The sequence below is a fragment of the Zingiber officinale genome, unplaced genomic scaffold, assembly GCF_018446385.1.
Source record: "Zingiber officinale cultivar Zhangliang unplaced genomic scaffold, Zo_v1.1 ctg54, whole genome shotgun sequence".
NCBI lineage: Eukaryota > Viridiplantae > Streptophyta > Magnoliopsida > Zingiberales > Zingiberaceae > Zingiber > Zingiber officinale.
Genome location: NW_024589953.1, coordinates 1 through 70,216, shown reverse-complemented (window position 1 = coordinate 70,216; position 70,216 = coordinate 1). Strand labels below are relative to the sequence as shown.

Sequence of the window (70,216 nt, the reverse complement as noted above, 5' to 3'; positions counted from 1 at the left end):
AGAGTCATCCAAGGCCAATAAGAAGGAATATGCTAGGGTAGCATATTATTATAGCAAGGATGAGGTGTCCAAGATTAAGGACAAGAAGAAATTAACCAAGGACAAGGTGTCCAAGGTTAAGAAGGTGAGTTTTGTAGGTCAAGTATCACCCGAGGTGCACCGAAGTGGCTTAGCCATAGTGGATGAGTCACCAAGGGAGGTGACTAAGGTTAAGATTCCTAAGGTTAGGAAGAGCCTTTGGGACCCATGGTAGATGGGTTATCAAATGTGCCAAATGGTTAGGAGACGAACTTAAGTCTCTAACATAGTGGGTTGGCACAATTGAGTTGAGTTTCATGCATAGAAATATGAAATGGGTTCATATTGCATGAAAATTAGTTTTTTATGTATAGATGCCATATAAACTAATGCTAGTGATGCATTATGGTTTAGTATGGGCAGATACATCAAGAGGAAGCCAAAACTAGGACTTTAGGTCAAGGTTTAATTGAACCATTTAGCTAGTTTTGAATTTTGTGTCAATCTTGGGATCTGTGATAGATATATTTTTATATATATTTTTCCCAAGTAGATATTGATATAATAGACCTCTCCACAAAATTTGGGGATTTTTGGAGGTCTGTGGAATTTCTGGCGCATTTCTGAAGTTGCCCAGAAAAGGCTGATTTTTTCATGAATAGTGTACCAGTCGACTGGTACAGTTACCAGTCGACTGGTAACACTGTTCACGAGCACAGAATGTCTCTGTAAGCTCGTTTTCATGGGGGCAGTCGACTGGTACTTCTTGCAGTCGACTGATATGGTCTAAAATTGTTTTTCAGCACTAGAAAATGACTAAAAGAGAGGTGGACATGTATGTAATCTTATGGGGGATTAATACATGATATTTATGGTCATTAGAGGTCAAAGAGTCTAATAATTGGGATATTATTGGAGCTCTTTTTGATGTATGGCAAAGGGGGAGAAGTTTAGGTTTAAGTGGGAAACTTACATACCTTTGCAAGAAATCCTAGCTCAAGGGGGAGCTTAGGTGAAAGGGGAGCGATTGCTCATTTATTAGCAAAAGGGGAGAAGTTTACCTTTGCAAGAAATCCTAACTCAAGGGGGAGCTTAGGTGAAGGGGGAGCCTAGGATTAGGTTCCATGATTTATGCATGTGTAGATTGCATGTTTATTTGCATTATTATTGATATATTGTTTCCTAGCTCAAGGGGGAGCTTAGGTGAAGGGGGAGCCTAGGATTAGGTTCCATGATTTATGCATGTGTAGATTGCATGTTTATTTGCATTATTATTGATATATTGTTTCCCTAACTTAAACGGTTTGCCAAACATCAAAAAGGGGGAGATTGTTGGAGCAATCTAGTGACCCTAGGTTTTGATGTTTGGGCAAAGGTTTAAGTTAGGTTTATTGTTGTATTTGATATGCATTGTGAGTGTGCAGGATACAGGTACAACAAGGAAGTCCAAGTGTGATCTTGGCAAAGGAGGAAAGTCCAAGGATGAGTCTTGGCGGTGTAAGTCCAAGCATGTAGTCTTGGCAACGTAAGTCCAAGTGTAGCTTGGCAATGGATGAAGTCTCGGAGGCGCGACCTCTTGGCAAAGGAAGACCCGACAACAATGACAAGGCCGATGGAAGCTCCAGAAGGCAAGACGTGAAGGATGGGGAGGCATCCGAGGGACGCAAGGCTGATGGAGGAGGCTAGAAGGCTAGGTCTAGGTTGGTCGGGCAGGGACGAGTGCTGAGAGATTGTACTCGGAGTAAAATATAAGAATTAGGGTTTACTGTAGCAGTACTGTAGCGCTACTGTAGCAGTCGACTGCATGTTTTAGCAGTCGACTGGTGCAGTCGACTAGTAGTGTGGAATCGAGTCGTTGGGATGTAACGGTCGAATTTCCATAGAGGGCAGTTGACTGCATGTTTTAGCAGTCGACTGGTAGGCGGGGTTTTCAACCCGCGGGCTATAAAACCAAAGCTTGGGAGCTTGGTTTGAGTTGACGAAATTAGACTTGGTTAAGGTCTAATTAGTAGTCTACAAGTGCTCAAGAGTTTTCCTTGTGTCCAAGAGGTCTTGGTGAGTTTGTGGTGAGGTTTCTCCACCCACAAGGAGTTTGAGCTAGCCGGAGGTCTTCCGGGGAGTAATCCACCGACGGATAGGGATCGTCCACCTTACGGACACGCCGTGGAGTAGGAGCTTTATCTCCGAACCACGTAAATGATCGTGTAGCTTGGTTTGCATTCTTTCTTGTCTTATATTTTGTTTAGCTTGTTTATTTTTGTATTATTCCGCTGCGCAAGCTAACAACGTAGGAAGCGAACGATTTGGGTGAGCCGCTATTCACCCCCCTCTAGCGGACGTCAAGGTCCCAACAGTATGGACCCCGATGTTTTGTTCACTACATCAGTCGGCTACTCACAACACCCACGACTGTCGGAGCCTCCCCCCCAATCGCTCATCCCGCGCTGAGGAGTTACCGCCGCCGATCGCCTTCACCAGACCGGCAACATCGACAACGGAGCCCCGTTTAAAGGATAGAAAGGAGATCCCCCGAGCGGCAGCATCGTCAGCAGCCCGGGGCTCACCATCGGGCATCACACGAATGACCTCGACCTTCCGCTCGGGAGGAGGAAAATAGGGGCAACGCATCTGGGGGAGAGATCAACATCATCGCAGGAGGCCCGACCGGCGGAGATTCTAATAGAGCCAGAAAGGCACACGCAAGGCAGTTGAGGATCCACGCGGTCGGCTGCATCCAGGAGAGGGCGAGCGGACCCGAGATCAGCTTCAGGCCCAGGGACCTCGAGGGAGTCGAAGTCCCACACGATGACGCCCTGATCATTCGAGCGGTAATAGCCAACTATACTATTCATCGCATTTTCATTGACACAGGCAGCTCGGTCAACATAATATTCAAAAAAGCCTTCGACCAACTGCAAATCGACCGAACTGAACTACTGCCAATGATGACCGCCCTCAACGGGTTCACGGGGAACGAACTCTTGCCAGTCGGCTAAGTCCGGCTGGCTATATCGTTGGGAGAAGAGCCGCTCAGAAGGACGAGGGCCACAAGCTTCATTGTGGTTAATGCTCCTTCGGCGTACAACGTTATCTTGGGACGACCGGCTCTCAACGAGTTCCGAGCGGTCGTCTCTACCTTCTGCCAAAAGATCAAGTTCTCGGTGGAAGATCAAGTAGGGGAGGTGCGGGGAGACCAACTGGCAGCTCGAAGATGCTATGTGGAGATGATCCGAGCCGAAGTCAAGTCCGCTCGGAAAATGCCGTGAGTCAAGACTTGATCGATGAAGAGCAAGCCAAAGCGTCCGTCCAGCTTATGGCGATCGGGGACGTAGGCAAGCTGGAGGTTCCCTGGGCAGGACCCTCGAAAGTCGTCAAGAAGCTCCGATCGGGAGCCTACTACTTGGAGAATGAGGAGGGACGGCAGCTGGATAGGCCATGGAGTGCAAACCACCTCCAGCCCTATCGGGTCGGATGAAAGGTGCGCCTATGTAATGTATTTCATGAATATCCCGTTCGGATGTATCCTTTGGCTACAGGAATGTAAGTTATAAAAACAAAAGCAAAGGCATGAGCATTGTGCGCCATCGGATAGTTGTACAAAAGTATGGTGAAGACCCCGTGTCGTTCGACCGGGCGTATATTATTCGAGCCAAATGCTCGAAGGTGAAGACCCCGTGCCGTTCGGCCGGGAGTATATTATCCGAGCCAAATGCTCGATAGCGAAGACCCCGTGTCGTTCGGCCGGGAGTATATTATCCGAGCCATATGCTCGATGGCGAACACCCCGTGCCGTTCGGCCGGAATTATATTATCCGAGTCATATGCTCGACGGCAAAGACCCCGTGCCGTTCGGCCGGGAGTATATTATCCGAGCCATATGCTCGATGGCGAAGGCCCCGTGCCGTTCGGCCGGGAGTATATTATCCGAGCCATAGGCTCGATGGCGAAGACCCCGTGCTGTTCTGCCGGACGTATATTATCCGAGCTACAAGCTTATTATTGAAGACCGTCGAGCGGCGACGTTAAACTCTAGAGTCGGACCGACGACTATAAACCCCCCATGCTTGAAGACCGTCGAGCAGCGATGTTAAATCTTAGAGTCGAACCGGCGACTATAAACCCCCCGGCTTGAAGACGGTCGAGCTCCGACGTTAAACCCTGGAGTCGGACCGGCGACTATAAATCCCCCGGCTTGAAGACCGTCGAGCAGCGACGTTAAATCTTAGAGTCGATCCGGGGACTATAAACCCTCCGGCCGAAAGACCGTCGAGCAGCGACGTTAAATCTTAGAGTCGAACCGACGACTATAAATCCACCGGCTTGAAGACCGTCGAGCTCCGACGTTAAACCCTAGAGTCAGACCAGCGGCTATAAACCCCCCAGCTTGAAGACCGTCGAGCAGCAACGTTAAATCTTAGAGTCGAACCGACGACTATAAATCCCCCACCTTGAAAACCGTCGCTGCTCGTTAAATCTTAGAGTCGAACCGACGACTATAAATCCCTCACCTTGAAAATCGTCGAGCAGCGACGTTAAATCTTAGAGTCGAACCGACGACTATAAACCCCCCGGCTTGAAGACCGTCGAGCTCCGACGTTAAACCCTAGAGTCGGACCGGCGACTATAAACCCCCCGGCTTGAAGATCGTCGAGCAGCGACGTTAAATCTTAGAGTCGATCCGGCGACTATAAACCCTCCGGCCGGAAGACCGTCGAGCGGCGACGTTAAACTCTAGAGTCGGACCGGCGACTATAAACCCCCCGTCTTGAAAACCGTTGAGCAGCGACGTTAAATCTTAGAGTCGAACCGGCGACTATAAACCCCCCGGCTTGAAGACCGTCGAGCTCCGACGTTAAACCCTAGAGTCGGACCGGTGACTATAAACCCCCCGATTTGAAGACCGTCGAGCAGCGACATTAATTCTTAGAGTCGATCCCGCGACTATAAACACTCCGGTCGAAAGATCGTCTAGCAGCGACGTTAAATCTTAGAGTCGAACCGGCGACTATAAACCCCTCGGCTTAAAGACCGTCGAGCTCCGACGTTAAATCTTAGAGTCGAACCGGCGACTATAAACCCCCCGGCTTGAAGACCGTCAAGCTCCGACGTTAAACCCTAGAGTCGGACCGGCGACTATAAACCCCCCCGGCTTGAAGACCGTCGAGCAGCGACGTTAAATCTTAGAGTCGATCCTGCGACTATAAACCCTCCGGCCGGTCGAGCGGCGACGTTAAACTCTAAAGTCGAACCGGCGATTATAAACCCCCCGGCTTGAATACCGTCGAGCGGCGACGTTAAACTCTAGAGTCGGACCGGCGACTATAAACCCCCCGGCTTGAAGACCGTCGAGCGGCGACGTTAAACTCTAGAGTCGGACTGGCGACAATAAACCCCCCAGATGAGGCAGCGTCGCATCGAAGCACTTCATCGAGACATTAGCAAAGAATTTATGAAAAAGGGAGAGTCATTTGACCGATCGACGCGGTAAAGGAAAACGCTAGGCGAAATGCTCATAAAAATTCCTAATGGAAAGTCGTCTGACCGATCGGCGCAGTAAAGGGAAACACTAAGCGAAGAGCTTATAGAAATCCCTAGTGGAAGGTTGTCTGACCGATCGACGCATAAATAAAAACACCTCAACTACAAATAGAAAGCCTCTGCGGAAAAAAGGTCTAGAGACCGGTCGACATAGTCAAAAGGAACACTCGAAAGTAAAGGCTAACGCAACAAGAGTGGACATTCATTTAAAATTAGCATTTGAAGGTTACAGACGCCACATGAAAATTAAAGACTTGCCAATCGGAAGCTTTCCTGAAAATACTTCACTCAAGGAAGTCAAAGATATGTTTTGGGATGGTAGAAAGAAGCGCCGCGTGCTTCGTCGCAGGGATGACCACGGACTCGGGAAGCTGACCCTTGGTCTTCAGATAATCTGTCGTGGCTGTGATGGCCAACTCGAAGGCGATGACCAGGCGGTCACAGACCTTCTCTACAAACCCCGCCGAGCGGATGTAATTTTGCCTCAAGGCGGCGACGCAGCCTGGCTCCGCCTCTTGGTACTCTTTGAAGGCAGCTCGGGAAGCTTCAAGAGCTTCCTGCAGGTCCTTCAAATCGCCCTTGAGCTTAGTCACCTCCTCCGAGCGGCCTTTCTGCTCGCCTTCTAGCAGCTCGGCTAGCTCATTCACGCGCTGCTCCAGAGCGCGGGCTTCCACATTCTTCTTTTCCAGATCGGCGATGACGGTGTTCTTCCGAGTGGTGGCCAGCTCAATCTTGCGGTCATAGGATTTGACCTTCTTGTCTAGCTGGTCCAACATGTAGGCCTGATCGGCTGTCTTCTTCCGCTCGGCCTCTAACAGATCCTTGGTTTTGTCGAGCTCCTTCTGCAGCTCGTCATAAGAAGGGCCTCGGGAAGACGAAGGGTCGCCTTGACTCTTCAGCCTCTTCAGCTCGTCCTCCACCATCGCCAAGCGGTTGGAGACAACAATCTCTTCCACCCATCGCTGATGTACAATAAAAGGTTAAGGAGGCCGATCGGGAAAACTACATTAAAAAGAAGTAAACCTTACCCCGGTGGACTGCTGCATGTGGCTATCAGCCAGCTTGTCGAGTGGTATCATGGCCACACGGGCCCGAGCGTCCGCCCACATTTCAGCGAGGGGCCCCATCATAGTGATCATATGCTCGGGAGCCATCGTCCGATCGGACTCGACCATAAAAGCCTCAGTAGGGAGATGCGGAGTAGCCCTAACTGTGCGTCGCTGGCCCGGAGTCGTCTGAGCGGACGCCAAAGGATCGAAGGCTGGGCTGGACAAGGTGGACAAAATGCTCGAGCGGAGGACTCGGCGTGGTGCAGGAGGAAGGGAGGCAACTGGAACTGCTTCAATGGGAGTCGCAGGCGCCTCCAACTGTGAGGGAGTCCGGTCGGAAGATAAAGCCTCGACAGATGGTGCTTGGCCGCGTGGGGAGGTGGTGCCCGTCCGCTCAGACGCTTGCACGGCGGAGGTTGCCGAACGAAGGGGCTTCTCAACTCTCCGTCTTTTCCTATTGAGTGGGAGCTCGTCCTCCGGATTGGAACTTTCCTCCCGAACGGCCGGTTCTTTGCCAGAAGTTGCACCGGCGGAAGCATCCATGGGCGAAGCCTGAGCGGCCGACTCGCCTGCCTGCGCTTCGCTCTCGTCCTCATGAGAGCCGACCGGAGCAATGCCCAGTTGCTCCATTTCCTTGGCCGCTGCCGCTTTGAGCGCGACCGCTTTCTTTTTCAAAATTCTGAACAACACCAACTCCATTACGATGTTCGTTGTAAAGAAAAGAGAAGGAAATCAGTTAGAACTCAAAGCAAATATACAAGTGAAGTTCTTACTGAAGCAGCTCGGGAGGGGGGTCCGGCTCGGACTCAAACCAAATATTACATCACTCCTTCAGGTAGGAGCTTGTTGATGTCGAGCTTCAGACCGGCTAGCAGATTCGCTGCTTGAAGATAGTCCGGTCGGGTCTTATATTTGTTCAGCTCCGGAGAGATGGGCGGTCCGACCTGCTATTTCGTATGGAAGGGGAGCTGCCCGGGAACACGAAGGTAGAAAAAATTCTCCTTCCAGTGTTTATTGGAAGAAGGCAACTTATCAAAAAAGACTAAGCCGGGCCGAGCTTGAAACAGATAAGTGCCCGGCTCGGATTGTTTGGGGTAATAAAAATAATAGAAGATCTCCGGGCGGAGCGGAATGTTGTGTATCTTAAATAAGACCACGACCCCGCAGAGGAGGCGAAAGGTGTTGGGGACCAGTTGGGCGAGCGGAATGCCAAAAAAGTTACAAACTTCGACAATGAAGGGGTGGAGGGGAAACCGCAGACCGGCTACGAATTGGTCGTGGAAGAGACAAAATGCGCCGCTCGGTGGTCTGTGTGGCCGAGCGGAGGGTGAAGGTAATATTAGCTCGAAGTCGGAAGGGATATCATAGGCGTTAAACAGGCTCTCGGCATCGCGCCGATCGAACCGCGACTCCATGGTGGTATACCATGGGCCGAGAGTCGGATCCACGGGTTGAGAAGAGCTTGCCATCGCCAGAGTAATGGAAGAAGTACAAATCGAAAGGGAAAGCAAATGCACAAGTGAAAAAAGAAGCAAAACAGTAGCTAAAGGACGAAACGCGGCTGAGAACGTGAAGAAAACACAGGGATGAAAGGAAGAAAGGAGGAAGAACCTTACAAGGGAGTTGAGGATCGAAGGAAGAAGGCGGAGAATCGTCGGAGAAGGGAAAATCGAAGTCGCCGGAACGCTGAAGCACCGAGGAAGGCTGCGGGAGGAAGGCTGCGGGACACGCGAAGGCAAGGGTGCGGCGGAGGAAGAAGGCGAAGGCTTTATAAGGTCGAGCCCGTTCGGCCTCGACCGTCGGATGCAGGTCACAGGAACCGAGGCCCACATCAGGCCGTTCATTTCAAACCGCCGATGTCCCATCGGACAAATCGTCGAGCCGTACGATGACGCCAACGGAGGTGGCACGTGAAACCATGTCATAGGGGCGCATTTAATGAGCGTCATTACGGCGCACAGCACGCGTGCTCGATCTTAATGGAGAAGATTTGCACGAATCCCGAGGAGATCTGAAGGGCGTTAGTGAGGACCGTCGACACGGCAAGAAAGCCAGCGCCCGGAAGAGGCCGAGCGGCCGTTTGAAAGAACATTCCCTAGTGTCAAGGCGGTGTCACTCAGGCCGACCGGCTGTCCAGTCAGTCGGACTTAGCGCCTCCTTCGACTAGACTTGAAGGGGAGGCATGTGATCCGGTGATAAGGACGGGGGATCCTCGTTGGCGAAAGGTCAACGACACGTGGAGGTCAAAGGTCAAGAGATTCAACCCTGAGACTGGCCGACCGGACTAAGCGGGTCGACCGTTCGGGCGATGCAGGCCGACCGACCGTGAATCCCCTGAACCGAATGAAGATAACCCGACTGGGGGTCGGGTTTCTGATGCTCAAAGGTAAAAAGGTTTTAAGGCCGATCGGGATGTCCGTTCGACCGGGGCACCAGGCAACAGAGGCAGGAGCAATCTCATCCGAGCATACGGCCGGGAGTTATCCTGGTCGGACCGATACCTATAACCGGCGACAGAAGTAATACGCCTGCCGAGCGACCGACAAGGAACGCAAGAGGACAAAGGAGACAGGGGATAACATCATCCTCGAGACACCTGCCACCGACAAGCAGCAGAGTTGGCGGTCGAGCCGTACACAGGATCATACGGTGGAAGCTTCCACCGTCACATCTGGGATATGCTTGGACGATTGCGGAATGGCGCCACAGGTACTTTTCTGACACAGGCTCGTTAAGGTATGTTTGGGGAAGCGTGCATGCATCGGGAAGCGTGCCCGTGTTTCCCCGGGGTCATATATAAGGACCCCCAGACGTCGACGAAGGTATGCGCAACTCTTTACTGTAGTCACATTACGCTGCCTCTCTCGTCGCTTGACTTGAGTGTCGGAGGGTCGTCACCGGGAAACCCCTCCCGACTCGGTTTCTTTGTAGGTTCGCCGGAGAGCTACACCACCAGTCAAAGATAGCGGAGCGTGCCACGTCCCCAGCGTCCGTCGACTCAGCGCTCGGACAGGATCAGTAACTATTGTGGAAGAACAACTAATTAGTGAGGAGTAATAGACCATAGAGGAGCAAATAGTTATAGAGGTTGTTGGTCCCTTTGGAGGCCGGCAAGAGGCGAGGGGTGAATTGTCCTAAAAAAATAAATTCAACCTTTCTCAGATTTTCAACTAAATAAATAGCACTTGTAATTAAAACAAAAAGAGACTAATAAAAAGAGAATAGCCACACAAGAGTTACTTGGTTTGCAATTAGAGGATTGCTAATCCAAGAAAAGTATAGCACACTATCTGACGATCTCCTTCGGGCGGAGTAGCCTCTTTACAGTGTTGACAGCACAAAATAAAATGTAGAACTGAAAGAACTGGATTACAAGTGAGTTATCTGAACTGTGAAAATTAGTGTTATATTTATAGCACTGTTCGGGGCGTCTCGAAGGGTTCCGGGCGCCCTGGGGGATAAAATTTTATCCCTTTCGCACGAATCATGGTTTGACCGTAATTTGGATAAAAGTTCGATCTGGGTGTCCGGAAGGGTTCCGGGCGCCCCGGACTGTTCCGAGCACCCAGAATGATTCCAGACACCCGGACACCCAAAGTCAACTCTAGTTGACTTTTTCCGTCCAGGACCTCTGTTCCGGTTCAGCTCGCCTTGGTCCAGGTCTTTCACTCCGGCTCCGCTAGCTTGGATGATCTCGGCCATCCGGAATAGGGCTCACCCGAACCCAACTTCCGACTTTCTCCTCAAGCAGTATTCCTTCCCGATTTCTCATCCCTCGAACATCGCGTACGTTCTTCCTGTCCACCGGTGCACTCTTCCATGGTCATCTCGTCCCTCAGACGCACCGAGCCTGTCGACTCTCTCCTCGTGCCGTCCTTCTCGCTAGCGGTGTCTTCCGCTCGACTTCCTGTGTTCCTAAGCTCCTACACACCTAGACACAAGGGTTAAACCAAACATGACCTAACTTAACTTGTTTGATCACATCAAAACACATTGGAGTTCCAACAATCTCCCCCTCTTTTATGTGAACAACTCAAGTTAAGTTAGGGTAACACAAACATAATGCAGAAACAAATAATTTTATAAATAAGTGTAAGTAAGATTTTTCAATGAAAAATTTTGAATGCACCTCCCCTTGGACTTAACATTCTTCTTCCCTTTTGATCACATAAAAAAAATGGGGTTCTTTTAATAAGTTGAAGGTTAAAAAACTTTCTAAGTAAAAAAATTTCTAAGGCAAACTTTTTTTTTTAATATTTTTAAATTTGCAACGGAAAGATTTCCTAACTTAAGAAAATTTTCTAAGTTTTCGTAAACATGAATATTTTTGAAAATAATTTCTAAAACAAATTGAGTAAGCCTTTAAAGCATTAAGTAATTTTAATTTTAATGTTTTTTCAGTTAGTCAATTAAACTATTTATTTCAATACTTAGCTTCCAGGCCTAGTGCCTCGGCCCTAGGCCTTCTTGGTTATTAGAACAACAACCACTTTCTTAGTCAAAGCCTTATAAATAAATTAACTGTTTAATTTTCTCGCTGAAAGCGCTAAATTCAATTAACAGTTCAAGTTATACATGACTTTGGAACCCAATATAGATTTCATCCTACAGGGTTAATTAGATATTTTCTAGGTACATAAGCTTTTGATATTTTTCTGATTTGACTTTGGTGAAACCTATAGTACCAGTTTAATCCTCTATAATTTCTAAAAGCAAAAATATTTGAACAGGTAGAGTTTTTCAATTTTTCTATTTCTTCTTTTAATTTTTCATTTTCAAATTTTATTTTATCAAAATCTTCTATAAGACATGATTTTGCTAAAATTCTTTTTATTTCTACGTTTTCATTTTTTAATTTATTATTTTTACTTTTTAATTTGTACATGGAATTTGCCGTCGATTTAAGTTCAAAATAAAGTTGATCAGGAGGTAAGAGGCATACCTCACTTACCATATCAAACTTGAAGCCTGACTCTCCCCCTGCTTTGCTGCATTCATCTGAGGTCGCTCCCCCTTCATCGATGATGGGTTTTGATGTACTTTGCCCTTCATAGCTTGCCATCAGTGCTTTTAGATGATGAACTATCGTCCCAAGTAGCTTTTAGATTCTTGTGCTTCTTGGGTATCTTGACTTTGTCCTTCTTGAGTTCTGGGCAATCCTCTTTTAAGTGTCCTTCTTTTTGACACTGGTAGCAATGAACTCTTCTTCTATTTCTTGGATTCTTCTATTCTGCATTTCTTTAAATTTATTAGATCTAATCTTTTTTTAAAGTTCTTTACCATATAGACTTCTTGATCTTCTTCTGAATCTGACTCAGGTTCATCCTTCTTTATTGCATTTAGCGTCATAATCTAGCTTGATTCCTTTGTTGTCCCTGTACATCTGGTTTCATGTAATTCAAGAGTAGAAAATAACTCCTCTAGGGTACTTACCTCCAGGTCCTTTGAAATATAGTAGGCGTCGATGATTGACGTCCATTTTGAAGTTATGGGAAAAGCATTGAGTGCGTAGCATATGGTGTCCCGGTTAGTTACCGTTTCACCGAGATTCTCGAGTCCAGTAATTAACTCTTTTACCTTTGCGTGTAGATCGGCTACTTTCTCACCTCTTTCCAGATGGATGTTCATCAGTTTGTTCCGAAGTATATCTCTCCTTGCGAGTTTAGCTTCGGATCTCCCTTTGTAGAGTTCCAGGAATTTTTCCCAGAGTTCTTTGGTCAACGAGTATCTTCTGATACGGTTGACTTCTTGAGACGACAACATGCTCAGCAAGTGATATTCCGCCCGGTTGTTTGCAACGGAATCACTTTGTTCCTTCTTTGTCCAAAGGCTCTCTTCTTTTTCCTCTCTATTTTGATTCGTAGGAGCTACAAAACCATATTTTATAATTAGACGAATTTCAAAATCGATTTTTAGAAAGACCTACATACGACGCTTTTAGTGTGTGAAGCCCCCCTCGAATTTTGGTGGAACGATGCTTGGTCCGACCATTGATTGCTTGCTTCGGTCGGCGGTTAATCCTTCTGAAGCGTCCTCACTCTAATACCACTTGTTGGTTCCTTTGGAGGTCGGCAAAAGGGGAGGGGTGATTTGCCCTGAAAAATAAATTCAACCTTTCTCGGATTTTCAACTAAATAAATAGCACTTGTAATTAAAACAAAAAGAGACTAATAAAAAGAGAATAGACACACAAGAGTTACTTGGTTTGCAATTAGAGGATTGCTAATCCAAGGAAAGTATAGCGCATTATCTGACGATCTCCTTCGGGCGGAGTAGCCTCTTTACAGCGTTGACAGCACAAAATAAAATGTAGAACTGAAAGGACTGGATTACAAGTGAGTTATCTGAACTGTGAAAATCAGTGCTATATTTATAGCACTATTCGGGGCGCCCGAAGGGTTCCGGGCGCCCTGGGGGGATAAAATTTTATTCCTTTCGCATGGATCGCGGTTTGACCGCGATCTGGATAAAAGTTATGTCCGGGCGCCTGGAAAGGTTTCGGGCACCTGGAATGGTTCTAGGCGTCCGAACACCCAAAGTCAACTCTAGTTGACTTTTTTAGTCCGGGACCTCTGCTCCGGTTCAGCTCGTCTCGGCCCGGGTCTTCCACTCCTGCTTCGCTAGCTTGGGTGTTCTCGGCCATCCGGAATAGGGCTCACCCGAACCCAACTTCCGGCCTTCTCCTCGAGCAGTCTTCCTTCCCGATTTCTCGTCCCTCAAACGTCGCGTACATTTTTCTCGTCCACCAGTGTACTCTTCCACGGTCACCTCGTCCCTCGAACGCATCGAGCCCGTCAGCTCTCTCCCCGTGTCGTCCTTCTCGCTAGCCGCGTCTTCCGCTCGACTTCCTGTGTTCCTAAGCTCCTGCACACTTAAACACAAGGGTTAAATCAAATAGGACCTAACTTAACTTATTTGATCACATCAAAATACCTTGGGGTTTCAATAGAGGATATTGTAGTGACAACACAATATGACACTGTGGAACAACAGGGTGTAGAGATTACAAAGAAGACTTCAGATGCAATTCTGGTACCTGATAAAGGAAAGGAAGTTGACACAGAACAAATGGAACGCAAGAGGTGGAAGCTCTTAGCAAGGCATCAACAAAGTATATACCCTACTAGATTGAGTCAGGTGCAACCCTACAAATTATCGCTCTCACGACAAGAGGCAAAGGAAAAGCTCTAGAGATAGCAGACATATTGCGCAAAGATTGCAAACAGACATAGAAGGATAATATAAAAAGTTCCACATCTCCACCATTATGGTTAGAGGTCTCAACAAAGGCCTCAAACAGAAGAGGATAGAATCCCACTTTAGAGACAACAAACTTAGTGCTAAGAGTGTTAGAGACCAAACTCTCAAGCTTAGGTTTTCAGCAATTGAAGGCACGAAGGTTTCAATAATTCGAGGAACAATTGGATAATCTAAGGGGTAATAGAATATTATTGATATGGAATAATGAACAAAAAGTGGATTTGATGGTACAAGAATGACATGATCGATATATTTGTTATAGGGTAACATGCAAAGTGTCTTGTAGATTAATTGGCCTTACTTTTGGTTATGGCAAGCTCTCTATTGTTGAATGAAGGCCATTATGAGAAGGATTATAAAGCTTAGCTACTGATATGAGACTGTCTTGGTTTGTACTTGGAGATTTCAACTTGTTTATATCACCTGAGGACAAGTGTGGTGACCTTCCTATCATGCAATACTACATTTCGAATTTTCTGTGTTTTGCATCTTCTACGTGTATGGAGAATTTATCATATATGGACTATAGGTATACATCGACAAATTATCACATATATAGCAAGTTGGATAGGGCACTCATCAACAAAGCTTGGTTAGAGGCAGAACTTCGAGGATTTGCAAACTTCACCCCCACTAGGTTGCTTATCCGATCACTCAACGTGTATTATTTCTATCTTGGATGGTAACAACTAAATACCTAAACCATTCAAATTCTTTAATATGTAGGTGAAACATGAACAATTTTCACATCTTGTGGAAGTCAAGTGGGCCGAAGACTCCAAACAACTAGGTCATGGTACAACTTAGTTATGTCTCCTCCAAATTCTAAAATTGCTAAAGAGTGATCTAAAAAGACTAAATCTGGAGCATTTTCAGCACATCACAAAGGGCAGCGGATGCACATAAGTGTCTAGAGGATACTCAGATATAGTGCCTAAAAATGGTGCTATGATAGATACATACAAGTCCCTCCAATATGATACATCAAGATTGAGTGACGTCGAACATAGCTTTTGTATGCAACGAGCGAAGGTGAATTATTTCAAATAGGTTGATCACAACTCTTCTTTATTTCATGCTCTTATGGAGAGAAATAATCGAAGGAATAAGATTATAGTTGTAAAGAAACCAGAAACAATCGAAGGAATAAGATTATAGTTGTAAAGAAACCAGATGAGGAGCTCACCACATCATTTGTGGAAGTTGTGACAGTTTTTACCAACCACTTCCAAACGCAACTTGGCACGGTGGTGGACAAATCTGAATTTCCACAAATGTGTCTGCAACATGGGTGAATGGTAGAGCCTAATCAATATGATCAGCTTCTGTATATTCCCTCCATTAAAGAAATCAAAGGGGTTCTATTTAATATTTGTGATCAAAAGGTGTCGAGTTTAGATAGATGATTCTAGGTTCTTTAAAGGGATAATACAGTCTAATCAGTTTTTATGACTGCTATATAGGAATTTTTATACACTGGGAAGTTATTATGAAGATTGAACCATACCTTGATTGTGTTGGTGCATCAGAAGAGGTTCATAGAACTAGAGGGGAGGGGTGAATAGCGACCTGCAAAATAAGTTACAACTTTCTCTTGCTATCAAATTAGCAAGGACACACATTAATTATGAGATAAAATAACATGCAAAAGAAATGAAGCTAAAGACTGATTTTTTACTTGATTTGCAACCAAGTGGTTGCTAGTCAAAGACAATATAAATTCCATTAACAATCTCCTTCTTCAACGATAAGTTAGAGGCAGAAAAGCCCCTTATAACGGTTAAGCACGAAAGCAATAAATAAGACTAAACAATAGTGAATACGAGTGTGTTGTTCTCAACTTCGAACATCATACCTCCTTGTAAAGCATTCGTGGTCTAGACTGTTTGCTGACATAGCAACTTCCAAGTACTTAAAAGCAGTCCAAGTGCCTGGACTTGTCAAGCTCGAACCACTCAATAATGGTCTGCTCAACAGCTCTGGATGACTTTGCGCATTCATGATGCTTAAAAGCGATTTGAACGCCTGAATTCTGCTGAAGTGGACACCTTCCTAATCCGTTTCGGCAAAGGCTCCTGTTGATATGGCCACTCAATCCAGGCACCTAGAATAGCTCTAGGAGCCTGGAGTCCAGACGCCTGGAATGGTCAACTTACAAAGTTAATCATTTTCTTCTCCAGCACTCTTGGTGATTGCATCTCGGAGTTAAGCTTACCATAACTCAATTTTGGTCTTCTCGAGCAGTCTTCCTCCCAGTTTTTCATCTTTCAGATGCATCCCTTGCGCCCTCCATACTCCACCAGTGTATTTTTCGCAGCTCCTTGTATATCGGATGCACGGAGCTCATTGACTCTTTTCCTGTGTCATCCTTCTCCCTCGCTTGCGTCTTCTGTCGTCTCCGATGCTCCTTAGCCATCGGTACTTATATGTTCTCCTAAGTCCCTGCACACTTAGACATATAGATTAGATATACAAAGTCTAAGTTAATTTGTGCTAAACTCACATCAGAACTATGGTTTAACCACTTACGGTACTTACAAATTGTACTTGTTCATAACTCAGCACATACTAATAAGTATCTAATTATCATCCTATATGTTGCTTGCTGTACGATTTTCTATAAAGTTATTTATAAGATATTGACATATAGTATTTCAAACATCATGGATCAAATTCTTCACCAGGTGACTTTTATGAAGGGAAGGCCTATCACTGACAATATTCATTTGACATAAGAACTTTTCAAAAGATATAGCAGAAAAAGGATATCACCCAAATACATATAAGGCATTTAATTATGTGAACTGGCACTTCTTGTAGGATGCTTTGCTGGGGTTGAATTTTCCATTGCAATTTGTGTCATGGATCATGGAATGTGTAACTACAACCTCATTCTCACTAACTATCAATGGAGGAACCTTTGGACACTTCAGGGGTGCTAGAGGACTGAGATGAGGAGATTCATTATCACCTTATCTTTTTGACATATGTATTGAGATCTTTGCAAGGCAATTATAAAGGTATACCACATACTAATAAGTATTTAATTATCATCCTATATCTTGCTTGCTGTATGATTTTCTATAAAGTTATTTATAAGATATTGACATATAGGATTTTAAACATCATGGATCAAATTCTTCACCAGGCTTTTCAAAAAATATAGCAGAAAAAGGATATCACCCAAATACATATAAGACATTTAATTATGTGAACTGACACTTCTTGTAGGATGCTTTGTTGGGGCTGAATTTTTCATTGCAATTTGTGTCATGGATCATAGAATGTGTAACTATAACCTCATTCTCACTAGCTATCAATGGAGGAACCTTTGGACACTTCAGGGGTGCTAGAGGACTGAGACGAGGAGATTCATTATCACCTTATCTTTTTGACATCTGTATTGAGATCTTTGCAAGGCAATTATAGAGGTATACCACAAGAGCGGAATTCAATTATCATCCTCGGTGTCGTTATCTCAAACTAGCTCATCTTACCTATGCAGACAAACTTCTTTTATTTAGTCGAGGTTATGTAGTTTCTATTGTTATCATGATAGATTGTTTACTAAATTTTAATGCAGTGTAAGGACTTCAGGTTAATAGGCTGAAGTCAAACATCTTCTTGGCTAGTGTTGTGGACTCGACACATCAACAACTACTTACCATCACGGGTTTTCAGGAGGAGGTCTTGTTTTTCATATATCTGGGGATTCCACTAGTGGCGACGTGTCTTCGACTCTCTAACTACAACTCACTACTTGACTTCCTGACCCGATAGATCAATGCTTAAACATGAAAGACTTTGTCTTACGCTAGCAAGACACAACTGATCACGTCTGTTATACAGAAAGTTGAGTGCTTTTGACTTTCGATTCTACCTATCCCCACGGGCATCATTAATTGCATTTACAGTATCTACAAATCTTTTATGTGGATGTCAAAATACTCTCTAGTGTAATGGGCAGATATGTGAGGTCCTAAAGATGATGGTAGATTGGAATTCCGCGACTTACAAGCTTGGAACCTTGCACTTCTGCTAAGATGCTTTGGTGGATATTATAAGTATTCCGGAATAATTTTGATGTCTATTTACCCCGTCTATTTAATTCACTCGATCCAACATATACAGGCAAAGAAGGATGCCCTTTAGATCAAGTGGATGCATCATACCTACTTAAGGAGAGTGAATATATGAACTTGGGAGGTGGTGGCGCGGTGCACTCAGATTCCCCGTTGATCAAGAGACTACTACAAATCTAAGATCTATCATCCTCTCAGCTGTTGGGTCTCCAATGGATGCTATTCAGAGGATGACGGGTTGGTTTGAGCAAGATGGTAAAGTGGTCAAGGCCTATGACTTTCAATCCTAAGAAACCCTGGGTGCAGACAGTGTGAAAACCATGGATGCAAGCAGAGAGACGTCTTCCAACTAGAGACAGACAAGACTATATGGAGGATTAACGATATACTTTTTATAAATATATGTTAGAGACGTAAGAACATCTATTCTTTAAATGTTCACCTATTACAAAATTATGGAGAAAGATCATAGATTAACTACACATGAACAAGAGAATTCCATCTACCGATAGATGCTTTGAGATTAGGGACGGTACTATAGAGGTGTACGCCTACAATCAAAGGTAAAGTATCTTGCTTTGTCTTATTTGATCAACCTTACATGGAGTAAGTGGGTGCATATTCATGTATATTCAGAGAGGATACCCATGAATCACGTCTAGTACATAATTATTATGTACTTTTATGCATATTTTATATATATATATATATTATTTATCAAAAAAAATATATTAGCATTAAAATAAAAGATCTGAATGTACACTAGTGCTATTAAAAAACATTTAGCATAACATATAATAATACAAATAAATAAACATAACAAATTATATTATCATTTTTATTAATAATTAGTTTCCATTGCACACATATATACATGTCTTTTTTGTCGTCGTTTCGCCAAACATTTCAGTTAAATACATATGTTTTACAATAAAGACGATCCAATATCAACCATAATTTCACTATGCTCGACGCTCAAGGGTATATTTTTCGAATTCTAAATCCTAAATTCTAATCCACAAACTGTTGATGAAGAAAGCCTTCTCGATTATTAATTTCAATAATTGCTAAATTGCTTTTCCAATAAAGATATCTTGCCCTTTTTAAGTACAAATTTTATTCTCATTTATTTTCAACATCGCCAACAAAATTTAAATACTGGCACTCGTAAATTCAGCATAATTCAATAATTCAGTAAATAATTGCTGAAACTTGTAGCTTCAAAATCCTTTATTCGACAAGTGATCAAATAAGACATGATTAAGGAGGATGTATCAATCAAGAGATTTAATAATTTTCATTGATTTTTTTTAATGATAGACTTTTGTAGAGTTGATTGATTTTTATTGACTTGTATAAAATCTCGCATAGTTATGAAAAGAATTCTATGGAGTTCTATAGACTTTTTTGTAAGATTTTTACATACATTTATAAATTTTTTCATGAAAACTTGTGGATGTATGAGAAAGAAAAATTTGTTTCGTTATTATCAATATGATAAACATCGCTCCACGTTCGATTCACTATTGTATCTCTCCATGCATTGACATTTGCTCGTTGTTATTCTTGAGTATCAGATAATTAATCAAAGCAATCGACACCATGAACTTATTCTGATAAGGATGATGCAACTTCATTATCTGATTCAATTAGAAATTCATCAAAACGACACTCCTTGCGAAGAAAATTATGCACACAAGTCAAATTTTTTATAATAAAAATTTTATTTAAAAAAATCGTAAACTTTAAAAAAAATTAAAGAAAAATTAAAAAACGGTAAATTAAAAAAAAATCGTAAACTTTCAAAAAATTAAAGAAAAAAACATAAACTTAAAAAAAAACTTAAACTAAAAAAACGTAAAGTAAAAAAACATAAAAGTTTAAAAAATCATAAAACGTAAAGTAAATTTTTTTTTAAAAAAAACCTAAACTAAAAAGACATAAATTTTAAAAACAAAAAAAATAAAGGAAAAAATAAAATTTAAAAAATAATAATAATAAAGTTCAAAAAAATATATATAGTTAGTTTTATAACAGAGGATAACACACCCCTAAAGTAATCTCTATGGTAGACCGCCGATGTGATCAAGGTGGTGAAGGAATAACATCGAGAACAGTGTTAAATTTGATCAAGGTGGTGAAGATTCTTTGTGAATATGCGTCAAGTTAGACTGTGTACTATTGTATTGGTAGGCTCTAGACGGGGCTTAAAGAAATAATCAAAATCGAGTAGCGGAAAGAGAAAGGACTTATTCGTAAAAAGTTAAAATGATTTGAAATCTATAGAAATCTAAGGGCGAGGAGAATGCTTTTTATTTTATATTTAAACTTGTACCAAGTATTTTGGAGAGCTCTTATCGGTTAAAATTTATATCCAAGGAATTCTAAAAGAATCCATGAAAATCTATTAAAATTTTGGATACCAAAAAATTTTCATAGAGTTTTAAAAAGTCGAGTTTGAATACCACATGACTTGTTAAAACTCTATAAAAATCTAATTTAGATATCATTAGATTTTTATAGAGTTTATAAAAATCTAGATTGAATACTGCTAGACTTTTAAAATCCACAAAAGTCATTCAAAATAATTGAAAGTCCAACATTCAATACATCCCCTAAGGCTTTTTCATCCTCCTCTATTCAATTCTATCTCACAAGGTAAATGACGAATCAACATGGCCATTCACAAAAACAATTGCTATTTTCAGTTCACCTCCCAATTGCATTTCGATTGCCGGTAAATTTCTTGCAATCTTCGTTGCAACTCACATTACAACAAAAACCTACAGCGGCCAAACAACGCCAACAAAAAAACATAACCATCAGTATTTTTATATATATAGTTTTATGAACGATATATTACTAATATTCTTGAAATTAATTTCAAGCAAAGAGAAGAAAAAGTAAGACTATATCATGTAGGGTTGTAAACGAATCGAGCCGAGTCGAACTTTGCGGTGTTCAAGCTTGTTTGATAAGATAACCGAGCCGAGCCGAGCCGAGCTTAAAATGAACCAAGCTTTTGAAATGAGTGTTCAAGTTTGACTTGATTTATTTTGTATGAGCTTGAGCTTGTTTGAAGCTTGGCTTGAGCTTGGTTTATTTAGATGTTATCAAGCTCTCGATTCAAGCTTGGCTTGAGCTTGGTTCAAGCTTGTCTTGAGCTTGGTTCATTTAAATGTTATCAAGCTCTCGATTCAAGTTTTTTTGATTGTTTGAAACTTTTAATTGTTTGATTAGCTATTAAGATTGATAATTTAAATTTTTTTTTTTTTATTTAGCATATTGAAAAGAGTTTTATTAATAAATATGGTTCATGAACATTGTTCACGAACGTTGTTCACGAACATTGTTCACGAGCATTGTTCACGAACGTTAACAAGCTGAACACATATGTATTCAAGCTTGTTTATTTAACTTAACGAGCTGTTCAAGCTTGTTTGTTTAATTAATCTTATGTATATTGAACGAACATAAACAAGCTCTTACCAAGCTGAACACCAAGGTTATTCACGAACGCTTGATTCATTTACAGTCCTAATATCCTATAGTGAAAGTGAGAAAAAGGAAAAGAACATGAACACTGCGAGAACTCATGATTTTCTTTCTATATGATTTCTTTCTGAAATTGTAGTTTATAAATATTGATATACTTTGAAAATATTTATAGAATTAATTAAATTTATAGTTTAGTTTTATGGATGCAATGATAATTAATATTGAGTGTATTTTTTTTTTTTACTTTCCTAATGTATTCATTGAGAATTTACACTTAAAAGTTGTTTGGTTGGTCACAGAGATGATAATTTTTTTTACAGGAAAAATCTAAAATGAAGAAGAGATAGGGGAATATTTTCGGATATGAATTTTATTGTAAGATTTTTTAAATCCCCACATTTAAATAGAAGCAGATATGGAGATGCTATCCCATTAATGAATCTCTCCGAATACAACACAATGAGGGACAGGGTGGGATGGAGATTCCCCCATCAATTCATTAAATGTTGGATGGAAAACGGGGAAGCCTATTCTTTTTAATCGTAAATTTTATTGGCTAGAATCTGACCAACTAGAATTCTCTATCGTCCAATCATAATATATGCATGTAATTAATATATGCATATGATATTACTAAAATACCCTTGTACATGCATGTATGCATGAATTCTAGTTGGCTAGATTCTGAGCATTTAACATTACCTTTTTTTTTAATTTGTTCTCGGAGATGGAAAGTGGGGATGGATTAATTTTCGCAGGATTGAATATGGGATCAGGATATAATTTAAAGATAAAAATGGAAATGACAAATCCGTCCTCTCCCGTCTTATTGTCATCCTAGTTGGTCTAACAATAATTATAACATTATCTCTTTTTTTTCATATTACTTTTTTTACTTTTATAATTGAATTATTTTTATTACAATAATTATATATTATTTTTAATGAATTTAAAGTTGGGTTTACAACTTTACTCGGGCTTTGTGGATTATCATTTTCATTCTATTAAATATTTTTTAACAAATTTTTATTTAAATATGTATTTTTGTAAAGGTGATGAAAAGATTATAAATTGCCTTTATATGAATTTAAATTTACGCATTTATGTCTTGATTTACTGTTATTTGTCTACTTAAAAAAATTACTTTTTAATAAATTTAAATCTGTGTTCGCATTTTTAAAAATATAATTAGCTTTTATTTTACAAAATAATTCCTTTGCTAATAAAGAAGTCATCCATTTATTTTTTATTAAAAGAATGCCCAAAATTATAATTTTGGGTATATAAGATCGGATTAATAAAGACAATATTATCTTTTAAGGATTATTAATTTCCTATTTATTAAATATTTATATAAGTATATTTATTTTAAATTTAAAAATAAATATAGATCGGATTATATATTAGTGTATCTTTTATTTTCCTAATTTACCATTGAGAATCTATCACTTTATTATGAAATTTTTTTCTAAATAAAACTTTTTAAATTTCCTTTTATATAAATAAATATTATTTTAAATTCATTGATTTTAAGATCTTATGGTTGTTTAGCCAAATATTTCAATTAAATACATATGTTTCGTAATAAAAATCCAACATCGACCTTAATTACATTATGCTCGACCTCTAAATCCTAAAGCCTAATCCACGAACTGTTGATGCAAGATCTCTAATCTTTAATCTGTGCTCAAAAGCCATTGTTTGTTCATTTTATCCACTTTCTAATTAAAAGGAAAAAGTATCAGGAACAAAAAAAAGGCACTTGGAGAATGCAAAACCAACAATATAGAGATCTCTTCACAAAACCAGCTAAGCATTTGTTTTCAGAATCATTGCTGCAGTAAACAGAGCTTCCTTGGTGAAGGATGTAATCTCCAACTTCCTTTAAAGGTTCAAAAGAAATTGGTAATCAAACAATCACAATCTAGGAAGGTGAATGAAATACAAATAAATTATTTAGCAATCAAAATGATTTGGTCAAATAGAGTTTTTAGACGAAAATAGCATTTACAGGAAGATTCAGTGTCCGCTATCCGCATATACCATTTAATCTTAGCAACGAGATGAAATAATAAGAAAACATCACAGTAAAAAATTCACTTACCCATCAACTCTCCTGATGATTTTGATAGCAGAAATTAATTTGCTACAGATCTCTAAAAGATTTGCACCAATAAGTTCGGTAGAATTAGTAATCTGCCTAGGACCACGTATTAGGGAGAGACAGGCCTGCAGAAAATCAAACAAGATGATGATTATCCAACAGGTGAAAGAAAGAAACCAAATAAGACAATACCTTATTATTGATCTACATTGAAAAATATCTTGCAAATGATCATTAATTAGTGCTCAAACATTGAAATTTAAATAATAAATTAGGTATAATAATCATTAGATTTTCTTTATAACAAACATTCAACTATTCATCCTCAATGCATAGGTCATCAAATTATACAAGTGAAATTAACTAATTATTAACTAAAATGGCTTGTTGATGCCTATAATAACATTGTCCCGGTGCAATGGCAAACTAGGTTTCTGAGCCAATTTTCAAGCTGATGATACAAGCCAAAATTTCGATATCATAGATTAGCAAAAATCACACAATTTGACACATCATGTGGCAATAACATTCTAGAATGAAAACCTTGAGTCATGCGCTGACATGTACGTCAGAGATCATAATAAACTAGAAATAAATGGCAAACTTATACAAATACCTGAAAAGCATGAGCCAGGAGCAGTGAGGCTAAGTCAGAAGAAACTTTTTTCACGATATTCTTTGTACTTGCAGTTGTTGAGAAGTTGCTTAGAACACTTTCCAATGTCACATCAACTGGTGTGTCATTCGATCTACGAGTTCGAACAGAGGGCTGGAGTAATAAACAGCAAAAAGCACAATATTTGTCAACCTCAGTGCAACACGACCATTGTATAACAAAAAACTCATCACAAGACAAGAATAGCATCAACTTTATGCTTGGAACACCATTCAAACAGGCAGAACCATAATTTTTAATGTTCTATATGCTGTAATATGCAGTAACTAACAACTTGAATTTCAAGTTTCAATCTACTGTGCCACTAATAAGACTAATTTTTAATCGATGCAGGAGTAATAATATTTCAGTTAAAGAAATTGTAACTTCTAAATCTTCACATGGAAAAAAGAGAGAATAGTAAAGCCACAGTGTGCAAGTTGAGATGCTGTATAGAAGGTTCATCTTCAAAGAAATAGAACTAGCAAATCAATGATATTTGTTTTCTATCTAAGATGTCCTATTATTCTCTTATGTCTCTTCTCTGTCTTAATAGAAAAGGCAATATAGTGTTACTGTAACAAAAGCTCAGCCAGCACATGTCTGGAAGCAGTTGAACTATAGATATTATGCTTATATAGGGGAATATGTAAAAACACCCTATTACTCTGCCAGTTGACGGACAGGAAAGTAGCGTCTAGCAGCAACAAAAGTAGGTTGCATACCTTGATTAAATACTTTGAAAAGTACAGCAAAATTATCTCCAACTTCCATTTAGGTTCAGAGAAGACCTATGCCATAGATGCAACATAAAGAAGAAGAATTCACTTTATCAATTCCAAACAAAAGCTGTGCTACCCACTATAGGTAGTTAAGCATGAAATTTTGACAGAATATAAACATAAAAAAAAATATATATATATATATATGATTGCTATTTATGAAGAAAAGGAAGCAGCATTCACATGTTTACAGGGTAAAAGCAACTGCAACAATGATTTTTTCAATAAATCAAAAAATAATATAAGCAAAATTAAGTTTGGCATCTGAAAGATATTTTTATTTCACATACTACCATATACATGTTTACAAAAATAGAAAATAGGTCTTATGGAACTAATGTTTGACAAACAGGACCAGTTGAGAGAGAGAAAACAATATATATAGTTCAATAATATTTGAAGATATGTTAACAGGTAGTTCATAGTATAATCTCTATAGAAGTGGATAACAAGACAAAAAGATGAACATTATTTCAAACTCTTAAAAACAAATCAGACAATAAAGAACAGACTGAAAATGATCATATGTGAAACTAAATAATCAGACTTAGTACATTTACAAATAACTAGCAAAAATTCAAATTGTTTGCAAAAAAAGTAACAATGATTAGAAAATAACAGAGGATGATCAATAATAGCAGTCATGTAATACCAGAAGTAAAGGGGCAAAATTATCTTTGTTGTAAGTTAATTCCTCCACAATAAATTCAGTGATAGGAAGCCTGTACCAAAGTACAAAGTGATAAACTCAAGTGAAAATGGATCACACAATAAAATAAACTATGCATGTTGAAAAACAAACAAGGTACCTAAGACCATCAAAACGAGAAGTTTGTCCAAGAGAATCTGCCTCTTTTCTCACTGCATCAAGCTCAATAACCTGGAATCAATTCAATGCTTAATCTAAAAAGTATGTCTAATCAAGAATCCTAAGATTTAGATTTCTCACCAGCCCAACAAATTTCTGTATAGAAACACAAGTTTCCTTTTCTAGTTGAGAAATAGCAATTGCTACAGCAACCTTAGAATTTTGATCTGATTGGGAGCAGCATGTGCTTTCAGAATTCCTCAGTTGCTGAACATTATTTGATATACTATGATGGCACCTCCTAAGCAAAATGGACATGCAATCCCTAACTACACTCTTAAAATTTAACTTTCGTGATCCCTACAAAACAAACTCAAGCTGTAATAAGTATATCAATACTGATGCTAATTAAGAACCAAGAGTCTTCAAAATAGAGAATTGGAACAACAATTCATAGTTTTGAGCATTAGTGAAATTCAAATAGATCTTCCTCTGAAATTTGTAGGTAGAGAATATACCAATAGAAGATTCATTACTGATTCCCTAAGAAGTGACCAGTTTAGTGTTTCTGCAAAATAACTGGAAACATATTAAAGAAATAGGAGAGAAGACATGAGAGCTAAGAAATGAAAATTTTATTAGAAGCTCGTTACCTTTGTATAAATTAAGACGAAGTAATAGATCAACCTCTACGACGTTTACAAGATATTGAAACACCAGTGAATTTTGTACGGGCTAAACATCAAAGATGGAAGTAATTAGGAATATAAATTTATAAAACCGAATATAACTTGATCTGGAAACAGTCTGAACATCTAATCCCTAGATCATGGCAAAATTGTTCATTCTTTTTTTATTGTTTTATGTGCATGCTTTAGTGTTCATGATGTTTATTAGAATTGTAAAAGGATGAAAAATAGCTCACTTAAGCAGAAGAAAGGGTAATGAGAGACATTATCTTAAAGATTTCAGTGAAACAAACAGATGAGTTGAGAGCAAATAGAGGTATATCACTTTCCCTTGCAAATCTTTGAATAGCAATTAAGAAATCTTGTAACAACTGTTTAAATATCTACCATCATCAAGCAGTTTTCGTTCAAACTTAAGATTAGATGAGGTCGGCTACATGAATCTTATACCATCATTGAATTCACTGCAAGATTACATACCTAATAATATTCAATCAATTAAATCATTTGTAGTTTTCCCCCATATTGAAGCTACAAATTTAATCTAATTTCATCCTCGCCAACTCACATAATATCCTTTACAACCAACATGTAACAAAGAGGTTTATCTTAATATGATTAGTCAGCTCATCTAGTACTAATGTAACCCTTAATCTCAATCTATAGCAACAGATAATCATTTTTCATAATCCTAATAACACAAACAGTAGCAATAAGATCCTTCAAATGTCTAACAAAATGATATATCACGAGACAGAAAAAAAAAACAAACAACCTGAACATCACACAAACACCACATAGGATAAAATGCACTTCATGTTTGGTTACTGTCAGTAGCAACTTCATGATCAAAAACATTAGCTTCCATTCCCTTTATGTATAAATTCCTTCTGTGTTCATCTGGAGTTCACAAAAAGTGATGGAACCTCTATTTTTAAGAAAACAATGGAAAGAGCTAATTTTATAAGTTATAACAATTTTAACATCAAAAGTACACAGAAACAAAGGATGTAATAAGATAATGATTTAAAAAATATCATTAGAAACATCTTTTAGGGAGCACCAATACTTGCCTTGACCGCGAAATCAAAGTCCAAGTTTTTAACCGCTTGAGCCATGTCATCTATCAAGTTAGAGAACCTCTGGATGATGTGAAATTGGCAGAGTCAAGATTTTCTCATACACCACAATTCAATCAGCAAGATGAAACTACAGTGGTCTAAGGTTACAAAACAAATTCATACTTTGTACCAATATATCCAATTACAAAGAGACAAGTATTATATACAAGAAAGCATGGGAAAGCTCAGAACATGCAAACAGAATAAATTCCTATTACAAATTGCTTGATGCATGCATCGGCCAAAATTTTTTGACGTATGCAACAGCAACAAATTGTAAGTCCTCATGTCACTACATGACAACATTTTTTGCTATTTTGTTGTTATTTTTTTTAGTAAGACCCTTGGCACTACCAAAATAGCAACAGTAGCTATACACTGATAAAAGCAATAGCCAAGACTATTGTCAAGGATAGAGCTTAAAATTACATATGTAGGCTCAAGGTGCTGTGATAATAATGGTGGCATTGCATCTCTCTAATGGAGCTCTAAACAAAGAGGGTTCTGGTAACTTCCCTAGAATAGATGAATGGAACTCCTATTGATCACTTTCATCAATCTTATCTTTTGCCCTAAGAACTTGCGAGCTTTCAAATAGATGTAGATGTGACCTTATGACCTGAACTGATTCCCTATAAATCATATTACATATATTTGTAGCAATGGCAACGAGAGAGAAAGACATCGTCAGACATATACAGTAAAAGTTCATGCAGAATCCAAATCTGTCACATTTGTATATGTCCACAGTGTTCAGGGAAATAAAACCAGATTTAGACAATAGATTGATTGTTCTCCTGCTAATAGATATCATGTAAAGGGAGAACATTCAATGTTCACAATAATATAAAGCATCAAAAACAAAGATTCGATCCTATAAAAGAAACCACAACAGGCGCTAGTTTACCATGATGTTAGCTGCTTGTATGTAATACTTGCATCAACTTTTTAAGTGGAACTCTTACTATGAACGGGTAAGAGAGGGTAGATATACAAAATTTATACAGGAATACAGAAATGTTTATGCACATGCTCTCTACTATTTTCTAGCATAGTGGCATTCCATGGATCCAAAAAGTGGCGTCCAGTGTTTACATATGGAGATTCAGCTCACCAATGGGTCAAACAAATAGCACGAGTCCTTAGCAGCTCCCTCTTCACTGCCTGATGCAAGATTAAATGGTGACCATGCCTGAAAAGATAGGTAACTGAATTTATCTTTTTGAAAATACACAATAGAACTAGAAATGCAACAAAGTTTCTTCACCTCTTTAACCACAACAAGCTTGCTTATATCACTGGATGATGATTCAAGTTCGTCTGATTTTGACAAGTATACTCGAGGATAGTGCTGTAAAACCACATAAATTCCCAACATTGAGAACAAATATATGGAAAAAAATTCATTTTTTACCAAGACAGAAGCAAAAAAAAAAAAAAAACCTTATCCAACTCAATGAGAAGCTGAAAACTAGCCATGGCTAGTTCAAGAGAGTTGCAGTCCGTGAGAATCTGGAAGATAGCGTCAAAAATCCTCCTTTGCAAGACCAAACAAGAAATCAACATGAGAACCGCACGTGTTGACAAAAACGACAGGGGCGAAAAAAGTAATCGTACCAGGAGGGAGCAGAAGGCGACTCGGACGCGAGCGACGCAGATCGAACAGCTTCCAAGAAGCAGAGCCCTGCAAGAGTAGGAGAAAAACAGCATCAAGAAAACACAAGGAATGATAGAGAATCTGGGGAAAGGGAGGTGGGGAAAAGTACGGTCGTCGTGGACGTCGCGAGAATCCTTGATGCCGGAGGAGTCGAGGATGGCCATGGTGTTCTCTTCCCACACCGCGATGCTTGCATTGTTATTGTTGTTGCGGTGGCCGCTGCTGGCTCGTCGGTTACTGCTACTGCTGCTGCTGGGACTCTTCATTTGGAAGGAGAACAAAAGAGAAGAAGAAGAGAGAGGGAGGAGAAAGTGCGGAAGAGCCCTAATTTGGATTATGATCGTGAAAGAAATACCGCATTACGAAAGGCAACCAACTGTCCTCGCATAGCGCGCCCATAAACTGGAAATAAAAAAGAATTTGGACTATTCCGTTGCCGGGACTTGAACCCGGGTCTCTCGGGTGAGAGCCGAGTATCCTAACCAACTAGACTACAACGGATCACATTGAGAGTAACAAAATATATTAATATGAACCTGGGTCCTCCTATCTTTCCAGACGAGCTTCCTTACATCAATCTGCACCTCACAGTTCGTTTTGTTTTTTTCTATTCAAAGAATCTCCGGGGACATGGTGCCACGGTAAAAGATCCTGATTATCATCCAAATACTTGGTTCGAATCCCAACTACGATATTTTGTAGAAATTTTTTCTCCAAATGGGAGACGTATAATCAAATGATGCTGGGCTTTTAAGTTGACCGTCGCGTGCATTTCCCGATTTACCTTAGTGGCCGGTAGGAAATTTTTATAGAATCATCACTCCAGAGATAGTAAATGAAGTTAACTGAGATTATCAATTTTTTTTTTTTTTTTCAAAGAGAATTGGGAGCTTGTAAGTGAGATTTCAAATGTAATGTTGGACAGAATGTTGTTATGAAAAAGGGAAATTCTGGTAAAATGGTGAATCTAATTGAATGGTTATCTGATAGGTCTAGCCAATGCAAAAGAGGATTCAGGATTTACTGACATCAATAATTCAAGTGGAACAACCTCACAGGAATGGAAATTTTTCGATTCAGTTCGAAAAGGTTTATGCAGGGTATTAGAGTTGAAAAAGAGATCATATTGAAAATCAGAGAAGCAATCGGTTCACACCCATAATTAAATAGTTATGTGAATTTAACTAAGATATGAGAAAATGAAGGAAATAGGAAAAGAGAAATGATATTCATCTAGAATTTTCATCTAGAAAATTCATCTAGATAGACATATAAATGATGGGCCCACAAAAAATGAAATGGTGGGTCCCATCATTTATGTGTCTATCTAGATAAATTTTCTAGATGAAAATTCTAGATGAGTATCACAACTCATAGGAAAATAAAACCTATTTGGTAGGTTACAGGAGTTAATATTAGGCATCAAGTTTCAGTATCTTTACACAAGTCACCCTTTATACATAATCAGCATAAAGCATACTACAAAATCATCCTCGATGCATTTGTTTTTCGATATTGCAGCAAATAGTGGTAACTGAATGACTGTACAAATAGAAACTGAACTCAGTGATTACAGTCCTTGATTTAAAGTCGATAAGGTGAATGCTAAGTAAGAACTATATTTGGTTGTGTTTGTGACTCTTATGTTATGTTCCATAAAAGCCACTCAGGTTATCAACAGATGATTTGATATCTTGCTCAAAGCCAATCCCTGCACAAATAGGAGTTTTCTGATCCAAAGAGGAAAAAAGATGTTGACCATTTTCGATTTGGTTGAGGAAATCTGCAGCTGAATAAATGCTTTCCGCAGAATCCTTGTATTGGACTTTCAGCCTGCCTTTGGCGTATCGTTTGTTGTTATCCGTTGGAGTTTCAGCATTCAGCCTCCCCATCTGCTGCTGCAGATCGACAAGTGAATCGCTTGTCACTTTCCCTTTTGCAGTCTTCTTCGAATCCACAAGCTTGAGTTCTAGCCTATACAAGGCACATGCATTGCAGTTGTTGATCTCGTACTCGTAGAGATGCCACTCGTAGTGGCTCAGTGGCTGAGGGTCCATGTAGTAGGACCTCTTAAGACCTCCAAATTCCTTCATTACTTGTTTCCTTGATTCGTGCCAACCGCGCCCGCTGTAATCAGGCAATGATCGTTGCTTTCTGTTCCCACTCTCGAATGCCCTTCGAGGTTTATCAAAAAAGAGCCATTCTCGAAGCGATTCGCCATTTAGAACTAAAAGATCGAAGAGCTCTGCAAATAAATTTAAATAGATCATCTTGAATGATTAAGCGGGAAAGTTGAACTCATGAACCAAGAAAGTGTTCCTGAAAACATATGTACATACCAGGTGCATTCCATGGAGATTTGTTAGTTGCTGCCCCTTCACATTCAGGGATGCCAACATTTTTTCCTTGTGTTTTTGCAATAAGAGCTGCAAAAAGAGGGCCATCCTTCAGGTCGATACCGCCAGGGCGGAGCACTGGAGTCATACCGGGTGGTCCTTCATTGAGTGCTAAAGTAGCATGAAAGCTACTACAGTAGTCTTCATACCATTCAGATCCCCTAGCAGGCCTAGGGCAGTCCCAGAGTGCACATTTTGGCCTTAGGAAAGCTGAAGGTGGAGGGCATATTGCGGGGATGAATTCTGATAAAAGTGGCGTGAGTTCCACCATGTCGAAGTTGCCAGCATTGAGGCCGAGAAATAAACCTTGTGGTAGATCTTCATGCAGATCGTAACGATGAAGTTCCAAATTATTGGCTCCATCCAGGTAATGCAAGGCAGCATTTTGATGAGCCCCTAGAAATCCATAATCAGGCACTTCCTTTGTCTCGAAATATTCCTACAAGACAATTTAAAGACCGTCTTATGGATATATTCTTCACAAGAAGAAACAATCCAAATCTATACGAAAGCATAATGTCTAAAAGATAATTTCTACTATATTCAGACTTCACATTACAATGTTGTTTCTTTTAAGATAGAGATACATGATAATTCTGGTCACCCAAACTCATAGAATAAAGAAGTGATAATGAAATCATTCTTTTTTAGTATTTTTTCAGGTGGTTTAGGATACAGCCTTTTCGAAGAATCAACAAAAATGGATGCACAAAGTAATGTCCAAGAATCATATAACAATATTGTAACTTCCACCCCGAATAGGAAATTAACCTCGTGATTAAGACAAAATAAAGAAAGTAATGTCCAAGTCTTTCTTAATCTTGCTCACATAATGTCGCAAAAATATTTGTTTTGATCAATGCGTGAAAGAAGGTTAAATTTAGAAGAAAGATGAGCCCTTACATATTTCTGATGTGAACAAAAAACTTAGCTTCTCTCAGGCATTTCATGCTCTGGTGGCCCTTATATTTATCATTCTAAGGCTAGCAAGAGTCTGAAAATTATGATTAATAGATATGTATATGAAATAGTCCATCCTGAATCAATTCTAGAACAGAAACACAAGAATAAATGCACCGACATATATGGTTTACCAAGTTAACAACCTTGAGAAATAGTTTTCCTAAACAAGGAACTGATGAATAATGGTAACGCTCTTGAGCTTTAGATGATACATAAAAAAGCAAGATTTTATATATGTTTATTCTAAGGAGATAATCGATAAAAGACCTTGCGGGTTTGATATAGATGGTGAATAATGCTCAGCATACTTCCATTCAGACACTACAAAGAAACATCAAAGTAGCATGCATAATAAACATGCATGAAGTTCCGAAGAATGACTACATAATTTGCCGTTAAATATTTCAGCTTCATAGATGAAAAACAAGGAACTGACCTAAGAAGTGTGTTACACTTTGTTTTTACAGTAAGAGATCGCAAGAGGAAGTGTAATGGTGCTGGTGTGTAGGAACATGCACTCTAAAAATGGCAGTGGATTCTAGCTTACATACCAACATAGCAGCAAATAGCATGCACAAGCAAAAAATACACTCATTGTAGGGATGCTTAAAATTCTTGCCAAAAAATCTGAATTATATGTAAAAGCAATAGACCGTTCCACAAAGAGGAAACCTGGGAAAATAAAATGAAAAGAATAACAACAAAAACCGGAAGTATTATGCTTTCTATGGAAACAGCGAACAGAAGCAAGCATAGACTTCTAGATCAAAACAGTTAGTCATAGAATGTGAACGAACACTAAAAAATTTAATCAAAGAACGATTGTCTTAAACAAGTTTACAAGGTAGATGGGATTGTGTGATTTACAAGCTAGCAGACCGATAACTAATTAACTGATATGGAAGAGGTTAATCTCCTTGTTTTATCAACCCATTGTACATACTATCAATTAAACGACCGAGGACTCTCTACAGGGCTGAGCTAAGATCCTGAGATGGGGTGACCGTTGTAGATATAGATATGCTCTAAAATCTTGACCTTTTGATCTCAGAACATATTCTTTAAATGGTTCTCTTGAAATCATTGAGTTGAATTAGTTCAAAGATGTTGAAAATACTGTACTTAAAGGTAGAAACAAAGATGTCCCTTTAATGTATTTTTAAGTACAGTCACTGAATCTAGATACGGAACGCATAATTTGCCGTAAGAAAACTTGACAACATGCTTAAATCCTACAACCAATAATGAATTGTAACTTGAGCAAACAGCAATGCATACGGCAATTATCCATAAGGATGCTCACCTCCTGGAAAGCGGCACAGGCGCCGGCAGTTTCAAGGCATCCTGTGTCTTCGCCGGGCACCTCCAGCGGCTCATCCTTGAGCGGCAATCTAGCCAACTTGCTCGTGGCATCGTCGTCCTCCTCGTTCAGCTGCAACATGCGGCGGATGTAAGAGGACAGATCAGAAGGCCCGTGGCTACTTCCCTTCTTGCAATCAAAGAGAAAACGAACTCAAATTAGCACCACCGTCACAGCAACGAGAACATAAAAATTAAACGTAAACAAAAAAGAGGGATGGAAAGTAGGGCGTGGTGCGGACGAGAAAGGACGAGGAGGAGGAAACAGCGGGAGAGGGCTCGCTGAGCTCGGCTTTCCACTCGCGGAGCAACTGGTGGAGCTGCTCCTCCAGAACAGCAGCGTCGGATACGCGGCCCTCCTTGCGAGCAGACTGCAGATCGCCGAACATCCCTTGGAGGTCGTCCACTCGGTTCTTCGCCTTCTCCTTCATCACCCGCCGGTGGTTGTGCAGCGCCGCTCCGCCACTCCTCTTCCGCATGCCGATGAACACAAGGAACAGACTTTTTAAGCCAAATCGTCAAAAACGAAGTTTTTTGGAGGAGGAAATAAAATTCTACTCTTTGTCTTCCTCCTCCGCCCGATTGTTATCCTCGTTGCAGAAGAGTAAATTTGGCTGGGCGCACTGGAAATCGGCCACGGGTGGATCGATAGATAATGGGAGGGTGGAAGGAAGAAAGGAATCTGGAAAAAGCAAGGCGAAGACGCGGCAAAGGCGAGAGGAGAATATATTCGTCGAAAGCTCAGCGCTGCGCCGACCCATTCCACTCCTCTCTGCGCTGCTTCTGCACAATGCCAAAATCCGAGCTCGCGCATGGCGACGCAGTCGGTTCGGACTGGAACGCGAGACTCCGAAGTCCAACAGCTCAACCTTTTTCCCGTTTCGATTTGGTTGAAGCTGAGGTCACGGTATACCTAACAATGGTGATGCAGGGCAAGCGGCAACACGTGTTCGACGAAATGCTAATGAGAAGAGAAACGGCATTTTACTAAGGACGACTTAGTTGACTTAAATAATATTTAAACATTACGTATCATGCTTTTATATTTATCACTTTTTAAAAATATCTCTCCCTTTTTATAGAGGCGCTTATCTAACATACCTAAACTACTAAAACATATTTAATTTTTTTTAAAAAAAAATTACATTTAATAAATTTATACCGTTTTCTTTTTTTTTCCAATTTTTTTTTAAATCTCACGATTAGAGAGCATAGTTACATTCAGAGTATAAGCCTATTAATTAATTTTAGTAAAAATTTATTGATTGATGAATGCATTCGAATTAATCCAAATCAGCATCCATTAACCTCTGAAATTTAGAAGTCTTAAGATTTAAGTTGATTCTGATGTAGCCAAAATCCATTAACAATAGTACAATATTTGTACTTTAATTCTATAAATACAGTAATTTGGTTGAGTGAATATGATACATCTGAATCTAACGAGTTATGCCAAAATTATATTAAGTGGTCTAAATTTCAAAAAAAATTACAAACATACTATCTACGTTATGAAATTAAGGTTTGATAATATGTTAATACTCAAAAGGCTAATTTGCTTGAATTATTCAAATCTGTATATCTTTAGGCCGATTAATCTTAGTACGGTCTTATGAAAGTTTTTTTATTAATCATCAGGATAAATCTGAAAGTACTTACAACAGAAGTCCAGTAGCTCAGAATCTCCAATTCATCATCCCACTTAAGAAATATACCCTATAATGAGTCGTAGTATCCTCCAGTGTATCGTAGTTGAGAATTGAATCGTAAGTACTTAGAATAAAAAAAATAGATCCGCTATCTTAACGGTCCCGCTAGTGTCAGCCCACGGATATGGAGAGGAGATAAATGCAGGTACATAAGCACTAGATGCATGGTGGGGTAAACCTCGGGTCGTCAATTCTTGATAATCAACTCATGATCATTACACCAGAAATATCATGCGTCCATCGTCGACGTTATGCCCTAAGCGCCATAAGTACTTATAAGACTATATGAACACCTTATCACTGCACCATAGCCGGAGAGCTAATCATGTCTGTTGGTGCGATTTGCACGATGATTAAATCTGAATTTTGATGAATGACAAATAGATTAAAATTAGACATGTTGCAATCTAACCTTATTACTAGGTGTGCAGAGTTAACTAACCTTAGTCAAGATGTTCAATTCGTGATTGATTGAAGATTGGATGTATGATTTCGACAAGTCAGAATGTTCGATTACCAACAAGTTGAAGTCTATATGTGGAATTCTAGCAAAGGTCGAGACGTGCGATTTCCGATTGGAGAAAACCGAATGTGCGATTCTGGTAGGTCGGGATGTGCGATTTCTGATTGGAGAAGACTGGATGCGCGATTATGGTATGTGGGGATGTTTGATTTCCGAAGTCCGGATGTTTAATTCTAAAAAGTATCTCTGCACCTGGTAAATAAAGGTAAGTCACTAGAGGAGAGTGACCAAGTGAGGATGTGCTCTCGTTTGAAAGGACAGTAGGCGTCCGTCTAATTTAGGTTTATTTCGGAAACCTAAATTGAGACATTGACTAGATCATAATTTGGGAAGACAGAGTTTAATTACTACTCATTATTATTACTGTGCTAACACTTGTCTTACAACTTATTGAACTAACACTTTTTGCAGGGTAAACTAAGCACAAAAAACCTTAGGTAAGCAGTACCCCAGGTACCTTCAAGTATTAGAAGGCACATTCGGTGATGTAAAAGATGTCTTTCATAGGATAAATTTCAGACTTCATTGCAGATAAAAACCAAGTTATTCGAGATCATATTTCTCATATGGGAGGCGCCTTCAAGGCTATGGAAGGCGCCTTCCATACCCTTTATAAGGGTGTTTCGCCCAAACAATTAGAATAAACTCCTATACGAATTTCTACACATCCAATCGACTTTTCAATTGCTCCGGCTTTCTGCTGCTGCTTCATAGAAGTTTGTCTACCACTAGATCGCCCTTTCGAGTGATCCGATTATCTTCGACAAACTGACAATAACACATGAGCGCTCTTAATTGTTGATAATATTTTTAAGTGATCCGGTGTTAAGAAGAGGGGGCCCCGCTTTAAGGAGGGTCCTTGGTCAAGGTCAATCCAAAGGTAAGCTGATATGTTAACGGCCTGGTTGACCCGACCGGCTTGTCCGAGCGGAACCAAAGATAACCCGGCCAGGGGCTTGGGTTTCCGACGCAAGGAATTAAGTGGCCGAGCGGATGGACCGCTCGGCCGGGACATAGGGAAAGGAGGCAGAGGCCGAGCGATTAGATCGCCTGACCGTTCCACAGGGAAACAGGGGAAAAGGTGTTCAAGCACTAGAGGTCTTCTAAGCCGAGCTGGCTTAGATGTCCGGTCGGGAGAAGGGCTTCAGCTGAACGGGTGAGCGCTCGGCTCGGGAGGAAGAAGCCCACATGCTCAAGAGCTAGGCATTATTTAGATTCATGAGGAGAAAGGTTTAACCGTCCCATCGAAGGGATGGTCTAAACTGTAGGAGTATGGCCTCAGATATGCTCCCCTGACAGGACCATACCGCGATATGCTCCCCTGACAAGACCATACCGCGATATGACACAGGGCATGCGGGCCTCCCTATGTATCGCCGGAGCATCGTGCAGTTAGTCGGAGACCCACATCAGCAGCAGGGGAGCGCCACGTGCCCAGCGTCCGTTGGTTCAGCATTCGGACAGGATCATTAAGTGTTGCACTTTTTGTTACTGCTTTAAAAAGGGGAAGTGTAAGTCGTTACACTGTTCTCATCTCTTGTATTCAATCATCTCTTCCAGCGGTTCCGGAAGAGATATTTAGTGAATTGTCCATTGATAGGTCCGCGAGACCTAGGTCTTGAAGTAGGAGTCACTGAACGCTCTGAACCAAGTAAAATCGACCATGTTTATTTCTATTTTTCGTGTTTAATTTTCCATTGCTCATTTTATTTTTCAAAACTAAAAAAATTAATTTTCTAAAACATTCACCCACCCTTTCACCTGTCTTTCATATGAAATCTATTGTAAAGTTTTATTTTTTTTAAAGAGCTTTTAAAATTTAATACAATGTGATTACTTTTAATATTTTAAATGTAACTTCAGCTAATAGATAAATATGTGTCCCGAGGAAGAAATATTTTAGAAAATAGATATGTGATTTAAGAAATATAGTATATGATTTAGACATTAAATAGTAATAAAAGTGATTCAGTAAAATACCGTAAAGCGGTCTTCTCCACAGCTGGGCCTTAATGGGTTTTTAATTTACTGGTCCAGTTCTAGAAACCCAATTCATTATATCATTTGTGTTTGTATATATATATATATTTAAAAAATTATAAAAAAACGTATTTAATTTTCTTTATCGTAGAAATCCCATCTTCTCGACTCCGCCCCGGGCGCCGCCCTTCCCGATCTCTTGTTAGTCTATCAGTGGCTCCATTATCATACAGAGTTTAAGTTTTAGGGTTAAGTAGGCCGCCCATTCCTAAATCATTCAGGGTTCCTCAACTTCGTCGAGACCGAGGCAAGGTCGGTCAGAGGGGTTTTATTTCGTACGTGTTCAATCTCTTAAGGTTTATTAGGCAAGTGGATCTGTTGTTCCAGTAAAAATAGAAATTTTATTTTATTTCCTAATCTACTACTCGTTTGAAGGATCTGGAGTGGATGATGCAATCTGCTAAAACCCTATCGCAAGCGCTGATCACAAGGTAAATTGATGGGTTGGTTTTGGATTGATTAAAGTTATTTTTTGTATTGGATTGTTTGGACTGGCAACCTTTCGTGTACATGGATTTATAGGTTTTTGGAATTTCCTAGCATTTTTCTTGTGAGAAGTAGCCTGGTAGTTATTTGTCTCGAGGGAAGGAAATGCACTAGCTTGTTCAATTCCTTGTCATTGCTAACGTAGAACCAAAGTTTTAGTAGTTCTGATTTGGGTTTTGTGACTGTAAGAGGAACAAGTTCAAGAAGGGAACGTGTGAGGATTCTTGAGAGTCAGATTACTACCAAATTCGTCAGCTTGCCAAGAACTATGTCGAAAAGCTGTGCCCTCTCCACAAAATCCGATTTGAATCACAGGAATAAGGTAGCAGGAAGAGTGGAATATATGCTTAGCGAAAATGATGCGGTAATCATTGTTGACCATGGATCCCGACGGCAAGAATCTAATGATATGCTAAGTGAGCTTGAATGCTAATATTTCTGTTCTTTGATAATTTTTCATCTGTTTGATTTTTTGTTTCCTTTTATATCCCTTGTTGCAGATGAGTTTGTTGCGATGTTCAAAGCTAGAACAGGCTATCAGATAGTAGAGCCTGCTCATATGGTATTTTGTCATTGTTTTGCTACTGATATTCCTTAGTCCAAGTATCTAATATTTTTAATAATAGTAGTTTAGTTTCATATATTTTTATTATACAAGCACAAATTTATACTAGGTTTTTTTCAAATAATAAAATCTATTAATTGACCTTTAAATTTTGCAACATATGGACTAATGGAAGAAAAGATTCATTGATGTCAAACTTTCTTCACTCTTGATGCAAGAAAAGCAGGAAATTGTTGACTCATGTTGTTTCCACTTTACCAAACCAACTCACTATCTCTATTTGCTCTCTGTTAGTAATTTATCTCTCAATATTTTTTTGTTTTTTTTTTGCTATTGTCAATACTTATCTAATAAGACCAAATTCTGCTTGTATGAAAAACTAGGAATTAGCTGAACCATCAATCAGTGATGCATTCAAATTATGTGTGCAAAAAGGAGCAACACGAGTTATTGTTAGTCCTTTTTTCCTTTTCCCAGGACGGCACTGGCTTCAGGTATGCTTGGTGCATATGATTTTATTGTTACGTGTAATGAAACACTTGAAAAGAAACAAAACCTTTCTATTGTATCGTAGGATATCCCAGCTTTAGTCACTGATGCATCCAAGTATCATTCTGGCATATCATTTGTCATAACTGCACCTCTTGGTCTACATGAACTTATGGTGGTACGAGGCAATCTAGACTATTTGAACTTACATGTATATACTTATTGCTATCTTCGAATCCTTTTTCAAGTTCGTGAGTATACATGTGATAGGTGATATACTCATTTGTAGTGTATTTGCTGCCCATCATGAAGGCAACAATGTCAAAGTTTTAATTAATACTTTTAACAAACCTTCGTTTCCTTCTGTTTTCTTCTGACATTGGAAACTTGGTCTTGCAATGGTCCACTGGCATAAGTGCAAGTTTCTTCTCTGCTAAACACTGTCAAAGGTGGACAATACTTCATGGTGATGTTCACTGCTTAGGTCATCTTACTGAAACTTACCTTAATTAGCGGGATCCAGAGATGAAGATGAAAATCAAGAAAAAGGAAATACTATCATACAATACATCATATCTGATCTTCCTGCTATCTCTTTCTAGTTTATACAAATTGCAGTTCTGATTTTATATGATTTTCCCGACTGAAGTACGGATCCTTTATCCTTTTAAATTCTTTGAATCCATTGAATTGGATGATGATATTTCAATATGCAGGATGTCATGAACGATCGGATAAAATACTGTCTGAGCCATGTAGCCGGCGATGCTGATGAGTGCAGTGTGTGTGCTGGAACAGGAAAATGCCGCTTGTACCAAACTTAACATACACTTCACATCTGAAAACTAGAAAGAAGATTTTTTTTTTTTAAGAGAAAGTTGTATTTGTCATCGATACCATCATATTACTGTCAAACTAGATGATTGTTCACATTTAGAATGCTTGCTGTTTTTCATTTATTTTTCAGCTTATTTTTTCTAAATAAATTCAATTTGATTTCTGAAGCCAGAATGTTTTCCTTGGCACAAATAGATGTGAGATAATTGATTTTGAGTGTGTGAATTAATCTATGCTAATGGTGTTTTCTTTTTATGAAGCTTGAAATTACTAACATTTGTTTGAGTTTGTATCCTTTACACCCTTTCGTTGTTAGAGTTAGAGGGTGTTTGACTAAACTTATTAAAAACAGCTTATAAGATCGTACAACTTATAAGTTGTTTTAGGAGCTTATAAGTTGTTAAGTCTTATTTTAAAAATAAACTGTTAAAGTATTTGGGTGAACTTATTACAATCAACTTAAAGGTATTGATGTGTTTGGTATTATAAGATCTTTTTATTAATAAAATTATCAAAAAGGGTATAATACTATTAATAGAGGATTTTGGGTTTTTTATTAATAAAGGGTTTTGGACGAATTTATGCACTGGGGGAGAGAAAATTGGAAAGAGACGTCGGTGGAGAAGATGACACGGCGTTGGAAGAGAAGTCGACGGAGATAGAAAGATATTAGGTTTATAAAAATTTATGGAAAATATATAAGGATATTTTAGAGAAAAAAATTATTAAAATAAGATTTTTTTAAAAAAAAAGTAGGATCTTTCATATTTTTTAAAAACAACTTATTTTGAAAATTTATAAGCTATTTGAAAAAAATTTTATCAAATAAATTTAAAGAGCTTATAAACTTAAAACAATTTATAAATTATTTTAGAGAACTTATATAACCTCAGTCAAACACTTTCTTAATTATTCCAATTGAAACTTAATTATTCCAATGGTTTCAATGATGAATTAAGTTGATTTATAATATACTTGCAAACTCTCTTTAGCGTTTAAATTTAGTATTTATATATTTTATATTACTAAAATAGTATAAATAAGCTTAGAATTTTCTGGAAATTTCAGGGGTCACCAACGGCGATATTTTTTCTACTTTAGTAAAAATGGTAAACATGGCCGCGTTTTAAATAAATAAATAACAAATAATTTCCTTCCTCACTTCTTCTGCTCTGCCGACGAGTTTCTATCGTCTTCTATCAGCGATCCCACCGAATCGTTCCCCCCAATTTGCTTCCCTCTCTTACTGTTGTCCCGCTTCCCGTTGATTCTTCTGCAATCTCCGATCCGTCTTCGTCTTTCTAGTTAGTTCTTTCTGTAAGAAGCATGATATTTGATGCGGGAAGATTTTTGATCGACCGTTGCGCCTTCGGGAAGAAGCCGAGGTTAGTGTTTGCTTCCGCCTTCTGAAAGTTCAAACCCATCGTGTTATTTTAGGTTTTGTGAATTTTAGGGATGCAGATACGCAGGCCGACGATTTCCGCCTCATATGAAATATATAGAATGATTTAGCGTCGTGATTTGTGTCTAGGGCTATAACTTTTCTCGAACTACATTTTTTTTTTCTAGGTGGTGCTGCTCTTTCTGAGCGCAAGAAGAGAAATCTGCTGCTGGAACTTTGTTGGTTCATGCAATGCCGGAGAAAGAGATCCGTGAAGATGATTTCCTGAACTTTGACACCATAATGAGCCATTCGCAGGTTAGCAATGTCTAAACTTTGAATAGTTGTTTTGTTCTGCTTGCATTATAATATGGGCGTTTTTTGAATATATCTGCTTATACTTCTTCTAGATGTTGATTTTTTACTGGTTCGCTGCCAATATACCAACTCTGATAGTTCTCAATACTCTCAAACTTTTCTTGTTTTATCTATATGTGATTATGGACCCCTATTACGATTCTTATCTTTAACCTTTCAGAAATTAGAAGAAGAGCTACAAAAACTGGGTCTGAGAATTAAACATCATGAGGACAACCTGAAATTTCTCAAGGCTCAGATTGATGGAATTGATGAATCGATTCTAGATTTGCAAGGTGGAATATCTATCTTCCTTTAGCACTAGTACCAAATAAAATAACAATGTTTCTTATTCTATGTCCATCGATTAAACTTCTTCTCTTTGATGATTGTACTCTGATAGTTGAATTGTTCCTTTTTGTTACTGTTGCATAATGTTTTTTTGTAGTCCTGTGTCCTGATAAAGGAATTTTCCACAGTTGAACTAGGGAAATATCATTCTAGAGCTCTGGAAACTGAAAACAGCATTATATCTCCTGAGAAATCTGAAAATCATACTGTTGAAAACATACTAAAGCAAGAGCGAAGTGTGGCTGGTCTAATATATTATATGAAACTTGATCATGGTCCACTAGCAGCAAAGTTACCATTGACGAAGGATGTGCTGGGTGTAGTAGCAACACTTGGGAAAGTGCATGATGATAACTTTAGCAGGTCAAGTGATTTAGTCAATCCCCAGGTTCATTTTGTCGACTGGCCACTAGCCATCTGGGAACATATTACAAGAGATTTCTGATAGCATGTTCCTTATATGACTCTCTACAGGATTTTATCAGAGTACTTAGGCTTGGAGAATATGATGGCTGTAGTTTGCAAGACATATGAAGGTGTTATGGCTCTTGAGAAATATAATAAGGATGGCATGATAGAGAGAAGATCTGGTCTTAATGGACTTGGTCTCTCTGTTGCACGAAATATACAAGGAAGATATCTTGTCTATTGTATTGAGAATTTGAGGCAAGTATTTATAAATTGAATTAATCATACCCTACTACCTTTTCCTGGTTAAAATGTATTGCATAGGATTTGAATTTTGATTTCCTTTTCTCTTTTTCCAGACCTTATGTTGGTGAATTTATACCTGAGGATCCACAAAGGAGACTTGATTTGCTGAAGCCAAGACTAGCTAATGGGGAAACTCCACCTGAATTTATAGGTTTTGCTGTTAATATGATTGATCTGGACCGTATGCACTTGGCTTACATCACACCTAATGGACTTGGCCTTCGTGAGACTCTCTTTTATAACTTATTTTCTCGCTTGCAAGTGTATAAAACCAGATCTGGTATGCAATGTGCTATGCCTTATATAAGTGATGGAGCTATCTCCCTAGATGGGGGTATAATGAAAAACAATGGGGTATATTACCTTGGTGACAGGTATTATATCTTACATTGTAAATAGATAGTGTATTTTTTCATTAAGCAGTAGCACTTCTATTTTATAGGCTTTGCAAGAATCAAATTTTCCAATCAACTTTTTAGTTATGATTCATATTCGTTCTTAACCTTTTTTACTTTGATACTGTTATCTGATCTTGAGAGTTGTGAATAACGTTTTCTGTAACCATAGAGTATTTCCAGTTGTCAGTCAATATATCATATATAATGATAATCTAGTTATCATGAAAAAGTATCCAAAGGTTTATGCATGCCATGAGAAATTATGCTAATTCCCTGTTTATAATGATAATTTGTGAGCTCTTGCTAAAAAATGGATATAATACAGAATATTAATATTGGAGAAAAATTAGAGATGACTTCAACAACTTATAAATTGAAAATAGGGTGAGACAGCATGAATTTGCTTTAAGATGACTAATAGATTTATAATTAAAGGGTTGAACCATGGAAGGTGCAGGGGTTTAGATGCAATTAAAATATTTTAATTATTTTGAATATTGATAGTGATATATCCTTAATCCTTGCATAGAACGCCCGATGGATAGATAAAATTCATATAACTGATCTCAGATAGTTAGCTGGAGCACTACTTGGTGATGATGATGAGTTTTTTAATTCAAGTTTATTTTACTCCTTGATCTTATTCTGTATTAACAAAAATATTGGTAATTCTTTTATATGATTTAGGAACAATATTGAGGTAAGGTTTCCAATAAGCTCAGGGATATCAAGGCTACCAGAAAATGTCATTGAAACTGAAAAGAACCTCAAGCTTATAAACTGGAAGAAGGAAAGATTCTTTGAAGATATGAAAAGAGAAGAAACATTGCTAAACAAAGCAAAGGCATTGTTTGCAGCCAAAAAGGAAGAGAGCATAAACTACCTTAAAGAGACTGCACTGAATTGGAAACAGGTTTCTCCCTATATATGTAGACAGAATATACAGCCTTTATTATGGTATAGGATTTACACAGATATTTTAACAGTCAACAAAGAATAACTTCAATGTCTTCTAGATATTCCAAATGCCAATTAATCCATGAGCATGAAACAAAATCCTCTCATAGAACATTTTTTTAAAATAAATAAATAAAGGTTTGTTTTTGAAGATAGTGCTTTTGACATCAAATAGGCTCCTTTTTTTCCACAAGTTTCGTATTTTATTGGTTTTTCTTTCCATGCAATATGATCTTTGCTGCTAATTAAGGTTTCCATGTAAGTTGCTCTTTAATGCATTTCTGCTATTGCAGGGCGTGGAAAATAATTATAACTAGTTTCCAATGAAGTGAAGAGATCCAATGAACACAAACCAAAGAAAAATTACTTCTGTTTTACCATGGTGTAGTTGCATGTTCCCAACTCCCAAGTTCTTGAGGTGAGCATCTTCCACTAACTTGAGATATGCCTGTCAGGATTATATTATTGTCAAGACAGGAAGCTCTTTGATGCATAGAAGTCGTTATTCTTTTTATGGCAAGCTGCCTGCCTCTATTATCTTTGTATTAGCATGACAAACTAGTTCGGTCTATATCTTTTGAAGGTTATGCAACATGAATTTTGGTGTTTACTTGATCATGGGAACTGTTTTCATTTAGATGCCGATGCAATCATTTGCATTGATGAATGCTTTCTTATCAACATTCTTGTTAAAATTTTCTGAGATCATGTGAACTGCAGTGCGCTTTCTCTTAGTTGAGGTCTTTGATCGATGCCCCATGGTCACATTGGTTGTTAAGGAAAGTCTTTTCTTACAACAGATCTCTAGTAAAATTTAGGTCCTTATCTCTATTAAGAACAAGGATGGTCAAAGTTTAGTGTCATGCTTCTCAGATTCTTTGCTTTTCTAATTAAATACATTATGGATATTAAGTTACTGTTGGCATTTATCCCTAAAATGAATGCTAATTTTGCCCCTCCATTGTCCTGGTCTTCCATTTAGTCCATTGTAATTTAGTCCATTGTCCTGGGCTTCTAGAGTTGTGAACTGATGCTCTTTCCTTGTTTCTTATTGAAGTGTTCTAAGTTGTAAGCCTAGGGTGATAAGATTTTAACCAACCGCGATCCTCTTATTTTTTTGGCTCATATCTAATATTCAGAGGTTGTCTTGATTTGGTATAACTATCTGCAGCCAAAATAATGCTTTTCTCCTACATTGACCTGCCAACTTGTGTGTTTCAATACATATTGAGAAGAACTAGATAGCTCTAGGTCTGAGTGACATTTCACTTCTAATGACAACTGCTTCGTTGATTATTTAATATCAGCCAATTTGGGAACTTTATTTAGTTTAACCCAAGCTTTATCTTGGCATGAACATATCACTTGGATTTGAACCTATAAATATTGAATCGCCCTTTAAGGACTTGCTTTCTTCCATGCCTCCAGTAAGTTACTTTAGCGAGCTACTGCCTATAATTTTCTCAGCAATTCTCAACATGCAACATTAGAAATCATACTCCTCCCACTGCTTAGAAGCTCACAGTTTCATATCTATTTCACTTTCAAATGGAGGCTATTTTCATCTTTTCCTCACAGTATTCTTTTGCTATATGCCACCGAGGAGCATTAGCATTGCAAGGTGATTCTTGCTATTTGCATGGGATTCCATATATTCCATGCTACTTGAGTCAGAGTGTAAGCTGATGATGCTTTCAGTTACTAGACTGACACAATTTTGGCTGCAACCTTTGTTCTGTCACTTTTCCTAGCAGTTTGATGCTTATATCGCTTTACCATTTTTTTTTGTTTGCATACTAGAGATATCTTTTAAATCTCAAAGACCTTAATTACTTCTAATCTATTAGACTGAAAGTTAACATCTCCTTATAATAATTTATTTTCTGCCCTGTCTCCTGTATTCCTATTTAGATTCTTTCAAACCATCTTAAATAATGCTGACCTTTTTTCAATATTGAGTTCTTACTCAGTAAATGCTGCCTTGTTTTTATGCTGCAAACTGATTGCACTGTCTTGAGCATATATTCTAGTAGCATTTAGGGCAAGTTTGGCTCTGAATATAAGTATATACATTTTTTATTTCTGGGATTTGCACAACTGTTAACTGAAAGTTTTTGTGTTCGAAGTGCATTTGGTACACATGAAAAATTATATCAGGACTTGTGTAATTGATACATCAAAACAAGCAGTTAGGGATGGAAATGAAATATGTTTTTTTAGGAATCTTTTCTATGGTTTGCCTATCTATCACATATGTTCTCAAGTAGTTCATCATGCTGCCAGTTTAGATCAACCACCGTATTTCCTAGTAGTGCCGTTCCTTCCAACAATAGAATGACTTGCTTGCGTTAGCATACACTTCTCATGTAAATGCAACAATATTGATAGGAAATGTTTTTTTTTGTAACCATGTTTTGGTTGTGTATATTGCAAGTGAAATCCTGATGCCGAAACCATTTAGTTTCTTGTTGATGCTGTCTATATGGTAATGCTGAGGTTTTACATTTCAGAATTCATCAAGATGGACAACTCTCTGAAAGCTTAGCAGAAGAAAGTTTAAGTTATCTACACAAGAAGATTTGAATTTGGCCTCAATTAGGAAAAAGGATAGCTGACCCGCATTTTCATACCCCATGAGCGGTATGTAATCTTGATGCACCCTACAAACTTTCATGACTAACTGTTTAGAGCAATTTTGTACATGCCATTTATTAGGATGGTGTTTGAATTATAGCAAAATCTTTTTTTATCTTCCGTATTTGTAAACAGTAATCAGCAGTGAGTTTCATTTCTGATATCTATGAGTGTACCCCCATGCTACAGACATAAATTTGCTGCATTCACCACTAAAGAGTAGATAGTTTCAATTGCCTCATTGTTGTGGTAACTAAACATACATAAAGATCTTCATCCCTTCAATTCCTTTTGTTCTCCCTTCTCTTGCTGCATAAAGAAGAAAGCTTTTCCAGTAAACAACACACTGACTGTTCTAGAGAAGTGATACTCCAAATAAGGAAAGGAGCAATTTTTTTTTCTTCCTGTATTAGCTAGAAATTAGATAAACATCAGTAAAGTAAGTTTGTACCTTGATTTGGCGGGCGTATCTCTTCCGTCCCTGCCAAATGCAACCTCGTCCATGCTTTGCCCTTTCCTTGTGTACCTCCCACCAGTTGCTACAAACCCCGGGCAAGGCCTAAAGGCTTTTATCGGCCACCAGCCAAAGCCTGGGACGGTTGCGATCCCGCCTTGAATTCGGCCCTCGCCGTTGCAACCCTTCTCGATTACCTCTCTCCCGCAGGTCTTGCACCCCCTTGAATATTGAAATATCAGACCATGATAGTTCACTTAGAATCAATAGTTTTTCAGTGCGTGTTTCTGTTTCTATGTTGCAAAAAGGCGGGTCCCGCCGCTCAGCGGCCCCCTCACCCCTGCCCCACGAGTATGAGAGGGAGTAAATCACGGTGAATACGGGCCCGGCGATGACATGGCGGTCGAAGGTGTTTAGCACGGACAGATATTGATGTTATCGCAATTGCTGCCGCAGACCTTCGACCTCCCGACCCATGTTGCAAGAATACCATGTCATAACCGGTTGATCCCGCCCGTGGGGGCGCGTGTTTCTGTTTCTAGCAACTAGCTCACGTTGCAAAGATAATTAACATACAGTTAGGTGTTGAGATCCAAAAAAAAAATGGAAATTTTTGTATTAGAAATTTAAATGCGAAGGCAGGGGATACTTGAATAGAGGGTCCTCTGTGACTGGATCTAGTAGTGATTTGGAGCTCTCTTCTTGCTCTGCAACAGCCCCCGCCGCCGCCGGTTCTGCTACTCCCTCTGAGAGGATCGGATTTGTAGCTGCTTCTGTGAACGATGAAGAAGAGGAAGAGGATAGAAGGATGGACTTGTGGAATGACTTCGGAGACGGAGAAGAAAGATGGCGATGGGAGAGGAAGATTTGGGAAGGAGCGAGGGAGAAGGAGGCAGCCATTGCAGAGCCACGCAAAGAACGAGAGAGAGGATAAAATGAAAATAAAATAATTAATAATGAAGGGTAAAAATATAATGGGGCCTACTCCTATTGCTAAACGCGTCGTGCGGATGCTTGTTGGTAGTTAACATAGAGTCAATTCGGAAGGATGGATTTCTGGGTGACTTTTCGGTTGAAGTAAAGATTTTATTAAAAAAAAAACGATCTGAATTGGATCCGAATATAACTAATCCAGATTAAAAATGATTTTTTTTATTATTTTTCTTATAATTTATTTACTTTTATCTAATACTTATTATTATTATTATTATTATTATATCTAAAAGTATCATAATTTTTAAAATAAAATTTAATTTAATTAAAAAACCTATTAAATCAACACGAGTGAATCTGAATCCTATTCAATCCTAACACAATCCAAAAACATTTGGGCCCAAATCCAATCTAATAATTCTAACACAATTCAAAAACATTTCAATCCAAATTCAATCTAAAATTCTCAATCGGAACTTGATATGTTTTAAATTGGCTTGGATCGGATTGTCAGATTGAATTTATTTTGACACTCCTAAGTTAATATAATGATGAAACTGTTTATCCGGGTTGTGTTGATACCGCATGGTTTTTTTGTCTGAATCGTATTCAAGTTCTTAAATATATTTTCCAAAGAAAATTATGAATTTTCAACAAATTTATCAACTTTAATTTTACTTTTTCGAAATTTAAAAAAAATATGAAGAATTTGGCGTATCTTCCAATCGCTTCTCATTCAACTTATTGAGTAATCGACGATTAAACATCCATGAGCTAGATACATTTCGACATAACAGTGACAAAATTGGAACTTTTGCAGCATTTTGTTTGTTTGCTCTTCTTATAAAGGTCCACTATGAAAGTATATAGATTAGCTAAGAGTGAAGGATCATAGAAAGCACAACAAAACCTTCAACTCCACCACTTTCTTCTCGGAGATGGAGGTGGTGTTAGTAGTTCGAGCATAGTTTCCTTCTCTGTAGGGGTTAACGGAACACCTCGAACAAGATTCAGTGCCATTACGTGGACATTGGTATTTTGCCTGCGCCTCCGATATGCCCATCCACCAATTGCAACCCCAGCAACAATGACCTAATTCCATTAGATTAATGTCAATGAGATCTTTCTTAGAATCCAAGTTTGTCTAAGAGAACCACACTGCAATACAAATACAGAGCACAAGGTCCTCTGGTATCAATGTAAAAGATCTTACCGGCGACAACCATATAGCAGCAGTTTGTAGATCGAAACGAGGAGCATAAAGTACATCCTCGCCGAACCTTTCCGCTAGACTTTTGTACACCTCCTTGTCAGTTTTACCTTCTCGGATTTCATCCCGGATGAGCTGAAAGATGTAAGGAAACCCTTAATTATAGTAATATTAACAATAGATACACTTTTTTGTTTTAAAAAAAAAGATGTTCATAATAGAGAATCATGTAGGCGACAACTATGCAGAACCTTCCTGATTAAAAGAAAAACTAAAAAGCCAAAAAGGAGAATGCACAGATTTCAGCCAGTAAGTAGATAAACAAGAGAAAGATAATGAACAAGGAAAAGCCCCACAAGAAACAGGGAAATTTCTGCACAAAAATTTGATAGATTTTCATTGCGAGTAAAATTCTGATAATGAATAGCAGAAACAAGGACCCTGAGATTAATAGACAAGCTTACAAAAAGAAAAACATATTTGGTTATTCAACAATTTGCTGTTTGTGATTCTTCTCTGAGAACAGATACACACAAAAGAAACAAATATAAGTTCTGATATAATACTGCCAATACAATGCTTGAGACATATACTAAGGCATCAACTATGAAATCAAAACAGAAAATAATTCAACCAAAGTAGTATTTTTAAAAATTAGAGAAAAAGTTCTCACACCAAAAAAAATCCAAGCTAGGAAGCGCCACACCATTGATTCGTTTATGTCAAGAGATTTACACCATGATGATAATGTAGCGGAGACACTTAACTTAAACAGAGGAAAATTATTCAGGTGAATATTGCAATTTGTATACTTGTATTTGAATGGCCATTTAAGTTGTCTTTCTTAATCAACAAGTTGACCAAGCACATATATGCAGAGTTTGGTTGTTTTCTAGAACGTCGAGGTGGAAAAATAAAAGATACTATGTAGTAGATATCTTTGATGATAAGCCAAAATTTTGTTGCATGTGATGAAAACGAGAATGAAGGTATAGGAGTAAAGAAAGAATGGATGGACATCACCATGGTTGTCATGAAGCAGTAGTTCATTGTGTGTGTATAAACAAAAGTACAAATAATTTGCATCCTAGAAAATCTAACAAGATATATGACTAAAACTGTCCTATGTAAAATATTAGCAGTCATAAGCAGCCCCACCCAATAAAAATTAATAAAAGCAAGGAAGGTTTCCAATAACCATAAGGAAAGATTCCTCCACGAACCAAGATGACAGTTAGCAAAGGACTTCAAGGACATGACCATAGTTCACAACAGAAATAAAACCTTCTTTTGAAAAAGTAGCTTCATGTGTGAATAATGATGCAATTCTTTTGTCTTGTCGGTACCATATGTTAAGACCCAAAAGTCTTTGAATTAGTGACTTTTTAGCAAAATAGAGAATACATTATTTTTAGCAAATTCTATCATGATAACAAAGTCCTATTTTTTTTTATCTCTCTTTATTGTCAAACATTTTACAACGTCCTTTAAAAGTGGTATAATGACGAATGTCATGATTATTTGAGAAGTTGAAAAATACTTATTCTATTATTTTCCCCACATGAAAAAAGACCATGAGGCTTTTGTTCCTTGTCCACATCTAGTCTACTAACTAAAAAATATGGAACCGTCACATTAACAGCCTCCTTAGAATTTGTCCCATAGATATGGAGGGAGGTAAATTCAAGTACGCGCATAGCAGGGACTATCACAGGCAGTGACACCCTGGGGATTGACCCCTGTCCAATCCGGATACACTATTATGCGCCCACCATATGTGCTACACTCTGGGGACATCTAATATGCTAACCAAGCTTATTCACAGCATTGCACCACTGCTTTTCTACATCAAGTCACTGTTTCTGCCTTATTTCCATCCCAAGCATTGGACTAGATGACCAAAAAGGAAGTAGACATTTGGACATAAAGGGGAACATTTATTTTCATGCCAAGCTATTTGCTACATCCTCTTTGTTCATATTTTCCATCCCTTTTTGTTCTCCTACTCAATCGGTTTCATTTTGTTCTACTCATCCCCTTCTGCTCATCTGCTTCATCTGTTCAATGCTTCATGTACATATCTACTTTGTCACATTTGAGTTGAAGATGATTTTAATAACCAAATAATATGACCGAGGATACAGAATCGACAATGTTCATAGAGTAGAAGAAAGGCAATATAGAGAAGTCAAAAAGAAAGAAAAATCTATGCATTCATGGATTTATTTCCAGAAAACCAAATTTAACATCCTCAAGCTATGTTAGCTAATGAAGAAACAAAGACCAACATAAAAGAGTTTCAAGAAAACTATTTTTACCTTTCTGAGCAAAATAGCAACATCTGCCTGTGAATCCTCAATGGATTGACTGCCACATTCAGTGCACCTAACATTAGGGAAAATGCTCTTCGCACGAGCCTCAACAATCTGAGCTTTCTTCAACTCCTCGCTGCTCACCATTGGAGAACCAACAAAGCCAACCTCACAGTCAAGAAGCTTGAGTCGATCAACAGCTATTCCTTCGCACAAAGTAGCAGCAGAAACTAAAGAGAATCCATATCACAACAGTTTCAAGAACATAAGGACAAGATCAAACATGTTATAAAAATAAAGCATTCTTCTGCACATTTAGTCAAACATATACTGTGCAAGCAAACAAAACCATGCCAATTTCTACCATCGCCAAATGAACCCAGACACAGAATCATAACTCCCGATTTTGTTAAGCGTAAGGAAGAAAAAAAATCCTTCACTTAAGTTGAATCTCACCTGATGGCGTTGGATGACAGGGCGGCGATGGTAAGTGGCAGCGTATGACAGTGGAAATTGAGGTGCGCTACTTCTGCAAGTTATACAGATCTATCAAAGAAATCTATACATTTAGCTAATGGATCTGAAGTTACCCGCGGACCAGCCTCAATGAGTGATGCCAATGAATGAGCAAGGAAGAGATACAACTGTTCGAGAAGCAAGAACGGGCAGACACTGTGCTTGTCTACTTATGCTACGGGAGCCAAGGTAGTATCCGCACGGTGGGCCAGTGGCCGACGATCGGCGGATCAGAGAACGGTGTGGCGGCTGAACAAACAGACGGCTCCTCAACTCCAGTGAAATCGATCTTGTGGGAGATTTGACTCGAAATGACGCTATTGCCCTTATCCCCTTTTAAAGTATCCAAACATGCATACCGTTCTTGCATATTTATTCAATCTGATATTGCACCAGACCTGAACAAATATCCAAGGGGAAAAACTATTATGTGTACTATTTTCATCAGCCATGGATGGAGCATTCACATTTCCATGGATGCTACAATCATGATTGCCTCGTTGTTGACCAACAGATGATACAATTCTTTACCTGAATGGGAGATGTGACTGCATGATTATGAAGATGGATAGGGAAAATACATATGACCACTATACTCTTGGCAGGTATCTCTGCATCCCAAGTTAATATCACCCTAGGTTGTATTATTCACAAAAGGATCAATTTCTGTGGAATGAAATTAAAGAACTATTTCCAAATTATCAAAAGGAATCAGACAAGAAAATCACTGCAAATGATTAAAAAAGAAAAACCACTACAAATGATTAAAGAAGAAAAACGGTCCTATTCTTTCCTTTCTTTTTGGCTGATCACTAGGTCTCATCTGCACAGACAATTAGAGACGTAATGGTTAATATATTTTCCTTTTGCCTTACATTTTGCAGTTATTCTCTACTTGAGTGATTGGGATAACCTGACATGTCTTCAAGCCTTAGAATTTACTAGATGAAGCAAAACAACATTGCATATTGTTGACGCTATGATCTGAATTAGTTTAATCCCCAAGTCACAGCTTCTCAGTTCCAGTGACAAAAGCTCTCAAGAAAACACCCAACGCATATTGAAAGGCACAAGATTCCATCCTACAAAGAAGCATGTGAAGCATGCACGACACTTGTTAATGGCTAAATTAAATATTTATGGCAACGCAGGATGATCCAAGGATTTTGCTACAATCACAACTATCATATTTCACCAACATGTGAAGTTTAGAATTTAATTCTCAACCTACAAATGTTTATGCATACATATCTAACAGGTCACCGGCTAGTAGTAACAGGGGTTGGTATCATTGGTGGTATTCACTGAGATTGTATTCCTTTGATCTCCAATAAGTTGTTGACTGATCGAACTCCTACTTTCTAATTCGGTATCAGTTGGTGTCACAGAAGAATCTACATTCTTTGCATCATGTTCGGGTGCCTAACATGTCAATTGGTCTCTTCCATGGTCGACTTCAACCACGATTGTGAATAGAGCTGATTCACTGAGTATCATCATGCTAAACCAAATCAATGAATACCTAATAGATAGATATAAAATCAGTTACACAATCCAAATAAATGGGAGAGAGTTTAACCCAAAGTTTAAAATCTCGATCCGTGCTGAAGTTTCGGTCTCAGATCGGAACGATATGGATTTGATATCGTATCATGTTGTGCCAATATGGGTTCGATACTTTATATATATATATATATATAATAAAAGGTGGTTGTTGTTGTATTAAAGTTATGTAACTTGACAGCATAAATTTATCAAATCGTCTAAAATAAAGATTAGACATTCACATCAACAAAAATATGTTCATATGCTTGAGTATGTTAATATTCATGATTTTAAATTTCAAATTTATTCTAAGATAAAAAAAAATTATTATCTATACTAATTATATAAATTGACACAAAAATCATAATATATATAATAATTATACAAATCATTTATTTATTAATTAATCTATATTATATATAATCATATAATTATTATGTATAAATATTCTAAATAATATTATATATATTGAATTTAAAATCAAATTTATTTAAAAAATTTATATATTTTTAAATTTTTTAAAAAAATATTTTTTTATAATTATTTATAAAATTTTAAAATTATTATAAAATTTTAATCTATTTTAAATTTATAAAAATAATTTAAAGTTTGTTTTAAAAATTATTTTAAATTATCTATTTTTTTACTTTAATTTTTTATAATTTTAATAGCAATAATAAAAATATAAAATTATATATTATAATTATATTAATTAATTAACAATTTCTTTGATTAATTATTCTTTTATATAATATATAATTTAATTACTATTAATTAATTATAAATTATATATATTATATAATGGTTTTATTTAAAAGTTTAAATAAATCCTAACTTTTTCTCAACCTTGTAATTTCGCCTCCCATTGTAATTTTTTTTCACGTCGCCGCTGCCTCATAGCAGTCGCCTTGCCGCCGCCACCTCGCCGTCGCCGCATCACAGCAACCTTGTCACCACCTCCTCACCGAGCTAATCTTTCGCTGATGATTCCAAGTAAGTCTTCCACGAATTGATTCTTTCTATCTTCCTTCTTCCTTTTGTTGCGCGTGCGTGATGCACGCAATGACACACGCAAAATTGTTGTGCATGCTATGCCTGTGTCGGTCCCGCGTCAGAACGGTAAAAATCACCCATTTCGGGTGGCACAGCTCGAGATTTCATTCACTGATCTAACCAACCATACTTCAATTTATATAACATTCAACTTATCTAACAACAACCTACACCAAGCAGTGAACACAAAATGTAAGATAATCACTAAAGGTATACCTTACTTTCCTAAAGCTTAGAGATGCCCTCCGGCTTAACTTGCGTCCCAAACTTGAAAAACACATAAATTAAAATGAGATAAAATCCCAAAAATATAAAACCCGGCATTCGAACTCGAACCATACTCTGATACAAATAAAATTGTCACGCCCCAAAGGTATACTTGTCCGCCAAATTGGACGATACCCCTAGTGATATTATAGGAAGTAACTGATATCAAAACAATTCAAGCCAACATAAACTACCAATGTAATATAATAACACCAAGTTACAAATGACAATGAGTGTATGTATGCATGAACATGTGAGCATACTAACTAACAAGCTAAAATCAATACTTAAACATTTGATACACAAAGAAAATTATAAATACACGCAGCAGAAAATAACCCAAATAACTCAAATAAAAATCCTTACTACATAATACGATATATAAAAAGATCAAAGGATGCAGTCTCATGTAAAATACTTACTACAAAAGTAAGAGAGTCAATATAATCATCTGCTAACCAAAAGCATAACCAACAATAAAATACTCCACTAATCAGCTCAACTAGGTATAACCAATAAATCGGAAGTACTTACAGTACATCCAAACCTACACAAACAAATATATAACCACCATATAACAAGCATATAACTAGTCCTGTCTAGTGCAACAATATGCGATCACAAATAGATCTCGTGGGTGGTCAAGGTATATAAATAGTCACTGTTCACGGGAGAACGCTCTACCATGGATGGTCTCATGGGCGAACAGGATGAGGTAGCTATCTAGCTTCTCAGCCACTGACTACAGGAAAACGCTCTACCACGAATGATCTTGTGAGCAGTTAGGGTATGTAAATAGTCATTGTTTGTAGGAGAACGCCTACCACAGATAGTTTCATGGGTAGACAGGATGTAAAGTGGCTACTGTCTGCAGGAGTGCACTCTACCACAGATGGTCTCGTGGGCAGACAGATATATACGTAGCTATCTAGCCATGGACTACGGGTGACAATATACGCTACCACGGATGACCCCGTGGGTAGTTGTATGTATTATGATCACTGATGACTCTCTCGACCCTGAATGAGAGACAATGGTTGACAGGATATACCAATGGTCACTAACAACTCTCTCAACCATGAATGAGAGACAACGGTCGTTAGTGTAAGGAACTAGGGTGCTAAACACACAGAAAATGCAACAGAAAACATCTAGTTCATATCAGAAGATCCATGTGAAGGAAGAAAACATATACTACGTTTTAACATGATAAGGAGTTATACCTTTTATGTGTGTACTCGATCTCCCGACAACTAGGATCTCAGCACGATCACGTATCCGTACCTCTTTCGATATCCACATGAATACAAGAAAATGAAGAAGACTAACACTCAAGGTTGTGTTAGCAGCCCTCTTTGAGTTTCGGCCAAAGAAAGAAAGGATAAGAAGAAGAATGAATTCACACTAAAAAATGAGAGAAAAAATATTTTTATGCCTCATCCAATGAAAATACTTAATGAGCATTAACACTCCATTAAGGCCATTTTGAACTCTTCATTTTTGAATTCAATTTTTAAATTGAATGAATTTCGAAATTAACTCTTCTAATGTTTCATTAATCTCCATTAATCCTCTTTAGTGAATGAACTCACTTGATTCTAACTCAAGTTTAATTCGGATTAGATTGAATCCATATGGTTGGATTCACTTGAGTCTAACTAAATGATTCTAATTCGGATGTGTCAATCATCTCACACTTGACTCTTAGAACTAATATTAACAATCTCCCACTAGCTCAAGTGTCAATCACTAAAATAATCTCATCTAATGGTTCATCACATTTTAGTCAAACTAAAATGAATCTATCTCCAAATCAGTATGTTCTTTGTGTGTGACCCAATAAGTTCTTGTAACGTTAGCAATGTCTCTAAAATTATTTTAGATACATAAATAATGAGTGACATCTAACAAGGCATCATTGCTACCCAAGTGACAAAAATGTCGATATCTGACTTAACATTTCCGTGACTATTATCTTGTATGACTCAATCCTTCTATCCTTGATATCTAGATTGATCAATGAGGCATAGACCGTGTCATCCTCTTATAAATCTTTGTGTTTCTTGATCTCTAAGTAGACATACTCAATCAAATAAGTTCAATATCTCATATTGATTCATATGAGTATGGTCATGCTTTCTTGTGTCCTACTAATCAAGGGGCTCACGGATATTGCTTCCGTCATATGAAAGAGATAGATCTCATGCACATCACTCATATCCCTTCACATAACTTCTTGCATACCTAGTGATCGACTTTATAGTCTATCCTGTTATAGATGACGATTGATGATACCAAAGTACACGACTCCTTATGTAGGGAACCGTAGTGACTTCAGATCTAAGGACTATTCATACCAATAGTCACATGAGAATGTTTATGACACAGTTATAACGATCTATGAAACATTCTCATGGGGGATTATTCAGTATATATTCTCTAATATATACCCATGTGTCAACCTGATATATCATATCCATGATTTGTGAGATTAAGTCATTCGTTGATCTACGTGTTAGTCTCAACGCATTAATATTGTCCTTGCATATTAATATTTGACTAGGAATAGTTTAAAGTAGTGTTCTATATATATCTACAATATCTCACTATCAATTCAACCAATTGATATATTGTAGATTAGAACCTCTTATTTTAGAACATTATTATACTTATTCATTCGGCACTGAATTAAAATAAATATAATAACCAACTTTGTCTTTTATTGATAATAAAATATGATACAAAAGGAGCCTCTTACAATCATCTTATAATTGGTACTAGGGCTAATACTAACAATCTCCCACTAGCACTAGTGTCAATCACTGAAATATCTAATATCCAGTGACCTAATATGACCATCATGCTTCCTCTATGCCAAAGCCTTGGTCAAGAGATCCACAATGTTAGCACGGTCGGTACTCTGCGTATCCTCATATCTCCTCTATCGATGATCTCTTAAATAAGATGTAATCACCGTAGTATATGTTTGGATCTCGATGAGAGAGAGGTTCCTTAGCCTGTGCAATAGCCCATTGTTATCACAATAGAGGTCTATTAGGTTCATTAAACTAGGAACAACACCAAGCTCTATAATGAACTTCCTGATCCAAACAGTCTCTTTAGCTGCAACTGAAGTGGCAATGTACTCGACTTCTATTGTAGAATCAGCGACTGTGTTTTGCTTTGAACTCTTCCAGCTCACAGCACCACCATTTAAACAAAATACATATCCTGACTGTGATTTATAATCATCCTTGTCAGTTTGGAAGCTAGCATCGGTGTAACCCTTTACATCAAGCTCTTCATCGCCTCCAAAGATCAAGAAATAATCTTAAGTTCTTCTCAAGTACTTAAGAATATTCTTGATTGCTATCCAGTGACCTTCACCTGGATCTGACTAGTATCTGCTCGTCATGCTTAACGCATATAAGATATCTGGGTGAGTACAAAGTATGTCATACTTGATAGACCCTATAGCAGATGTATAAGAAATCTAATCTATGTGGTCGCTTTCTTTCTTAGAAGAGGGACATTAAGTGTTCGAAAGACTCATGTCATGTGACATCGATAGGAATCCCTTCTTGGAATGCTGCATGGCAAAACGTTTAAGCACCTTGTCAATATATATACTCTGGCTTAGGCCAAGCAATCTTTTGGATCTATCGCTATAGATCTTGATGCCTAAAATGTAGGTTGCTTCACCTAAGTCCTTCATTGAGAAATAATTCCCAGGCCAAGTTTTCACTGACTGAAGAGTAAAGATATCATTTCTAATAAGAAGTATGTCATCTACATACAATATGAGAAAGATAATTGTGCTCCCACTAACTTTCTTGTAGACACAAGGTTCATCTTCATTCTTAATAAAACCAAAAGCTTTGATCGTATCATCGAATCGAAAATTCTAGTTTCTAGAAGCTTGCTTTAATCCATATATGAATCGTTGCAACTTACATACCTTTTTAGCATGCTATAGATCTACAAAACTCTTAGGTTGTATCATGTACACATCCTCAAGTAGATTTCCATTAAGAAATACGGTTTTGGCATCTATCTGTAAGATCTCATAATCATAGTAAGTGGCAATAGCAAGCATGATCCGAATAGATTTAAGCATCGCAACTGGTGAAAAAGTTTCATCATAGTCTATACCATGAATCTGCTTGAATTCTTTAGCCACCAATCTACCTTTATAGGTATGCATATGATCATCCATGTCAGTCTTCACCTTGAAGACTCACTTACACCCAATGGGTTTGATCCCTTCAAGTGGATCAACCAAAGTTCATACTTGGTTAGTGTACATGGATTCCATTTCGAATTTCATAGCCTCTAACAATTTCTCAGAATCTGGGCCCTGTATAATTTCCTGATAAGATGTAGGTTTGTTGAGAACAACAAACACTACATCACCGTGGTCAGACAAGAGAAAAGAATATCTCTCAAGTTGACGACGGATACTATCAAATCTGCGTAAAGCTTGTGCTACTTGAACAGGTTGTTGCTCCACAACTTCTTGCGATGTAACAAAATCATGATCCACAACATCTTGTGGTACTTGTTCAGTTTCCATCAAGGCGTTAGTACTAGTTTGTGTATCTTGAATTTCTTCAAGATCGACTTTACTCTCACTAGTTTTTCTAGAAACAAATTCTCTTTCTAGAAAAACATCATTTTTGGCAACAAACACTTTGCTATGTGTAGAATTATAAGAGTAATATCCCTTTGTTTCCTTGGGATATCCTACAAAATAGCATTTGTCCAATTTGAGTTCTAGTTTATCTAAGACTTGTCATCGAACGTAAGCCTCACAACTCCAAAATTTCATGAAAAACATCTTGGGACTCTTCCCAGTTCATATCGTATATGGTGTTTTTATGATAACCTTAGATGGAATGCGGTTAAGTGTGAAAGTAGCTGTCTCTAGAACATGTCCCCAGAAGGAAATAGGAAGATCTTTATGACTTATCATTGATCGTACAATATTTAATAAAGTATGATTTCTCCTTTCTGATATACCATCCATTGTGATGTTCTAATTGGAGTAAGTTGAGATATGATCCCACACTCAACGAGATGGTCATAAAACTCTTGGCTAAGGTATTCCCCACCTCCATCTGATCGAAGCATCTTAATATGCTTACCAAGTTAGTTTTGTACTTCATTCTTAAATTCTTTGAACTTTTCAAAGGATTCTGACTTGTGTCTCATCAGATACATATAGTCATATCCACTAAAATCATCAATAAAAGTAATGAAGTAATGATAGCCTCCTCTAACTGATATTCTGAAAGGGTCATATACATCAGTATGTTTAAGTCCTAACAAATCATTAGCTCTTTTCTGTGTCTACTAAATGGAGTTTTAGTCATTTTGCCTTGAAGACAAGATTCACATGACTCATATGATTTAAAATCAAATGAGTCCAGAAGTCCATCTTTATAGAGTTGAGATATGTAACTCTCATTTATGTGACCCAAGCGACAATGCCAAAAATATGTTTGGTTCAAATCTCTCATGCCTTAGGGATCTCAAATCTCTCATGCCTTGCTTGTCCTTGATATAATTGTCTAAGATGTTCAACCATATCATAAGCATCCATGTTCTCATGTTACTTCTGAAGCTCATAGTTCATGGTGGCGAGCATAAGACATGATACATCTAATGCATCATCTTGATGCTTCTTATAAGCATCCTAATCAGCTTTAGTGGCAGTAGTGGAGGGTGCTCCACGAATGGGTTGCTCTAAGACGTACTTTTTTCTTTCTTGCTTGAGAACTTTTCTCAAGTTTCTGTAACAGTTCATGAAGTTAGCTCTATTGAGCTTGTCTTTATTAAGGACAGATCGCAGAGAGAGGGTATTCGACGTATTTGATGACATGGTAATCTACAATAATAAAATACAGAAATAAGTATCATATTTAGATCATTCAATTAGGATTTTAATTAAATTATTCTCCCACTTAATTATAAAGCTTGGTAGGAGCAAGTCATGGATGTAGTTTTACCTATACTACTAGTTCCAAATCCAATTGCGATGACATTCATGTGGGACAAGATCCACGTTATACCTCATCTTGAGTTAACTTTGGCTAATCACCCAAGACTTAGTGTAACTTAGGTAGGTAACGTTTACTAATTACATCCTATGTAACTCTTATATCATTCGGTGAACAAGACTATTTATTGGTTTGCCCATCTTATGAAATCCACATTATATAGCTTATCTTGAGTTAGCTTTGGCTAATCACCCAAGACTAGTATAATTTAAATTTCATCATATGGGATATGTCTCTAAGTTCTCAATCCAATTGATAAAACTTAGTTAAGTCACACTCAAAATTTAATAGTCGAACATCACAATTGTCTTGTCGCACTCTAGGAAGATAAATCGAGTCACTTTGCTTTGGCAAAACCTAACTACAATTAATCGAGCTAGAAGTGAGTACCAAACTTTAGTAAGCATATATTAAAAGGACCTAATTATTGTTAAACTACACATGTATCACATACAATCATGGCACACATTAACATATATGCTAAATTAAACGTGACATGGTTATGACCCCATAACTACGATCTTCTCAAGACAATGAGAAGATCAAAAGGTCAACCTAGGTTTAAGCATCTTATCCAAGTGCTTCTTTGATCGTCGTGTGTTGTTGTCCTTCTCCCTTTTCCACCATTGTCCAATAGACTAATTCTTCTCTAATTTGTACATTACAAAACCTAAAGAAACCTCGAGTTACATTCGAGGGTAGTCTAAATTTACAACAAGAGTGATAAAAGATGAAGGCACGACACGCAAGCCATATTATGAATTACAACACACATCCAATCACATTGGGGTTAAAGGGCATAAACATGCACCATGTCATCTATATATTTATAATATCCTTATGACATAAATCTACTATAATTTCAACAACTAATTATGAGCTGCAATGTCATGGTGATCCCGCTAGCCAGTTAGCGGACGGGGTTCAAGGGGCCCTTGCGGGGGTGAGAGGGCAGCCCCCGCGAAAAATTATTTCGCATACTCATTGTATGAGTTGTTGCCATACCCGAGACCCTGCAACCCACAAAAATCGAGAGACCATGTTGTTCACAACACTTTGTCTGAGACCACCTTGCTGTTCACAACTTCTATTGGCCAAAATGTTGGAAGTTTATTTCTATCAAATGAATAGGTTATAGCACTTGTTCATAACAAGTATGAAGATGTTATATCCTTTAGTTTGTTCATATACTCACTGTTTCATTCCCAACAGAAAACTCATAAACGTGCAAATCATAATAAACCTATCATGCAATTTTTATATAACATATAAAATCTAACAACTTAGTATACGCCTTCGCAAGTAGCTCTGATACCAGTATAAGAAACTAGGGCGCTAAATACACAAAAAGCGCAACGAAAAATATCTAGTTCCTATCAGAAGATCCATGCGAACGAAGAAAACATATACTAAATTTTAACATGATAAGGAGTTATACCTTTAATACGTGTATTCGATCTCTCGACAATTAGGATCTTAGCACGATCACATGTCTGTGCCTCTTTCATTATCCACACAAACACAAGAAAATGAAGAGGACCAACACTCAAGGTTGTGCTAGCAACCCTCTTTGAGTTTCGGCCAAAGAAAGAGAGGAGAAGAAGAATGAATTCACACTTAAAAATGAGAGAAAAAAATATTTTTGTACTTCATCCAATGAAAATACTTAATGAGCATTAATTCACTTAATGAGACTTAATGAGCATTAACAATCCATTAAGGTCATTTTAAACTCTTCATTTTTTAATTCAATTTTAAAATTGAATGAATTTCGAAATTAACTCTTCTAATGTTTCATTAAACTCCATTAATCCTCTTTAGTGAATGAATTCACTTGAGTGTAACTCAAGTCTAATTTAAATTATATTGAATCTATATGGTTGGATTCACTTGAATCTAACTCAATTATTCTAATCCGGATATGTCAATCATCTCATAATTAACTCTTAGAGTCAATACTAACAGTCAAGACATAACAACATAATGATAAGTAAAAAAGCAAATAATCACATCGGTATGCTACTCTATAACTACACCTCGGTCCAACCTAACTAACATATAGGTATGCCTTATTAACAAATCAAGGTATAGTAGGACACTCGATATCCTATACTACAGTATGATCTTACTAATTCACATGCATGAATAAATATCAAGTTGGTAACCTAGTTCAATATTCTACAGCTATGCTACGGTATAGTATCACTAGCATAAAAGTACAACTACAATGACCATAAATAGCATGGATAACAACGAGACTACATGGATATCAAAATGGACTAAAACAAGTGCAAGTAGTAGGTCAACTCTAGAAATATATAAAGTAGAGACAAGGTAAGCAGTAACTACTATCTAATCAAAATATAGTAATAAATAATCATGCACTAGAATCAAAGATACTATAGAAGTCAAAGCAGGAACAACCCACCTCAGCGTAGAATATCTTAACGTCTTGATCGAAGTCTCGAGCTCGAATCCTATAAGTGCGGGATGGGAAGCAAATCTAAGGATCTATAATATATGAACCAATTGTTGGTGCGGTTAGCACTAACGATCTAACTCAGGTTTTGATGAATGATAAAGTAGGTTAAGTTAATTTTGTTGTGATCTAACACTTTAGCTGGGTGAACAGGAGAAATCCAGCTAGGTCAACGGACCGATTGGATAGCTGGTGCGAAGCCCAGCTAGGTCGACGAGCCGACCGGATAGCTAGCAAGAAATCCAGCTATATCGATGGGTTGATCGGATAACTGGTACAAAGTCTAGCTAAGTCAAAAGGTCTACCGGATAGCTGGCACGAAGTCCAGACAAGTCGACTGGCTGATTGGATGTCTGCCAAAAGATAAGTAAATGTAAGTCACTGGAGGGGAGTGACTTGGTGAGGGCGCGTTCCCCGTTTGAGGGAACTATAGACGTCGATTCAACTTAAATCCATTTTGGAAATCTAAGTTGAGATCGTGACTAGATTTTAGTCTCGAAGAGACAGAATCTAATTACTACTAAGTTTATATATATATATATATATCAGTGTTCGAAAACACGGGCTCGGCGGCTGCCTAGGCGCTGTGCGGCAGTAGGCCGAGCCAGAAACCCCCCAGGCGGGTGACCTAGGCGGCTCTCGGCGTAGATATTTAGGTTTTAATATTTTGTACCAAATTTGTTGTTTGTGTGTTTAGGGTTTAGAATTTAGGGTTTTGTCGTCTCTCAGCGCCGCTTCGTCTTCTCTCATCGTCGCTGCGTCGGCTTATCTCGTGATGCTTCGGGCGACACCGGAAGCTTCCGCGACACTTGCCATGGAAGCAACATCGGACTTCGTCGGGCGTTTGGCGACGCTTCGACACAGAATCGTCCGTTGGCCCGGTTCTCCCACGAGGTATCCGCTTGTCATGTGAGACAGCGTTTTAGATTTAATAAATTAAAACAATTCCTAAGCCGGATAATTTCAATAATAGGGTTGAAATTTAAATCTCAATTAAATATATTTTAAAAAAAAAATTATAATAAATATTATTAATTTATATAAAACAAATTTAAATATATAAAATTATATATAAAATTCTAATAACCATTATTAATTTATATAATCAGATTTAAATATATAAATAATATATTTAACTTTTAAATAAAAATATTAAATATTAATTTATATATCAACAGCTTTAAAAAATTATAATAAATATCATCATTTATCAGATTTAAAAATATAAAAAATATTTAAAATTTTTAAAAAAATATAATACATATTATTAATTTATATAAATCATATTTATAAATTTTATATATTATAAATTTATATTAATCGGATTTATAAATATTAAAATTTTAAAAATTCTAATAAATATTATTAATTTATATAAATCAGTTTTAAAAATAAAAAAATATGAAAATTAAATTAAAATTTTAAAATTCCAATATATATTATTAATTTATATATAAAACAGATTTAAAAATATAAAAATATATTTAAAATTTAATTTATTTAAACAAATATCTAATAAATTTTATTAATTAGATTAAGATATATAAAAAATATTCTCAGACTTGTTAATGACATTGTTATATTTCATTATTTTGTATGGTATGATATAATTAAATTTTATTATCATGTTATGTCTTGTTATATATAATTTTCAGATTATCCATTATCAATGGTAAGCAATCCATCTTGACAATATGTCACTCAACCCGAATCCAGGATTCTTAGAAAAAGTCGAATGACGCCGGATGGGAGTTTGGGATATTAATTGATCCTAAGAACCTCGACAAAATTAAATGTAAGTTATGTGGAAGCAATGGGGGAGTGTATAGGATAAAGGAGCACATTGAAATATGGAAATGTATCCGGTTGTCGAAAAGCATCTCAAGAAGACAAAATAAGTGCAAACAGAAAGAAGAACAAAATAATGGAAGAACAAAGTTGTAGGCAGAGGTGACTATTTCTCTAGGCGAAGAAGAAGGTCTTGAAATTGAAGGGATGGATGGAATTAAAAAACCTCTTCACTTTACCCAATGGATAGATATGCATCGACAATTGCTCCAGAAAATGCAGGCTCCAGTGGAAGTAAAGTGTTTCGCTAAAAAAATATAAATGAGGCTCTTTTCAAATAGAGAACTCAACAAGTTCAACAATATGTTGAGAGATGGGTTTATGAAAATGGAATCTCATTCAGTGTTGTTGATAATGATAGCTTCAAGCAACTAATTCCAACTCAATAACAACTTAGGGAGCCATATTGAAAGCAGAAGTTGAAAGAGCAAAATAAATGCTGAAGAAACATGAAGAAGAATGAAAGAATGGATGCTTTCGATCATGACAATCGTGGGTGATAGAAAAGAAGAAGCGTCTTAAATTTGTGTGTTAATTCAAGGAGGGTACTACATTTTTAGAGTCTAAGGAGTCTTCAGATGACGCACATCTGAACTTATTTTTGAGTATGTTGACAAGTGTATTGAGCAGTAGGAGCTCGAGAATTGTTATAGACAATACCACTAATGATATGGTTGTAGCTAAATTGATGAGAGAAAAGCGACCTAGGATTTTTTGGAGTTCATGTGCAATTCACATGGTTAATCTCTTGCTTGAAAGTATTGATAAACTTTCACGATATAAAAAGGTTATTGAGCAAGCCAAGTCTTTTACCATTTTCATCTATACTCACCATAAGACTTTGCCATTGATGAGAAGTTTCACGAAGAAGAGAGATATAGTCCGATCAGGAGTTACCAGGTTTACATCAAATTTCCTCACATTGCAAAGTTTGATTGAAAAAAAAACTAGTTTAAGAATTAAGTTTACAAGTGATATGTGGGAGAAATATAAATGGTCAAAACAAAGGAAAATTGACACTATGGTGATGAGCTGAGCTTTTGGAATAGTGTGACACTTTGTTTGAAAATATTTGCTCCTTTGGTAAAAGTTCTTGATTGGTAGATGGAGATAGAAAGTCATCGATGGGGTTTTATGCCGGCTTCTTCAAGCTAAAGAAGATATCAAGGTGGCTCTGAACAACGTGGAATCAAATTATCAGCCTATCATAGCCATTATTGAGTCAAAAATGAAAGATAGATTTGATACATCATTGCATACCACTGTTTTTTTTGTTGAATCCTTATTTTTACGATAAAGATAGTTCTATTGCTCTTTATGAGGAGGTCGCGACGGGGATTTTTGAATGTATGGAAACTTTGCATGCCAATGAGTTAGATCTACAAGATACAATTATTAACAAAGAATTTCCAAAATATAGAGATAAGACAGGGTTATTTGGAAAAACATTGGCAGCAAAAACATGTGAAAAAAATGATGATACATTAGATCCATGTGAATGGTGGAGTACATACGGTGCTCACACACCTAACTTGCTAAGGGTGGCATTGAGGACATTTTCATTAACTACAAGTTCATCTAGGTGTGAAAGAAATTGGAGTACATTTGAAAGAGTAAGTTTTAAACTTTCAGCCTTTAATTAAATTAGTTATAATTTTTAACGTCTATACTATATATTCAGGTACTAACTATAATATTGACTTTCTCTATTTTTTTTAGATTCATACAAAGAAAATAAATAGGTTGGATGCCAACAGGTTGAACAATATGGTATTTGTCCAATTTAATGCTAGATTGTTGAACAAACAAAAAAAAGAGAAAAAGAAAGGAATGTCGATGTCCTTCTTGCAAAAGATGCTTCAAACGCACAAGGTTGGATTGTAGATGGTGAGGAAGATGATGAAGTTGAACTAGGTTCCGGGCTCACTTGGCAAATCGTTGATGAAGTAAGTGGAGCAGATGAAAATCTACAACCCCGAAGAAGCTCTAGAGTGAGAGAACTTCATGAAGATGATTTTGAATCCGAAGAAGAAGACGAGGATCACAATAATGATATTGAAAATTATGGAGAACAAGTTATTGAAAATTATGGAGAAGAAGAAGAAGTAGAAAATATGAGTCTATGAGATATTATTAGTTGTATATTTTTGAACTCATTTTGTTAAGACATGATTTATGTTATTGTGATTATATTTTGCTTAGTGGTTACTAGTTCACAATATATTGTAATCTTGAATTAACTATTGCTACTATTTTAATGTTTTCCACATTTAAAGTTGTTTTAGCTTATAGCGAGGTTTTAAAATTTGAGTTGGATATATATCCTATTGTTTACTACATGATTATGATAACTTCTGCGTATTCTACTTTTGTTTCTTTTACTCATATTTAATGAGTCTAGTATATTTCCTTTGCATAAAACTATTAGTTTTCTTTTATAGTTTTTCATTTTTTTGTATTGGAAAGTATGCATTTATTTCAGCATACATAGTTAGATCTCCATTGCTATGAAATTGTTTAAGACAATATTTAGATTTGCATATGACATTATCCACAGTCCACATGAGAAACAAGGGATACCGAGGAATCCTCCTAGCGGGCGCTAGTCCCGGCCTAGTAAACCTGGGCAAGCGTTAGTCTGTAGGTTCTAAAAATTCGCTGAAGCTAGTCGGACGACAGATTTGTGCTAACTTTTGTTTTGCAGGGTAGTATAATATTTATTACCTAGGACTAATCTTTTCTCGCAGGACAAAAACTTTTACAGGAAAAAGGGATCCGGGCGCCCGGAATGCAAAAGTTTATCTCGTCGCAACGTGGAGCGCGCTGATTGGCTAGACAGACGTCACGCTCCAGGCGCGCGGAAGGGATCCGGGCGTCCGGAGCTTCCTATATAAGGAGGCCACCACCTGGAGCAAAGGACAACAATTTTCTTTCTGTGATTACTCTGTTGCGCACTGCTCCTGCGACGCTACGAAGCTCTTCCGGCAACCTGTGGCTCAATTTCTTGTTGTTGTCGGTATTTCTTTTTTCTTGTACTCAATCGTGTAACATTTTACGAATTTTTAGTGATTGCCCAACGAAAGTACTCTCACGTGCAACCTTAGTGTAGGAGTCGACAAAGACTCCGAACTAAGTAAAATTGATTTTGTTAGCGTTGTGTTTTATGTTTCCGTTTCTTACTCGATAACGATTTTCGAAGATCGCTATTCACCCTCCTCCCCCTCTAGCGAACTTTACGATCCAACACCAATAAATCAAGTTACTCATCCTATTAGTAACTCCATACTAATAATTACTAAGTAGTTAATGAGTTATAAATTTGATTACTGATTCAATAAATCCTTAATCATATTATCTAATTATAACCAATCTGTAAACCCACTCTCAGATTTCACAAATGCATAAATCAATAAGGTTATTAATAATAATCCTAAAGCCAATTATCTATTAATTAATAATCATCATTAAACTAGTTCAACCTTCATCAGCTAATTTAATCAATCATCAATTCATTAATTAACCCCAAGTTAACTTACTGGTATCCTCTTCCTCTTCCTACTTACTCGAACAATAACACTGTTTAATCAACATTTACCCAATTTCTTTATAACTCAGTTAATTAATTCAATCAACAATTATCTAATAGCATTATCTGATAACCTCATTTAATATGTTACTCAATAATGAAATTTAAATTAGAATTTCTTTACCTTTATTGTTCGGCCCCTCCTCCGACAGCTTCAACTCCAGCAGAGGCTAGCTCACGGTGGCCGACGATGGCCCTAGGTCAAGGATAGCTGCCGGCGACTAGTGGTCACAACGGAGTTGGGTATTGGAGGCGGCGGCGATTGCAAAGGGTCGGTCAACTATTGCCCGCAACAATTGTGCACAGCAAGGGAGAAGGAAGGAAGGCGGTCGATGTATAGACGGGGTAAAGGATGCCCGACACGGCGGTCCGTGAGCGTCAACCAAGAAGAAACACAGTTGTGGCCTGCGCGCTCAAGGCGGACCACCGACCATGGAGATGGAGGAGAGAGATGGGTGGTGGCGGCAGCGGTGCACGATGCCGACTGAGAGAAGCACTGTCGCGCCTTTGCGAGAAGTGGCGAAGTAGATCAAG

At 37.8% G+C, this 70,216-nt stretch overlaps 6 protein-coding genes and 1 non-coding gene across 24 annotated transcripts; 2 read left to right on the top strand and 5 right to left on the bottom strand.

Moving 5' to 3' along the window:
- Positions 1-23,100: 23,100 nt before the first annotated feature.
- Positions 23,101-29,646, bottom strand: LOC122037496 (negative regulator of systemic acquired resistance SNI1-like). The gene is made up of 15 exons (XM_042596997.1): positions 29,371-29,646; positions 29,222-29,288; positions 29,048-29,141; positions 28,872-28,955; positions 28,719-28,796; positions 27,557-27,625; positions 26,448-26,529; positions 26,313-26,362; positions 25,936-26,154; positions 25,796-25,866; positions 25,639-25,708; positions 24,930-24,995; positions 24,166-24,318; positions 23,550-23,674; positions 23,101-23,327 (listed from the first exon to the last, which is right to left on the bottom strand). Exons 1-15 carry the CDS (start codon positions 29,525-29,527, stop codon positions 23,255-23,257), a joined length of 1,458 nt encoding a protein of 485 aa, XP_042452931.1. The 5' UTR covers positions 29,528-29,646; the 3' UTR covers positions 23,101-23,254.
- A 43-nt stretch (positions 29,647-29,689) lies between these two features.
- On the bottom strand, positions 29,690-29,762 carry TRNAE-CUC. Its single transcript has one exon. It is a non-coding gene; the product is annotated as a tRNA-Glu (tRNA).
- Positions 29,763-30,698: 936 nt separating this feature from the next.
- LOC122037493 (transcription factor VOZ1-like) lies at positions 30,699-34,841 on the bottom strand. Of its 3 annotated transcripts, XM_042596994.1 has the most exons (5): positions 34,538-34,841; positions 34,222-34,449; positions 33,924-34,109; positions 31,601-32,096; positions 30,699-31,506 (listed from the first exon to the last, which is right to left on the bottom strand). In XM_042596994.1, exons 2-5 carry the CDS (start codon positions 34,408-34,410, stop codon positions 30,908-30,910), a joined length of 1,470 nt encoding a protein of 489 aa, XP_042452928.1. In that variant the 5' UTR covers positions 34,411-34,449; positions 34,538-34,841; the 3' UTR covers positions 30,699-30,907. The 3 variants fall into 3 exon arrangements, with proteins under 3 accessions (XP_042452928.1, XP_042452926.1, XP_042452927.1); XM_042596992.1 differs by having other exon boundaries at positions 30,732-31,506; positions 34,222-34,840; XM_042596993.1 differs by having other exon boundaries at positions 30,732-31,506; positions 33,924-34,106; positions 34,222-34,837.
- A 3,484-nt stretch (positions 34,842-38,325) lies between these two features.
- LOC122037501 (sirohydrochlorin ferrochelatase, chloroplastic-like) lies at positions 38,326-40,732 on the top strand. 10 transcript variants are annotated; one of them, XM_042597003.1, is made up of 8 exons: positions 38,326-38,503; positions 38,627-38,682; positions 38,927-39,153; positions 39,238-39,299; positions 39,478-39,591; positions 39,686-39,796; positions 39,877-39,969; positions 40,508-40,732. In XM_042597003.1, exons 2-8 carry the CDS (start codon positions 38,639-38,641, stop codon positions 40,613-40,615), a joined length of 759 nt encoding a protein of 252 aa, XP_042452937.1. In that variant the 5' UTR covers positions 38,326-38,503; positions 38,627-38,638; the 3' UTR covers positions 40,616-40,732. The 10 variants fall into 10 exon arrangements, with proteins under 10 accessions (XP_042452937.1, XP_042452943.1, XP_042452939.1 ...); XM_042597009.1 differs by having other exon boundaries at positions 38,774-39,153; XM_042597005.1 differs by having other exon boundaries at positions 38,326-38,526; positions 39,529-39,591.
- Positions 40,733-41,778: 1,046 nt separating this feature from the next.
- On the top strand, positions 41,779-47,583 carry LOC122037499 (protein DEFECTIVE IN MERISTEM SILENCING 3-like). The gene is made up of 9 exons (XM_042596999.1): positions 41,779-42,013; positions 42,198-42,327; positions 42,548-42,662; positions 42,846-43,080; positions 43,192-43,383; positions 43,485-43,805; positions 44,517-44,742; positions 45,080-45,204; positions 47,297-47,583. Exons 2-8 carry the CDS (start codon positions 42,262-42,264, stop codon positions 45,101-45,103), a joined length of 1,179 nt encoding a protein of 392 aa, XP_042452933.1. The 5' UTR covers positions 41,779-42,013; positions 42,198-42,261; the 3' UTR covers positions 45,104-45,204; positions 47,297-47,583.
- Positions 47,543-48,819, bottom strand: LOC122037500. Its single transcript, XM_042597000.1, has 3 exons — positions 48,524-48,819; positions 47,872-48,096; positions 47,543-47,729 (listed from the first exon to the last, which is right to left on the bottom strand). Exons 1-3 carry the CDS (start codon positions 48,772-48,774, stop codon positions 47,702-47,704), a joined length of 504 nt encoding a protein of 167 aa, XP_042452934.1. The 5' UTR covers positions 48,775-48,819; the 3' UTR covers positions 47,543-47,701.
- Positions 48,820-49,522: 703 nt separating this feature from the next.
- On the bottom strand, positions 49,523-70,210 carry LOC122037491 (cytochrome c-type biogenesis CcmH-like mitochondrial protein). Of its 7 annotated transcripts, none has more exons than XM_042596985.1 (7): positions 69,807-70,210; positions 53,377-53,479; positions 52,920-53,243; positions 52,786-52,858; positions 52,336-52,559; positions 50,021-50,152; positions 49,523-49,899 (listed from the first exon to the last, which is right to left on the bottom strand). In XM_042596985.1, exons 5-7 carry the CDS (start codon positions 52,474-52,476, stop codon positions 49,720-49,722), a joined length of 453 nt encoding a protein of 150 aa, XP_042452919.1. In that variant the 5' UTR covers positions 52,477-52,559; positions 52,786-52,858; positions 52,920-53,243; positions 53,377-53,479; positions 69,807-70,210; the 3' UTR covers positions 49,523-49,719. The 7 variants fall into 7 exon arrangements, with proteins under 7 accessions (XP_042452919.1, XP_042452920.1, XP_042452922.1 ...); XM_042596986.1 differs by having other exon boundaries at positions 52,336-52,535; XM_042596988.1 differs by lacking the exon at positions 53,377-53,479 and having other exon boundaries at positions 52,336-52,535; positions 52,786-53,243.
- Between the last annotated feature and the right edge of the window lie 6 nt (positions 70,211-70,216).

What these genes read in the sequence shown, in the direction of transcription:
- LOC122037496 (XM_042596997.1), bottom strand. Translation starts at nt 29,527, where the DNA reads ATGAAGAGTCCCAGCAGCAGCAGTAGCAGTAACCGACGAGCCAGCAGC. An exon ending in AGCTTGTTGTGGTTAAAGAG is followed by an intron (nt 28,797 to 28,871) that starts GTGAAGAAACTT and finishes CTATCTTTTCAG; the next exon opens with GCATGGTCACCATTTAATCT. An exon ending in ACTTTGATTTCGCGGTCAAG is followed by an intron (nt 26,530 to 27,556) that starts GCAAGTATTGGT and finishes TTTGATGTTTAG; the next exon opens with CCCGTACAAAATTCACTGGT.
- LOC122037501 (XM_042597003.1), top strand. Translation starts at nt 38,639, where the DNA reads ATGATGCAATCTGCTAAAACCCTATCGCAAGCGCTGATCACAAG. An exon ending in AGAATCTAATGATATGCTAA is followed by an intron (nt 39,154 to 39,237) that starts GTGAGCTTGAAT and finishes CCCTTGTTGCAG; the next exon opens with ATGAGTTTGTTGCGATGTTC. An exon ending in CAGGACGGCACTGGCTTCAG is followed by an intron (nt 39,797 to 39,876) that starts GTATGCTTGGTG and finishes ATTGTATCGTAG; the next exon opens with GATATCCCAGCTTTAGTCAC.
- LOC122037499 (XM_042596999.1), top strand. Translation starts at nt 42,262, where the DNA reads ATGCCGGAGAAAGAGATCCGTGAAGATGATTTCCTGAACTTTGACACC. An exon ending in CATGATGATAACTTTAGCAG is followed by an intron (nt 43,081 to 43,191) that starts GTCAAGTGATTT and finishes GACTCTCTACAG; the next exon opens with GATTTTATCAGAGTACTTAG. An exon ending in TATTGTATTGAGAATTTGAG is followed by an intron (nt 43,384 to 43,484) that starts GCAAGTATTTAT and finishes CTCTTTTTCCAG; the next exon opens with ACCTTATGTTGGTGAATTTA.
- LOC122037491 (XM_042596985.1), bottom strand. Translation starts at nt 52,476, where the DNA reads ATGGTGAGCAGCGAGGAGTTGAAGAAAGCTCAGATTGTTGAGGCTCGT. An exon ending in TTGCTATTTTGCTCAGAAAG is followed by an intron (nt 50,153 to 52,335) that starts GTAAAAATAGTT and finishes TACATCTTTCAG; the next exon opens with CTCATCCGGGATGAAATCCG. An exon ending in CTGCTATATGGTTGTCGCCG is followed by an intron (nt 49,900 to 50,020) that starts GTAAGATCTTTT and finishes TAATGGAATTAG; the next exon opens with GTCATTGTTGCTGGGGTTGC.
- LOC122037500 (XM_042597000.1), bottom strand. Translation starts at nt 48,774, where the DNA reads ATGGCTGCCTCCTTCTCCCTCGCTCCTTCCCAAATCTTCCTCTCCCAT. An exon ending in ACAGAGGACCCTCTATTCAA is followed by an intron (nt 48,097 to 48,523) that starts GTATCCCCTGCC and finishes TCAATATTCAAG; the next exon opens with GGGGTGCAAGACCTGCGGGA. An exon ending in GATACGCCCGCCAAATCAAG is followed by an intron (nt 47,730 to 47,871) that starts GTACAAACTTAC and finishes TTCTTTATGCAG; the next exon opens with CAAGAGAAGGGAGAACAAAA.
- LOC122037493 (XM_042596992.1), bottom strand. Translation starts at nt 34,458, where the DNA reads ATGCGGAAGAGGAGTGGCGGAGCGGCGCTGCACAACCACCGGCGGGTG. An exon ending in CCTCCTCCTCGTCCTTTCTC is followed by an intron (nt 34,110 to 34,221) that starts GTCCGCACCACG and finishes TTTGATTGCAAG; the next exon opens with AAGGGAAGTAGCCACGGGCC. An exon ending in CCTGTGCCGCTTTCCAGGAG is followed by an intron (nt 32,097 to 33,923) that starts GTGAGCATCCTT and finishes ATTGTCTTGTAG; the next exon opens with GAATATTTCGAGACAAAGGA.